General features: G+C 38.1%; 3 protein-coding genes and 1 non-coding gene across 9 annotated transcripts; 2 read left to right on the top strand and 2 right to left on the bottom strand.

Moving 5' to 3' along the window:
* Positions 1–4238: 4238 nt before the first annotated feature.
* On the bottom strand, positions 4239–7720 carry LOC148071016 (inhibin beta B chain). The gene is made up of 2 exons (XM_087801863.1): positions 7365–7720; positions 4239–6452 (listed from the first exon to the last, which is right to left on the bottom strand). The coding sequence occupies exons 1-2, from the start codon at positions 7705–7707 to the stop codon at positions 5680–5682; spliced, it is 1116 nt and encodes a 371-aa protein (XP_087657989.1). The 5' UTR covers positions 7708–7720; the 3' UTR covers positions 4239–5679.
* A 5166-nt stretch (positions 7721–12886) lies between these two features.
* On the top strand, positions 12887–43205 carry r3hdm2 (R3H domain containing 2). 6 transcript variants are annotated; one of them, XM_087801848.1, is made up of 28 exons: positions 12887–13110; positions 13431–13483; positions 26473–26566; positions 27458–27597; positions 27660–27883; positions 28009–28050; positions 28584–28670; positions 28788–28911; positions 29109–29187; positions 29685–29744; positions 29868–30008; positions 30111–30219; positions 30890–30985; positions 31072–31103; positions 31891–31944; positions 34097–34332; positions 34401–34519; positions 34771–34869; positions 35720–36010; positions 39080–39215; positions 39312–39469; positions 39662–39801; positions 40389–40489; positions 40558–40730; positions 40822–40966; positions 41128–41222; positions 41740–41824; positions 41912–43205. In XM_087801848.1, the coding sequence occupies exons 5-28, from the start codon at positions 27725–27727 to the stop codon at positions 42283–42285; spliced, it is 3135 nt and encodes a 1044-aa protein (XP_087657974.1). In that variant the 5' UTR covers positions 12887–13110; positions 13431–13483; positions 26473–26566; positions 27458–27597; positions 27660–27724; the 3' UTR covers positions 42286–43205. The 6 variants fall into 6 exon arrangements, with proteins under 6 accessions (XP_087657974.1, XP_087657973.1, XP_087657976.1 ...); XM_087801847.1 differs by having other exon boundaries at positions 31054–31103; XM_087801850.1 differs by lacking the exon at positions 31891–31944.
* Positions 43206–45710: 2505 nt separating this feature from the next.
* LOC148071014 (SH3 and cysteine-rich domain-containing protein 3-like) lies at positions 45711–53095 on the top strand. The gene is made up of 12 exons (XM_087801864.1): positions 45711–45733; positions 46556–46634; positions 49463–49616; positions 49678–49775; positions 50612–50693; positions 50901–50998; positions 51708–51771; positions 51841–51890; positions 52188–52291; positions 52363–52414; positions 52754–52891; positions 52962–53095. Exons 1-12 carry the CDS (start codon positions 45717–45719, stop codon positions 53058–53060), a joined length of 1035 nt encoding a protein of 344 aa, XP_087657990.1. The 5' UTR covers positions 45711–45716; the 3' UTR covers positions 53061–53095.
* Positions 53096–60572: 7477 nt separating this feature from the next.
* On the bottom strand, positions 60573–60645 carry trnar-ucg (transfer RNA arginine (anticodon UCG)). Its single transcript has one exon. It is a non-coding gene; the product is annotated as a tRNA-Arg (tRNA).
* Positions 60646–72089: the final 11444 nt, after the last annotated feature.

Genomic DNA, 72089 nt, shown 5'->3' with positions numbered 1-72089 from the left:
GAAGATTATTTGAAGGGAGCTCACATTTTTCCATTCAGTTATAATAACTGTTAAAAGTGCCATCACAGTATAGGTCTTGGAATTCGTGTATTACCTTATTGTACTAGAAGGACAAGGCTTGGTCTAAGTAAGAGGGAGGAAACAAATGATTATTTTAGTATTGGACCTAACGGAGAGACTGATTTGTTTTTGAAGCGTTTGCTAAATTGATACGAGTGTTGTGTACTATGAGATTTTATAGGTATTGATGGCAGTGAGGAAAAAAATAAGAGCAATAATAAAGGAAGAAGGTGAGCATGAAGATGATTCTAAAACCAAATAATAATAATAAGATATATGATTTTAAAAATACATTTTTTGTTTTTTTAACAAAGTTTCAAAGATCATAGTTAACAACATCATCAACTTAACCTTGTGTTTCTTTAATTGGATTTTCCTGTCTAGTGTCTATGGGCCGCAAACACCGCCACCGTGTGGCAGGAAAACCTTCAAGAAGATTAATTAAAAAAAAAAGCCTTTTGATTTTATCATTTTTTTTATTTAAAAAAATGTATTTTACATATGCTCTTATTTTACTATACATGACATTTGTCATTTCAAAACATGTTGTCATCTAGCGGCTCCAGAGAGTTTTAATACTGCGACACTAAAATAAACCTGCTTACTGTGTCAGAGTTGAAACAGAGGTAAAAGTAAAGCTGTGGCACTCGGTGATGGTTCCGCTGTGAGGTGGTTCTGATGTAACACGAAGAGATATAACAGGTAAGTGGGTCTTTCGTAAGGAGATCATCCTGTGGATTTAAAAGTAACTTGAACTGTTACGTCCATCGGAACTGGAATGCACAGGAAACGTTTGAATAACAAATTAGAGTAGAAAACCCATATATCTGCAAGAGACACTATAATATAAAACGTTTTAATTTAGTTATAATCAAATATGAATCAGATTTTATATTAATGAATCAGATTTTATATTAATTAAATTGTATATATTGAGGCTTTATGTACACGTTTATTTGTCATGTATTTATTATCGTTTTAAATTCGGTAACACTTCTATTTAATTCATGTATAAACGAGTGCAAAGATGCGTGTGAGAGTTTTTTGTTACCGCACCGAATTAAAGCGTCTGACATAATGTTGTTGACACCTGTTGTGGCGAAGGAGAGAGTGGACACACAGGTTCTTCTCAGGTTGTCTAAGGGGACAACCTGACCCAGTCATTATCCTTCCCTGAGGATTTGAGGGATTGCGTGGTGTGAAGGATTACGGCTTCAGTGGCAAACAGTGGGTCTGTGGGTCACTGTGTCAGTATATCAGTATATCAGTGAGTCAGTAGGCTTTTATTTCCCCGCCGGAGTAGGTCAGCTATCAGCTTTCTTTGAGCAGATCTAATGCAATTAGTTTGCGGTCCCAAAACGGTTCTCAACTTCCAACATCCTCATGATGCAGGACCCGGACAAACATGGCCTTTTCTTCTTTTGTCTTTGATAGTATCTGTCTGAAAGTGAATCTTTATTCTTGTTTGCACCATTACAGGTCAAACGAAACTTAAATATACTTTGATTCTATTCCTATTTTCGACTCCATAGTACCTGGGTTGGAGATTCGCATTAAAGGCTATACAACTAATATTCTCTCAGATGTTGATTCTTTGGAGTGGTCAACGCCTCTTCTATCATAACCTGTTGATTGTTCAATCATTAAGTACTTATGTACTGAAATATCTAAGTGTAGCCTGCCGTTATACTTGTTGACGGTGCGGACATCGTGACACAAAAAGCATGCTTAACGCTTTGAAATTTTCGTCGTGTAGATATCGTTTGCCAATTCGTTGTTAAATCTTCTGTTTTCCTTGAGATTGTCTTGTTTGTTATCTAAACTTTCTGGTCGGATCCTGGTGTAGTCAAGAGTTATATATGAAGTTTCTAAGGGACTGTATTAAATTATCAAAAAAATAGTTCAGATAAATAACGTAAGATTAATTATGTCAAAACGTGGTTTAAAAATCAAGCAAAATTGGTTATTTTAGTGTGAATTATTTTATTAAATTTAAACATAAATAAAAAAAAACCGACAAAACATACAACATTTTGTCCAAAATATTTGGACTTTGTTTTTAAGAGCAAGGAAATTGTAGTCCTAAAACAACTTTAATTCATAGTTATTTAGTTAAGTTACATGGACTTGACCAAGCAAGTGATAATAAAAAGAAGTACAAAACAAAGTTTTTATTTAGCAGACACAAAGATTTTGTTAGATTTTCTACCTAAGATATTGTGGGTCTTCCTTCAGCAGTGTTTGCTGCAAACTAAAGTGGGTCAGAAGATGAGCTCAACATGAGATGAAGGTGGTTTTGGACCAGGATGCGAACGCATACTGTAGATAAACTTATCGACTCTCAAACGTTCCTCTTGGAGCAGCAACACTGAAACGGAGCGAGCTCCAAAGGATACAATTAGTGAGCAAATGGAAGCGTGACCGTCTTTTACGTAAGGCATTTAGGGACACGTGAAAGACACTCAGGAAGTTGTATTCACTAGCGTAGGATAATCGTGTTACTGATTCTGAATCCCAAACATTTCCTGTCAGAGCTTCACCTCAGTGTTACCCCCCTTTGAGAAACTCATCCTCGGTCCACTCCATTATTCCTGCGTAAGCTTCAAACACTCGGGATTTCCTTCCGTTGGCAACTGGAAGACCAACGTTCTTCGGCCTGGATCGGATAATGCTTGTCCTTATGTGTTCTTTAACTCTGGCGTTTACAAAAAAACGGCACACAAACCTCCACACCAAAGAACCCACTCATTTGTATGAAGGTCAATGCTCATGCTTAACTCCATCACATCGCCTTAGGCATGGTGAGCTGTCCAACATGTCGATTTGAGCGGCTCTATTGAGTTTGTCAAATGATGGAAGGATAATGAGCGGCTCCTTAGAGAGCATCATGGAAAGACTAACAGAATTCCGGATATGTTGGCTATTTTCCAAAGAAAAATATATGATAAAATAGATGAATAGATGAATCTAATGTTTCTTCAAGATTCAACGCTTGGTATGATAGCATTAACTTGTCGCCTGGTTTCTATTGTTGCTATTTAAACATCAAAATAATTGGTGAATCAGACGCAATCTGTGGTTCAGCCCACAATAGAAAAATCAACGTTGCACCTGAAATTCGTAAACGTATACTTGAACCTTAAAATAATAATCCCTGAAAGATTTCTGGGTATATTTTAGATACATTTCTTTACATAATTGTCTGCTTTTATTGGCCCAGCAGGAAGGCCAGGTCATACTCATTCGCTGTTATGGTTCGTCAATGAAACTTCAGCAACCCTCTAAAAAATGAGTTTGATCTCGAAATCTCAAAAACAGCACAGTTTAAAAAAATAATTTCCATGTCCACATATTTATTTTAGATCTCTAAGTCAAAACACGTAAAATATATGACTTTCATTTATGACGATTTGTTTTTGAAAATTAACAAAATCTCCAAATGATAGAAGTCAAGTTAGGTATGTCTGGTGTGAAATCAATAACGTGCCAATGAGACCCAAGTCTTCTAAATCAAACATAGACAGACGATAAAGTCATTTCCTCTATTTGTTTGTGCAAACACGCCCTTTGCCCTCCTGATTTTACCCCGTTTATACCCGAGAGTTACCTCAGAGGAACAGAAAAACGTGCTGTTTGTCACGCAGTCAGTAATAAATCACCTTGAGAGGACAATTTTATTATTTAACATAGAAGGTTTTTACAAAATAACAATTAACAAATATTTTAAACATATTTTAATACAATATCTTCAGGTAAATTGGTCTTGTCCATTTCCCAATTTGGTCATGTTTACTAATTCAATAATATTTTAGATATTTTTAGTTCAGATTAATTATTGCCTTCTTTAAAAATGTCTTTATTAGCCAATTATATTGATGTATTTGATCATCAGTCTTTGAAAAATTTCAATTCAAAATTTGAATGTAAAATATCTCAATAAATCTGTTAATATTTGTCAATCTAGAAATTGTATATGAAACTGCCTCGTAAAAAAAGATGAAGTGATTCTTTTTGAATACATTTATTTTCAAACATTTATATACAAATCAATATCATATTTGACATACACAGTAACATATTTACAATCGAAGATGTTATAAAAACAACAGCATCTCAATGAACAGAACTTGAATGCACCACTTGAAAGTGGAAGCAACTCCCACAGTAACAGTGCGTCCTGTTGATGTACGTACAAAAGTTTCTACAATATACGTGGATTCACGTTTACTTGTCGAAATGCTCCTCCAAGTTTCGTGATAAAGTGCTTTTGTGAGTGAATGGCACAAGACACAAAGTGCTTACAATGAAAAAATAAACAGCATTTAAACAAAGTTAAAATCCAAGTCCAAAGAAACACGGTGATTAAAGATGGATAAAATATATGTACAATCAAATGTTAAATTGCATATATTTTTTTTATGTACCAGTGAGAGACATAACATTTTATAATATACAATAGAAAAAGCTTGCACAGAAATAGGTTTTAATTTGAAATACTGTTGTATTGTATCAATTCAGATGGTAAAGTTGTGCTCCAGTCATTATATCCCTCCGCACTGAACACTTCTGGTGGGTTGCGGCCTCCTGCCACCAGTGTGTTAACTGAGTTAGCATAGAGAAGACCAATTATATATTTTTTAAAATAAAAAACGAACGATTTATTCAAAAATAATTGCCAATTGTTTTTTAATTTAAAAAGTGTCCGTCTATTGAAATCTAAAAAGTTTTAAAGAAATTTTTCAAATCAAAGCAGACCGTTAACTTCTGCAGCCTTCAGACCTACCAGGTCAAATTCAACTGAGTTTTGAACGATTCAAAAATGATCTGGGAGGAAAGGTTGCACCTTACTTTACGTCAAAAACAGTTATACTTTCAAACCTGGTCAGTGACCCACCCTCTCCACAGACCTTCACATTTCATGAAACACGAGAGACAGCAGGATGTTTGCTCATGCCGCTCAGAAATGACCCTCCGTTCACATTCCGTCAACACTGCTCTTGCGCAACTGGCAAATAACAAGAAGAATCATATTTTGCCCAGCAGGCAACGGATCCAGTGAATGGGTGTGATCGCCCATACTTGGGATGATTCTCTGTTGACGGGTATCTTTGGTTTTCTGACTCACTTAATCCAGATAAGTACACGAGGAATTCCGCCATCACATAAAGGCACATTCTTTAGGAATAAATAAGCCAAGAATTACACCCACTCCGAGTTTTCGCTAATATTATTAAGCCCTGTGTTCGTGACATTTATTGCACTTTGATCCTTTTACCCTGAGATACTTCTCCTTTTTTGAAGATCATTCCTGAGATGATAAAAGGTTGTAATGTACATTGAATCTCATTTCCATTCCCGTGATTATCATGATACAAAATCTCTGCCGCGGTTTGACACATGAACATGAGCGCTTACTTAGTACCAGAACGTTAAGGTCCAAGACGACTGTTGTAATGCTCCAACCCATTGCAACCCAACTTAATTCAAGGAAAAACCATCTATATTAGGGATCGTCACTTGTTAAGCTACTTAAAAAAGAATCAATTTGACAATTAAATGATCATTTTTGGGAGGGAAGAGTTCCAGCTTTACATTCAGCTAGTTTCATTTTCCCGCCTCTCATGTGCATCCACAGGCCTCCACGATCATATCGGGGATGTCAGTTTTCACGATGCTGTGCTGGGAGTTGAAGTAGACCATGGAGAGGGGTCGTCGCTCCGTGGGGACGCAGCAGGACGACGCCCCTGTGTGGATGCCGTTGACCTTCAGCTGGCTGAGGACGGTGGCGTGGAACGAGGACGCGATCCCCGGCGAGCCCGACAGGTGCTGGGGGCAGTGGCCCATGCAGTAGTTCATGTGGTAGCCCTTGGGGGCGATGATCCAGTCTTGCCACTGGATGTCCTCGAACTTGATGTAGAAGTCTCTCCTGCAGCAGACCGTCACGTCGTCGCCGCAGCGCAGGGATCGCTTCCTGCGAAGGTGCTTGGCCTGATCTTCGCGGAGACGCACCTGTGCCACCAGGAAAGGTTTGAACGGGGTGTCGGCGGACCTGTCCAGGGAGCAGACGTTTTTCCCGTCGTCGTCGCAAATGACCTCCAGCCGTAGATGGTTTTGGCCTCCGTCCAGGAAGGTCTGCAGGGTGCGGGTGATGGGGAAGGTGTGCCAGTTGTTTTCTTGGACTTCCAGCATCTTCTCTATCAGCAGGGTGCGGTTGGAAGTGGCGCCGGCGCCGTCCGCAGTGAGGAAGACTCTTGCAGGAAGCCGGGAATTTCGCCCAGAAGTTTGGACGTAGACCCAGAGGGAAGACTGCAACACCTGGATGCTCTGACCGTGCTGTTGCAGGAACTGGAAGGTGAGACTTAGACTGGCCTCGTCCCCACTTGCCGAGTCATCTGTGGACACAGGTCAAAGAGCAGATGGTTAGATTTGTAACTTCTCAACAGTGTGCGATGTCAAAATTGGTCACTATTATAGAAAATGTCGTCTTGAATTTCGGTTTAAGTTTCTGTGTGGGCTTATCAATGCCTAATTTCCGGTTTGTCTCTTAAGCCAACAAATCGAAGAAATTGTTTTAAAAGCTATTTAAGTCATATCTTGATCTTTTTCTCCATACCTTGAAAGTCCCTTATAGCATTAGAATGATTTTTTTTACTGTCATTATTAAGAATTGGACTTCTTAAACCAATGTTTTTGGAGGAAGGACACATTCGATGATGTGAAAACGGGCAAGGGCCAAACAGTGGCATCACAGTTATCTAAGTATATAAAAGTATAAAGCGTCTATATCTTCATGCAGTTCAACCAAAAACATTGTTTTCATTGACAACAGAATTTGCACTTGTCAGCCTCACCTTGTGTTTCCAATTTACTTATTTGTCTCTAAATAAAAAAATGCAGTTAAAAACTGAGACAGAGGGTAAATTAATATGGCCCCTAGGTCTGTCTTTCGACTATCCAGGTGTAAAGAAAAATAAACTTTCTTATATACAGCACATATAAAAATGGTGCTTTAAGTATTGAATACCATCCTGCTACACTTTTTCTGGATATTACAAAGACTGTTGTTTTAGGATACATCTGAATATGTATTATTAATATGTACTTTGAAACCAGGTATACTTGATAGGAAGATGTGCATTTTTTATGGTTAATATATGACATCATTGACAGATTTTATAGTTCATAAAATTAACTGTAGGAAGACCCTTTATTTATCAATATATATTAATTTATAAGGACATTCATAAGGAATGCAGGTGCGTGTCATCATTTTTAAATATTATCCAATAGAAGGAAAAACTTACTTGTATCTGCAAAGCTGACTATTTCATATCCTTGTTCTTTGCTCGGCGAGTTGTTCTCAAAGTCAACCGTCCCGTCGTGCTTCACGCGTCCAGAGTGGAGTTTGCGCAGCGCAGTGAGGAGCGCCGCGCGAGGCACCGCGTGCGTGATGTTCGGTCGCTCCTTCAGGTGCAGCTTCTCCAGAAGTTGCTTCTTCGCGATCTCGATCATCAGCGCTTTCTCGGCGTCTTTCTCCATCGGCGGGAAACCGCACGCCGGACACGCCGGGGACGCGTTCACGCGGACGCGCATCCAGAAGGAAAGGAGCGTCAGAAGCAGCAAAGTTGTGCGGGAAGACATCTCCATCTTTTGTGCGATGTCTGAGGTGTGGTCAGAAGCTGTGAGGGGAGAAAAAGGAGTGAAGGTTTCTTCTCTGTGGAGGTGAGGATATCTGGGGTAATCCACAAAAAGTGGTGACACGTCGGTAAAGACGCACCAATGAGCGCACCGGAAGGAACTGGCAGAGCATCTGTCCTGTCCTGCACTCTTGAACTAAACACACACTCTGAGACAAGAGACAACTCGTTACGACTGGATCTGTTTCTCAAAGTGCCCCCCATAGATTTAACTTTTTGTTTGGATATAATCCAGTTGGAGATGTATATGTGAGACGCGCAAAGTCTGCGGCAATAAATGCGTCAACGCAACACTATGACCAAAGACAGCTTCAGATCAAAACCCACATTTCTTCATTCTAGTGGGTTTGACCCCTCAAATGGATGTCTCTGCTGAGAAGTGCTCAGGGCTATGAGGCTAGGATCAGTTTGCGGTATTCACACACACACGTCCATTCATGTTCACCACAAGATAGACACAATAATAGCTGTGCGTGACAGATTAATAAAGGAGTTATTCCAAGTCTCTTTGCTTTCTTTTGTTCATGGGTACAGTCAATTATAGTGTGCAAAATCCAGTGGCATCTGCTGGTGGACCTATAGATTGCAGTATATCCATATCAGCCTTTTTGTGTGACTTAAATAAAATAGTATAATTAAAATCTCCAACAAACTATACAAAATCATATTAGTCACAGCCCGTGTTATTCACAATGTGTATCTTTTATATTCTATAGTTATAGAAATAATTATTTGAATTGTAGTTAGCTTTCATTTCTCCATGTATTTGTGTGGTTTCACTTTTGCTCAGAGGGTCCTTTCACTGGGCTGACTAGTGACCTTCACATCTGTACTCTTCTTTAGATGGTAGTTTAAATAGTCTTTGTAAAAGTTTACAGAATGTTTTTTTTTGGTCATCTCTTCCTGACTAGCAATCACTGGGCTGCCTTTACAGTTTGTCATTAACTAAATCCAATGTTTTTGCATTTCCATTAAAGGTTGATTGTAGAGAGTCTGCACTCTGTACTGCAGGAGGATAGACTCAGAACATGGATGTTATGTACAGTCAAATATGTTAAAGGGAACCTCATGTCTAAGTTTAACTTTCTGGAGTTGAAGTTGAAGTCTTCCTCTCCAAGGTGCAGTAAGTCCCTCATCATGGCCATGTTTTGAACTTATTACTTTATAAAGTTCTCTCCCGTCTGAAATATCTGCGAACGAGAGGTTACAAGAGAGTGACCCATTATGACGTAATAATGGCTTCACTCCTCTTCCAGCCAGTTGTAATCATGCCCGCTTTGTTTATACAACAAGTCCCTTGGAGGTGGAGACTTCCAGGATTGATGATGCACAGTGACAAACCTTGATGTTTGACCAATCACGGCAGAGTGGGTGTGGTTATGGTAAATGAGATTTAATCTCCAGAAAAACAAAACATTTTCACTGATGATACAATAAAGTCCAAGATCTATTTAAGACACACTTAAATCAGCACATTAGTTTCCCTTTAGATCAAACGTTCACTCAAACTGATGGAAGTAGGCTGAGACACAATGTTCCAGTTCAACCCTCAAGAGCAAGTGTCCTGCTCCGCTCTTCAACGATACGAAAACTCTGAATGTAAACATAGACAATCTTGAATTCTCAATCTTTAGTTTGTGACAGAACACAAAAACGAAATAGATTGTATGCTGAAGGACTACGAGTGTATCAAGTAAGGTGACGAGATGAGTTAACAATTAAAAGATGTGATCCATAAGGTACATTTCCTGATTTAACAGACGGTAACAAGTGAATATTTTATCCTCAGACAGCTCTAAAAAAGGAAATAAATCTTTGTATACAAAAACATGTGTCCATTGTTCAATGATCATGTTGCATTGATCATTTCTAATACGACTCCATTCTCAAGTACTTTTCCTCCCCCTTGGGGCAGAGGAAGCATCAAGTATAGAGTGTCAACAAAATACATTGTGGGATTGTTGCCATTTAAAAAAGCTCAAGTGAGAAATTGGATACAGGACTTTAGACAAAGGAGACTCTGATGGTTCGGCGTGTCTGTTGAATGAAGTCGGTGATGGAGATACCATGGGAAGGAAGAAGAGGAAGAGGAACCAATGAGGTTTATGGAGATGGTAAAGAAGGAAATGTAGAGAATAGAAGAGAACAGGGAGTAGGGCGAAGATATGTTACAGTGAAGAAGGCTCACTTGCTTTGTCAACTCATATTGGACAGAAGAGACAACTATAATGTAACCAAGCCAACATGCAGTCATTTAAATCGTCCCAAATTACATTACAATGTGAAATATAGAAAGCAGTACCAAGAAAAAAAAAACTGAGACTATTTTGATGAACTGCAAGGAAAGTTTTAATGATTCTTTGTGGCATACAACAGGAAGTTGATACTGAAATTGCACCAATAGTGTAAGATAAACTATCTTTTCCGACATCCTTTTTTGTAAAATATTTATTTAGAGTTCTTAACCTCTGTGTTATCTAAGCGTCAAGGTGACCCGAAGGCCTGAAAACAAATGTATGTGTGGTATCCTTCGTGTTGCCTCTGGGTCTAGGTGAACAAGGGATACCACAGACACATTTGTTTTCGGGCCTTCAGTTCATCATGACCCTGAAATAACACAAGGGTTAAGTATCTTATTTAAAATATATATATATATATATATATATATATATATATATATATATATATATTATTTAGAAACCAAGTAAACTTTCATAAAATTATGTATTTGAGTGTTCAATATAATGGACTCAAATCCCTTGGTCCTGATACGAATCGATTATGTCTGGATTCTACTCACTGTGGAAAACAGCATCAGGTAAGTGAGAATGATATTACTTTATCTCTACATCTTAAGTTTAAAAAAATGTCTTGTTTTCAAGAGTTTCAAACATTAAATCCAGAGCTAAAAGATCAATTATACAAAAACAAGAATAGATGAATGATGCAAACTATATCAAAACAAATGAAAGAGATGGAAATAAATAATTCCCAAAATGAAAACTGTTGTGTAGTTTTGAAATGGGAAATATTTGGAGCAACAAATTCATAAACAGTTAGTCATGTTTAAAGATTTCTCCAAATTAAACTCTCTCTGGGAAAATGTAGGACAGAGTCTCTTTTGATTCAGTTCTGCTTGACGATATGTATAGACTTTCTAAGGATCTAAACCTACAAATGCTATTTCACCAGGTGGAGGCTTGAGGTTGGCTGCCTACTAACATGATTTAAGGACCTGTCTGCCATCATGTGGAAGGTTTAGAAAATTGCATCACAATCCCATGCAGAGCTTCCTTTGATTTCTTCTCTTTATAACCCAGAGTTCCTCCCAGCAACCCCAAAATGGTAGGGAGTTTTATTTTAATAATATTTTTATTTTATTTTATTTTTAAAATTCGGCCTCGATAATGTGTTGACCTACTTATCCTCTCTTTTCTTTTCTTTTTTTTTTCAACGCCAGAAAGTTCTTTGTTTTAAGTCAGCAACAAATTTTATTCACAGCCAAGATACAAAAAGGCAGTGGAGTATGTATTACATTTCAAAATGAAGTTTACCTTTTTTTTTTTAAAATGAATTTCCATTCCATTCTGCTCAAATATTTACTCTGTTTCTCTGTTACACAACTATATACCCTTAAGCAGAAATGGCCAAAGTCTGGCCTTTGACTATATCTATGTGGCCCTCATCAGGACTTAGTGTAGAAAATATCTCTTTTGTATTTATTAATCTATTAACTAGAAATATAACTTTTTCAAGTTTTTTGTTTAGAATTGTCTCCATCTTCCCAATTGTTAATATTCCTTGACCCTAAAATAATTTAGAATCTATTTAGAAAATACAATATATTTATATCTTTTTATCTTTATATATGAAAGATTCATACATTTGTTATTGGCATATCTACGTTTATTTTCTGTTTATCTTATTTTCCTTACTTTTTTTCTTTTTTTTAGCCCATAATATGTTAATGTGACCCCTGAAAAAATGTGATTTCTCCCCACTTAAAGATTTTTAAAGAACATTACATGAGGGAAGATAAAAACACCCAGTGGTAAATGTAGCAAAAACAACTGGCATTGTATTCCTGTTTACTTGAAAATAGTCCAAACCAAGTCTATCAATTTTGATTTATGTGACTCCAAATATATATCAGAGATCGGGCATCATATATAAACCTGATGAATATGACGGTGTCTGTCAATGAACTTAAAATATATTTAACAAAATTTTAGAGAGTTACAAAAAGGAGGTGCCATTTGCTTGAATGATGATATATTTTTTTCTTAAATAAAAAAGCAGTAAAATATTGCTGCACTATAAGTAAATCTAGAACTATCATCAAATTACATTATCAGCGTTTTAAGGCCATTTTAGGACGCAAAAACTGTTAATCGCTTTCTATATATTTAATTAAAGTGTTTATTTATTTATTTTTCAAGATTGAAAAAAGACATACATACATTGTCCCAATCTAAAATGAGATTTGCACTCACACCAGATCCAAACAATTTATTTATGGAAGACAGGAAGGTTTACCTTGACCCAGAGACAACACAAGAGATACCAGAATTTGTTTTCGGGTCACATTGACCCAGAGATTACACGTGGGTTAATAAAAAATACATTTAGATACATTCACAAAAATCCACAGAACTCAAAGCTACGCAAGGATTACAAGTTCCTGTACAATTCCATTTATATATCTCATAAATATATATATATATATATATATATATTTACTTTTGATCTATTTAAAACTTTCTAATTACCTTATCAAATCGCAAATAACATTTTTATATTTGGATTTTAAACTTCTTTATATTTGGGAATGTAATGTTTGCAGTGGATGATGAAAAGATCTATAAGATGCTCATTGTTTTGATATTTCAACAATCTTTGTTGAGAAACATTAATAGTTCTCTAAATAAAATATTCTAATTTCCTCACAGTATTTTTGTTTTAGAATTTTAAATATTAGAGTAAACATGTTCCGAATAATTAAACTCCATAATTCAATTTGAAATGACAAATTTATTTCCAAGAACCTTTTTTTCTTCTTCTACTGAGCATTTATCCGAAACCCCTAAACCGAGCGCTGACGTCGCTGACGTCTCTCACAGTGACGCTCGTACACACATACACTCACAAGCCGGAGCCCAAAACGGGGAATGGCGTTTTGTTTCTTTTTTCTTTCGTTTGTCTCCTTTTAAATCTATGACATCTTGTCCGCGGCGTGTCGAGCTCCTCTGACGGACCACCGGATATTGTCGCCGAGCTCTTAGCTTCATGCTGCTGTTGCTGCCGCGGCGCTTACTTTGACAGTCGGGGTCGTAGTTAGCAGCATTTAGCACGGGTAAGTCATTCGAAAAGTACCCGCTAGAACGGGATATACTCCGCCGTGACAGTTATCGTCAGGGTTTCTTCGTCAGCTCGTGTTTGATGTACCATTTAACGCGTGCTATTTTATAACAGAATAGCGTAAAACGGTGTAATGCACACTGAAAATAAAGGGGGCTAGCTAGCATGCTAACATTAGCTTAGGAGGCTAATTATACGCACCGGAGAAGCGAGCTAATACCGTGCGCTAGCTATTGTTAGCGTGTGGGCAGGGGAATATTTTCGGTCCACTGTGGTGTCTCTCCTGTGACCATCTTGCCATCTGTTCCTTCGCAGGGTCGACCCAGAGGATTTCCCTGTGAGGAGATCGACAGACGGACAGCAACACGGTGAGCTGGAAACACTCGAGAGGATCGTTCAGTCAACATGTAAAAAAGCACCATCTTTAAAAGTCCGAGCTCGCCGAGGCTCGATCCAGATATATGTCCAGATCTAATCTTAGATCAGGCTTTTTAGGAAGAGACGTCCGACTTAAGCCACGATAAAAGTCGTTCGATGAGTTGGATATAAATGTGGGGGGCTGGTAAAAGTAGTTCTTTGTTGCTGTTGTGTTTGTAGCTGAAGCACTGTGAAGAAGGATTGTTGTGGAAAATCACCTTAATCGTGTAACTTATTGATACATTTTTTTATTTTACTTAAGTAACCATTGAAATGTTACATTTATAGAATAGCCAAACATCCAAAATGCACTCTCAGTTTCTACTCAACCTCATGTCGGCTAATGTTTTGGGATTATTTTAAGAGCAATCCATATCTTTTTGGAGTTGCAGCCAGAAATGCGTGTCCATATGGTGGCCATCTCTCAGTTCTATTTGATCAAAAACAAACTCAAAATACCTCCATAGCACTCGTCTGTAATGTCATGCTTGTATTGAAGTCTCTGCATGAGAAAAACATTAAACAAGTTTATATTTAAGCTTGTTTGGCATAGCCGTGAGGACACTCGGAGTTTCCGCTCTAAGTGGATGTGTTTTTTCATGTATATTTTTGGACAAAAAAAGAAAGTGAGCAACCGTCATATGACATGCATTTTTTGCCTGGAACTCCAAAAAAAGACACAAATTACGGGTGAACTCTCCTTTTAAAAAGACGACACCCTCTTGCATTAAATTGCAAATCGGCTACCCCAGTGTTTTTCATGCTAGTTTCACCGCCATTGTCATTCATCCAAGCAAAAATAACTAAGAGTTTCCACTTCCATATGGTGATGATGCACTGTCGAAGCCGGGTGAAAACATGGTCGGCTCAAAAGCGGTTCCTGTTCTAAACTTATAAATAACAGTGTTTGGAGTTTGAACATACGATCAAAATGTAATCTAATCACAGGTGCAAAGCGTGTAAAAGTTGAATTAGTTTATACTATACTGATCTAATCTAGTTCTAGTTGAGGTGGGAACATTTTTTATAATATTAAATATATATAAAGTTGTTATATTTATAAATCTGTAAACACACGCATCTTAACTATCCTTTAGGGAACTATTGGAGAGATCCTAAAAAGTCATATAGGTATTAATCAAATTTCTTAGACAAGTGTAAGTAAGGTTTGTGTTGGTAAAACCCTCAGAATATCTTGTTACATTTATTTTTTTCTTTTAAAAATGTTTTGACATGTTGATAGTAGAACTAACAAGACAGTGAAGCGGTTGCATCAGGGACTGTCATGGCAGATGCATGTTGCGGTACTAATTCATCACTACATTGATGTAGTAACTACATAAAGGTAGACAATTGACAATTGCAACATGGAAGTGTAAATTCAATGATTTTTTCTTGTCCAACCAACATATTTTTTCATGAATGAAAGCTTTGGGTTGATTGTCAAATTGGTTTTAATTTAATTTCAAATGGTTAATATCTTAAAAAGACTTGATTTACCTTGGCCTTGTTTCTGTTTGAGAACAGTTTGCTTACCAATAATCCCCAAGTGTAGTTTTCTGTTTTTGTGTCCAAAACGCACTAAAAACAGTTTGATACTAATAATGTATCCCAGGATTCACTGGGGTTACAGGTGTCATGTCATCCTTGCTCATTTGTGGCATCGTAATACTGATTCTCCTGGACACTATCCAATTTATCAGAGATACAGAAGATACAGTCAGTGCTGTCTGTGCATTGGCTCTTCGCTGAAGATTTTGACACCTGAGCTGAAAATAGATGCCACGGCCGTTGTGTCAAACAAGCTGGGATCACAGCACATTGTGGCTGAGCTGTGATTCAAACATCTGCTCTGGGGAAAAACTGCATGTGCACCTGAGAAATGTAACTATTAATTTCAACGGGCAATGTTTAGTTATGCCTGGTTTTAGACTAGCAAAGGAATGTGCTTATATATTTAAATGTAGTTTTCTATTATTAATGTTATATCTGAGGTGTTTAAATGGGCTTTATGGCCATTTGTAGTATCATCATTTTATGTACCCGAGTGACAACTGGATTTGTTCAGTGGCATCATGAAGGTTCATTAACGATAAGCCTGACATTTTCTATAGTGAGATTTCATAAGTGACTCATTGAAATCGCAGTCTTCTGTTGCCATGGTCAACTTGAGAAAGATGGAGTATCCTGCCTGCCAACATATCCCTCTTTCCCACTATACTCAAGTCTCTCTACAGGCGTTTTTGATCATATGGCAGGACAACCGCTGACGTGAGATTATTTGCTGGTGCGCATAATGTTCACAAACGACAACATCAGGATTCCCCTCGCCTGTGATAAAACATGTCCACCCTTAATTTGGTTTCATTAAAAAGGGGTATTTAGTGAAGTTGTACTGTATATTATATAATTGGAACAGGTTTCTTTTTGTGCCTGATATCTGTATCTGCTTCTGTCTCTGAATCTGTTTGCAGAAGCAGAAGAGTGGCTTTTTCTAGGGAGATTTGAAATGCTATTTATAGCGATCTGCCAGAGCGCCATGCGTGGTGCTATTGCTGCTGCTTCTATCTCTCTCCTCTCTAAACCACCCTTGCTTCGGCTTTCTCTGTGTCTGTGTTCGATCCTATATTAGCTTCACAATATTCTAGTTAAATAACATTTCATTATTGGTGCCAATTGGTTTCTTTTGCCATCCCTATTTCCAGTTGTTTTCTCGTTCATCCTCGATCTCTTGCTTGAATTTAAATTATTGACGAGTGCAGAAAGGAGTTGACTGGTTCCAAGGGTTTGAATCTTGCCTCAGATTGGATGCAACTGCTGGACTAGTTTAGGAGTCATCAATGCTGAGCTGGAGGGGTTTTGCGTCACAGTTCAAAAACAGTCACTTCTAAGGATCATATGATCGTATCATGAGCTTGAAAGAGGGATCCTGGTTTTCTTCTCTATTCATGTTTAGCTTGAAGATCCACAAGCTATGTGTTGTTTCCATAATTAAATTATACAGTAAAATGTTTTCACTAATTCCATCTGTTTATAAATGATTAACGTGATGGTGTCCACTGTGCTTAACAGTTTATCTGTGGTATCTTTGGCTACTGATCCTCTACTGGCTCCTCCTCTTTCTCCTTCCATACTAAGCCTTTTCCTGGTTTTACTAGTGAATTGCGAGAGAGGTTACCTGGCTGAACATGCGCAGTAGCAGTAGCTTGACTTTGCTGGAGGCTTAAGGAGGTTTTAGTGCTTTCATCTCAATCTTGTGGTAAACCTTTTTCCCCCACTTGTTACTTCTAACAGATGGATAGATAGACGACGTTTCTATTTGTTCAGGCTTTTCCTTGAATTTCTCGAACTCCTGTGTTGTTCTCAGTATTATCTTGACCTTTAAAGTATGTACTTTTTGAGTATTGTTTTGATTGTCTAAGCGCTTTGTGACCCTGGTCTCGAAAAGCGCTATATAAATAAATATTACTTACTTACTTACTTTATTAATCCCTAATTATTAAAAGGGGTGTTAAAAAAATATCCAAATGGCAATTTATTGCGCTATTCTTTTATACCATATTCGACAGCACTGCATAGATTTATTATTATTATTTTCATTTTTGGCTCGCAAATCATATTCTATATGTAACCAAAGTTCAAGGATCATGACAATGACTGAGGACAAGAGGATACAATCGTCTCCAGCAGCTTTTAAAATGATTACTTACAACTTTGACAAGAGTCTTGCATGTCTGTAACGACAGAGTCAAGTTGTATTACAAATGTATCCTTGTATCACAATACATTGCAGTATATTGTTGCGTATTGTAAAATATCGTTTCCCCAGATACATAAATACACAGCCCTTACTTTTACATGAGTCTTCTTTACAGAAATGAAGAATCTGGCATCACAGCTGGCTTAAGATCATGCTTCCCTTCTGAAAGGAACTTTTTTTTAAAGATGTTGGTTTTAAACACATATGTGGCAGGTTGTAGATCTTGGGGGAATACACTGAGCAGCACAGAAACTTTCTTCTTATCTATTGTGAAAAGTTCATAGAGTATGTGTCCAATTGTATTCATTTAGATGTCAATTCAATTTTATTTAAAGTGTCTTATCATAACAAAGTTATCTCAAGACACTTTACAGTTGAAGTAAGACTATAGCTGATTAAGGAAAAATAGATCCCAGAAATTCAACAAAGAGCAATTTACCTGTCAAACAAGTGTTAACATCATCATTGCGTGAAGAAAGTACCCAATATTCTTTATATAGCCATATATGAAACTCGACAGTTAATTTTTGTTTGTAAACAATCTCCAAATAGCATGTGCTTATTTAGTGGTGCTTATTCATGTCATGTCGTGACGGGTACCTTCCAATAGAAGATTTTTCTCACGTGTTTAATTGCTCAACTTTAATCAGGCCCTACATCATTTTTACTGCGTACTCCAGGCACCAGTGTTCTGTTCTTGACAGATGCTATAAAAGAGCACATTACTTGGGTATCATGTCAAAAGTTAAATAATTGTTGAGGCAACTCCTGCATGAGTGAATGCATGAGTCGTGTATGGAGGAGGCTGAGGTTTTATAGAACCAGGGCTGGGTACCGAACTTCAATTATTTTATGGCAGGAAGCCTACGTAACAAGAGCTACCACAACAAATTCCTCACATTGATTTTTAATTGTGTTGACGCAGAATTTCATTATTGATTTGTTGTGTGCATCTGCTCTTACAGCGTTGCACAGTCCCTAACGTGTGCTTTCTCAAACGTATTGTGATCAACAGAAACGGTTGACGTCACGTTAAGCAGTGGTTAATAATATCCTCTTGACTACAGGTGGTTGGAAGTGCAGATCCTTTAATGAGTTTAGTGCCGTGGCTATTTAACTTTCCCCTTCTTTATCATGTTAACACAACTGCACTAAATGCGTTAACCACTGCAAAATGTCATTGTTACGGGAAAATATTTGAACAATGCAGGCAATTAAACCTTTTTTTCATTTATAATTAATATATTATTAATACATTTTAGGGGTATAATGGGCAACCATGATATCTAGACCAATCAGAAGAGGCTATTTAAGGTAAATGGAGAATAGTCTGTTTATAGGTTTGACTACATGAAGAATTTTAGGTGAGTTATATATTTACTTATGGCCACATTTTGTCACTCATTGGCTAAAAGGTTGCTAATTTCCAAGTGTGCACACTGCACTTTCCATAGTTTTAACTGGGAATGAATAAAGATGTTTTCTGGTTCCATCTCGTCCTATCACTTAGGCAAAACAAATTACCCTTTCATCCCTGAATTTCTACTTGCCGCACATATGGCATATATTGTTGTGTATAAAATGATGACTGTGACTATATATATATATATATATATATATATATATATTTTAAAGGGGCACACGCTACATTTTAAGCAACCTTTCTTTCTGTTTTTGTGTACATTTTCTGCCTGGACAGCATCTTGCTAACACAACTTTAAAGTGTCCGCTCTAAGGCACTGCTTGGACATTCGCCACCCCGTCATTAATTCATCTGCAACATCTTTGATGTTGAACTTTTGACTCCCCCCTCCATGCGTCCTTGCACCACCGAGAACAGTTGAAGAGAGAAAATGTAAATTTGTCTTGAGGCGGGATTTAGGTTCATGCCGTTAATTAAGTGTTGTGTTTATTTTCAGCCACTTCCTTCTATTTAACAAGCAGCCTTGTTTAATAAGCTATAATGTACATACCAAGTTAATGTCTCTCCCTTCTGTGTGTGATAAATGGCCGACGGAAAATACTTTGAGTAATGCTGCCTTCATGTTTATTTATTTATTGTATAATAAAATAATCCACTTTTATAAAGCAAACAATTTGTGCTCCAGTTTAAGTTGAATATAGAATAAAAACCTTTGCAGATTGATGCAGTTAATCACTGTCCTGTCAAACAGCAGTGCAAGTGATGCCTATCATTTAAACATAACACAGTTACTAACATGGTGTTCTATCACACAAGTAGAGGTGCTGGCAGTTGAAATGTTCACTTTCTTGATTGTGCATTCATAATGACAAACATAAAATGGAATATAATAACGGCTATTAATACAACCTGTGTATCTATAGTGTTATGCTTTGTGATTTTTTTAATTTTCTTTTTTGGCTATCTCTGCACAGCTGATGTTTTTTGCGAGCCCTGGTTTGCCTGTCACTGCAATTATATCGTAACACAGTGAGTGAGAGAGCCAAAGAGATGTGTTAAAGGTAGAGAGAGCCCACGAGAATCCAGAAGCAGGAGGAGAAGCGAGCAGTGCAAGTTGCGCGTTTTGCAGGTCCAGCAGGGAAAGCAAGCAACCAGAAAGCAAGCACTGCTCTCATACTGCTCTGCTGCTCATACTCTATTCAGAAAAAAAAAAAGAGAATTCAAAATAGACCTGAGGATCATACAGACTTTTTGGAGAATGGCGGGGAATTGCAGACGGCAAAGGCACTGATCTGACTCGAGAAGGACCGTACGATGGGAAGATTTAAGGAGATGAAACCAGATGAAGTTTGTGGATCTGTTTGGCGCCGTTCTTCAACAAGATTTTTTTCTGGAAATGTGTGAGCCTAATTGGCCAGAGATCTTCAACACGAACTCTAAAACACAGTAAGCCAGCTTGCCAGTGCATCTGTTTGTTGTGTTACCGTTCACAGTCCAACATTTTACTTAAAAGGGCAGTTCAGTCATCATGACGTAGTCCAGTATGAAATGTATTACTTGAAGTGCTTTTGATACTTTGCTCCTTTTACCTATTTTTAATGTAATTTGATCGCAAACCCATCTGTGAGGTAGCAAGGAATTCCCTTCCTCCGTATCCCTTTGTAGGAGGGTGAAGGTGGTCTGATGGGGGTGGAGAGTCCGGGGAAGTAGGCGTCACTGTGCAACACTGCCATGCTGTGAAAAAGCGGGAGGGGTGAAGGAGAGAGGGACAACCTCTGCGCTTACGTAAAGCTGCATGTGGGAAGTCCTCTGTTGAGAGAAGTTTATCTCCCAATCTCCATCTCAAGATCCTCGGTGTACATCGCGATTTATAACTGCATGTGATACAAGCTAAACTTAAAATGACAAGGTTTAGAAATGCACCGTTTCTTCCCTTTTTATTTGTAGAATTATGTCCATGGAAACTGAGAGGAGAGAAGAAAGGGATGAAAGTGAGGCAGCACGGCAGTGAGAAAGCACAACAGCCGAGCCCTCTTGAATAAAAAATCCATGGCTATAAATAGCACGCCATCCTCACGGACTCTTTCAGGTTGAGAAAACCTGGCTTATCCTTCTCTCTGCTCATCTTATGTTTTTTCACATAATCATTTGTAATATGCATTTATTCTCACAGCCCAATCATATCTTGTATTGAATAGATTTGGCAGATAACAGCCATTACCTTCTAATCCAATCCAAATATAGCAGTAACATCAGTTCAAATAATGGAGCGTGATGTGCTCTTTTTGAAATGTCAATGGTCCTCTGAGTCGAGCTTCTTTTCAATGAGCAAAACGCGGAAAAAAACCATAGCAACCCCCGAATTAAACGTTTGTCTGCCAAAGCCGTTCCCTCATCTTTTTCTGGATTGTCAATGGTTAATATTTTAAGCTCTTTTAAAGAAACATTCAGTCAGTTATGCTTAATTTTTCTACGCATTCTTCTTCTTACAAACATTTTAAATGTCCAGAAGCAAGAGGGAATTCAAGGGAAAAAAAGCATATGTGCTTTAGGTAGAGTGGTTAAATAAGTAAAACTATATTTATCGTGACGTAAAACACAACGCTTTATACTAACATGAGCTTTCAATGGTGAAGTCACAGTCCGACTAAACTTTCAGTTGAAGTAGGACCAGTTATAGACCTTTCAATGAAGAGAAGTGTACATGTTTAGCTATAATCTTTACGATTTTGGCGATTCTTTCGGTTAAAGGAAGTAAGACTTCTCTCGTCCTTTTTAAAGGCCAGCTGTTACCCAGGTATGGCAAGATTCAATTGTTTGTGAATGGAGATAAACAACCCGCTAGAAGAATGTAATACCTTTTTTGATTAAATATTCAACGCCTAATGAAACGGCAACATTTTCAAGCACGGTTTGGCAACAATCTTTGGCAGTGTTGCAATTCATTAACAAAAAACAGAATCAGATTGAAATAGAAATAGAATGGTTATCTAACTTCAGTTCTTTTGTGGCGCTAAGCAAAATGCTTTGTTAGTACAAAGTATCGAAACAAGCTTCATAGAAAACGTTTAGATACCAATGCACAACCTGATAATGTTTCGATTTTCTGAAGGAAAAACGATTAGTGAATAATGCAGGGAACAGCATATGGCCACATGGAAATTATTTATTTTTCTGTAAGAAAACGCCTTGGGAGTAGTAGATTGTGTAGTATGTGTAATGTTATTTAATTTTTGCTAAAATTTATCATATAAAATTGGTATATATATAAAAAAGTTTTATTCAGGAACTGGTATCGAAAGTAAAGGTATGGGCATCAGTACTGAATATTTTCCAGCCCTACATTTAAACTAATTGGTTTGGTCTATTGCAAATACTTGGCTAGTGCATTTGAAGTAACCTTTAATAAGTGAGGTCAGATAAGACTGCGAGGGATTTCAAAATACTTAAAAGTTTGTAAATGTTATGAGAATAAGAAATTGCCTAATTCGGAACAAGGCCATTGATGCTTTTACTATATAACCTTTTCATTCACTAAGTAAAATGGTTTTGTTTTTTTTCAATCAATTTTTATTGTTGGCTTGTGCATAATTATCGCGTGTCATGTAATAACTGAAGGTCCTCCTCTTTATCGTAACGGTGTGTTACTCATAGTTGGCCTCATCCGACAACCCGCAATTACTTGCTCTTTTTAATGGAGCGAAACATGACCGTCGGCTCAAGTTTGAATGAATGTGAACGATTCACATTAAAATGGTCGTTCGCTTCCATCTCGCCGGCATGCTTGTGTGTACTCCAGCAGGATTCATTGAAGAAAAAAAAAAAAAGCGGATGGTTGTTGTCTGTGGAAGTAAATTGCTTTCCGGTGACTAAATGTACTACCTTCTGTGTGTTCCTTTTGTGTGTCCGTGTGATGGTGAGGTTTGTGTGTTCTTCATGGGAAATTCACTTGGCCTTGGCTTGTAATAAGGGTTAGGAAGAGGGTTGAAAGAAAGAAAAGTAGAGAAAATATGGGGGTGTTAAGGGATATGGTTGCTTTTCTCTTGGTGACAGAGCTTGTTGCCATGGAGCTGGACCTCCCATTGGTTGAGGTCTTGTCCAATCACTTAACAGAGCAGATTGTTTCATCATTGAGAAGTTTTTCCTCTCTTCCTGTCTAGTGAGACAGGAAGAGAGGAGCTGGTACATCTGCGTGATTCTATTTTTTCCCCGTTTAATCTCTCCTTCGGTTGCCCTCAATGTTACCTTTGCTGCGGGGAAAAGGAGATATATAACTCAAGGTTTAGACTGAATGCAAAGTAGCTTCATAAACACCCTAACTTGTTATACCTTGAGTTTCTCAAGTTGCTGAAATTGTTAATATTTTTCTGACATTGATTCTCCTGCCTAAGCATTTTCTTGAGGGCAGTGGTTTACTGCAAGTTGCAAAGATGGTGAAATGTGAACATTACAATATAAACATGCACTTCATATGAACATACTCTCTAGTAACAGATCACCACTTGTAATATGTAATCCAATTCTTTTTCATTTTATTATGAATTGATGATGAGCTGATCAAGACTGCTGTATTTTAAGAAGTATTTTGACTAGCTTGAAGAGGAACAAAATATCTTTGGAGTATATCGTTTTGTTTTTTAAATCCAAATCTATTTTGTTTTGTTAACTTTCTCTTTCACGGTGTATTTGCACATTTCATTGATATCTTGTGGACAGTCGTGTCTGTTCCATCCAGCTACAATAAGTTATATAACAATAAACTATTAGTGCCAGAGATAGCTTGACTTGAAGGGATGTACAGAAAGGTATGCTGGTAGGTAAGAAGGTAGGGTGGGGAGGGTGGCTGTGAGAGAATGAGTCATAGCTCTTCCCACAGGACTGAGTGGGCAGGTTTGGTGGAGGAGGATGGCGTCAGCAATAGGCCTGACAATTTAAGAAGACACATTAAATGAGGAAGAAAAAGAGTAAGATGGAGGAAACATTGGTCAAAGAAGTGTCGTGATTGGAGGGTTTGATGGTGTAGAAGACGCAGAGGGGATCCCGTACTTGGGTAACCAAAAAAGGATGTAGAGGAAAGGATGCAGAGTTTCTTGGATAGTCGAAAATATGTTCCCAAGAAGTGTTGAATTTTAATGATGGCACTTCTTTTATTGAGGTTGTTATTATTATAAAACCAGCTATGAACCTCCTGTTAATTAAAAATCCTGTTCAAATGTCAATGCAATTCTTCCCTCCCCCACAAGCCCCTCCCGTTACGTAATTGTGCAGCCATTGCAAAGGGGAATCCTCTCTGACACGAACATTGATCCGCACACCGCATTCACCGCTGATGTACAAATGTTCAGACATCAGGCTCCCACAGCTCAACCATGAGAACACAGCAGCCGGCACTCGGTAAAGACAGCATTGCTGCCTTCTGTCAAATGGTTTCTCTGACGTCAATCGGACAAGGTGCGTGGCTGAATACAGAAGAGATGAATTGGGTCAAGCTGCCTGGTGTCTCCCACTATCGTCAGTGGGTTTGTGTGCGCCTCCACTCTTGCAGCTTCATCTTCTTAGATTTCATTCAGTTGCTTTTCATTCAGCTTCTGCAGGGAAGTCAGTTTTGACTCTGGCGTGCCTCACCGTTTATAAATATGTAATTTTGGCCCTGAAAAGAATCACTAAAACACTGAATAATTATCACGATCATGCAAATCTGTAACTGCTAGACTTAACTGTTTTGGTAATGGTAATTTGTTAATGTTAATTATGTTATTAAGCTGTATTCTGGTTTGTAATATGTCAGGGAGAAGGATTGAATTTTCGATGCTCATTACCTTGATGATTACTTTTGATACACGTTTTCCATTTATTGATGATTTTTTTTTGTTTGCTTTGTCAAATGAGAGTCAAGACTGAATGACAAAGCGCCATTTTTATCAACTTATTTCTGCAGTAACATGATCATGTGACATGACCAGCTTATCCTGCGAGCTATTATTTTCAGAATAAGAATGCCTCCCATGCCGGCAGCATGACCTTGGCCATTCTCTCGTCTGGACCCCGACCCGAGTTGACCCCACGTATTCGGATCTAAAAATGAGCCCGAGCGCTGAATGTTTATTCCGACATGTTTGGCTGTGACACACCCATATAAGACTTCCCACTGTCACTACATCTTCTCTTAAGTTGTACCTTGGAGCATTAAATTGTTGGCGTTGGCAATGTTACAAATCTGTGTCTCATCTGGTTGCCTGTCACATTGATGATGTAAGGGAGTTGATATTTATCTGTATTAGGTCACAGCGCCCTTTTAGCTTTGCCACAACAAATCAGGATCAGTTTGTGTTTGGTAACTTGTGTACGGTAACTAGAGAAAATGGCTTGAATAAAAGTGAGGGACTAAGTCTATATGCTGTGTTTAAGCTGTCGGAATCAAAGTTGAATATTTTATGTAATTTAAAAATTGAAGAAATACCAGTTTTCTGTATTTTCTTAAAGTGTATATTGTTCCATAACAACAAATGAAATTACAAATGTATTTAACCTTATTTTTTTTGGATAATAATGGCAAATGTATCCTTCAAATATATACCCTATTCTAGACCTTAAATGCTATGCAAAACTTAAACACCAATTAGTAGCAAATATTCCTTCCTAAAGCTGTTAATATAAGTGATGATAAACATATTTGTTCTTCTGTTCTCCCTTCTTGTTTGCCTTATACAATGTAATCGTTGATATATTTTCCTTGACGCCATCATCAGCAATTAGAAGTATTAGTATTTAGTATTTTACTATACATCTTAGAAAAATTTAAAAGATTATGTTCTGCTGCTTGGAAGGCAAGTATATTTTTTGAGCTTATGTTTGACCTTGCTAAAGACAAAGTATCATGCAGTTGCATTGGTCAGTCTTTTCCGTACCTGCTAGTCCTTGCATTGCTTTTACACGCATGGTATACATGCAGTTATAGGCGTCAGTACGTCAAGAAGTAAATCATATTGATGAATCCAACAGTCTGCTCTAAGACCTTGGAAGTATGCATGTTGGTGTGTTTTTTTTCCGTAACGAAAAGGATTACATATATGTATTTAAGTTCAAAATGGATAAGCAAGTTTTATTCTAAGGTATACTTTTCTAAAGGACATTTGAAAAATTAATTTAATCAGTGTTCACAATTATACTGCTTTTATCCTCCTTTACTTTCTAACCTGTAGTTGTGTTTATCTTCATTCTCTTCAGATCATCATTTGCAAATTCATGAACCTCATTAGTTTACTTGTCTTCTCTTAACTGGTTTCTTAAAATATCAAACAACAGGTTCACTCTTTCCTTATGATGTGTCCAAACTATCTTGGCTCCCTAACTTATTCCCCAATGTTCTCATCATGAACTCTGATGCACTCATTCTGATTTTGTCTTTCCTTGTCGCTTCTAATGACGAGCTCAGTGTCTTTATCTCCGACACTAACAGTGTTCGCTGTCGAAACGACAGATAAGATGGTTAATTAAAAGTGTAAGTCATAGCTGCAGATTTGGAAGATGTATTCAAGTGATAAGGTGGAATAGTGAGAAATTAAATGTGATTATCTTGCAGAGCATACATATTGGCATGGCGACTTGGGCTTCAAGCTGTGGTTTTGTGCACGGTCTCTGCTTTCAGCAGCTTTGTCCTCGACTCTGCTATAAGCAGCAGCAGCAGCCGCAATGAGTCACTCTGTGTGGGAAACCTGACGTCATCCGTGTCTTCCTTTTTCTGCTCTTGTGTACAGGGATCCTAACGAAAATACAGACCATGCTGCTGCACTGAAGCACAAGGCATGACAACGGAGGGCCCCAGAGGACTGCTGAGGTGCTGACATTCTGGTACGCCGTTTTCACCCTGCATATCACTACATTATTTTCACACCGAATTGATGACCTGTAATGGTGATGACGTGATTTACTGCTCATTCAACATGATAAGAATGTATGTTTTAATGCATCTGTAGTATTTAATCAGCTTAAGCAATATGTTGTATTTACTGTCATGTCTGTTGTTTTCTTTATAATCACAATTAGTCAACGGTCAGCACAGTAGTTTTTATTGCAAAGTTGCTGGTTTTAAATCCTATATAATCTTTTGTTGTACTTCCTTGATTTCCTTGTAGAATTACAGTTTTCTGTCTCAGTTTAAAAAACTTTTTCATTTTCTCCAATTTTCCCATCGTGAGAATGACTATGTTTGGAAGTCAGTTAGCTTTTTATTTTTGAAACCAAATATCATACGGTTAAATTTCATTGTTTCTTATCTCAGTTTTTGGTCAAAACTTCAGCACAATTGTAAACTTCCCATAGTCTGAGTGAACTGCTTTAATTTACTTTGCCTCCATCATGAGTAGTTCAAAAGATGCTACTGCTAGATAATTAGTTCAAATAATAATACTTAAAACTTAATGCATTTATTTTATTTTCTGGTAAGCATTCACAGTATGTGTATTTATATTGACCAAACCTTTTATATGGTAATAATTGTTCTTTTACAATTAAAATGAATTTGGAATCATGATCATAATGGCTATTTTTGTATATAAAATCTCAAAAATAATTAAAATAATACATCTATACATTCCTCAGACAATATATTAATTTAGTGTTAAAAATTGCTTATTTTATGGCCATCTCTAATTCTGTGATCTATCCATGCATCTTTTTAGCTAAAGGAAGTTCACCCACCTTTTAATACTAATGATATGGTTTCGTTTAATCTTTGCATAGAAATTAAGAGCTTGCTATGGGCTGCAACTCACCACCTGCTGCAGCACAGCCTAGATCTCGACCTTAGCAGGCTCCTCCCTGTGTGTGGTTCCCATCCCGAGTCACTGTACAGTCCAGCGTACATCTGATACCAGAGAGAGGTAAACGCCAACATTCTTCTCCTTTTGGCCTCAGTCTCAATGAAACTCTACTTTTGTCTCAGACACTCCTGGGTCTTCACACCCAACCCCCTCCCTTTCTCCCACCCTCTCCCCCTCCCTTAAGAAGATGTCAGTGAGCCTGACGACAGACATCCAGCTGGAGGGAGAGAATGGGCCACTCATTGAGCCCTGCAGCCGAGGCAAGACCTCCCCTCAACCACAGGGTAACAAGGAAGGCACAGGAGAAGGCCTTGAGCCAGAGGATGGCGCCCCACAGGATGCCCAGGTTAGAAGCACAAACAATTATTAACCATCACCAAAACTATTGGTAAAAAGTTAAAAATGTGTTAAAGATACATTCTTGACTAATCAAAAAGAATGTAAAGCTTTAATCAAAACTGTTCTTTTCAGAAACGAGCGTCTAATCACAGCCATGGAAGAAAAAGAGCCAAAGTGAGTATTTTACTTTTTCAGGATTCAAAAGTGTTTGTGTCACCGAAAGTTGTATTAAATACTTTCTAAATATATACAGGACTAAGAATTAATAAAAGACATAAATATCACTTTAACTCCAACAAATTATATTGTCTATACTGTATATACTCTTTTTTTTTCAATAATTGGCAGATGATGTTTGCATAGGAAACTCTTTATCAAATTATTTTTATAAACTTTTATTTTCCTTCAAATCAAATTTTCATTGTCTCATAGAAAGGTTTCTATCCATTTTATTATTCCTTTATTTATGAAACTTGATTATCTCTTTAAATGCAAACGACAACATGGTCCAATTTATAATATATTTTATCTTTATCGACGGCATGTTAAAAAAATTCAAAAATAAAATAAAAAGTAATTGTAATGCATGCATCATTTTAAAAGATGATGAAGAACTATCTTTCAACTTTATACCAGACAAGAAGTTTAAAAAATAATAAACAGTATTGCTTAATATGGATTAAATTATCCTCTCATTCATTCTGCAGTCAAATGCAAAATTGAAGCTGGTCAGGAGTCTTGCTGTGTGCGAGGAGTCTTCTGTTCCATTTTCCATCGATGGAACCCCAGAATCGGTATTTCCACACTCACCCCTTACCATAGTTACTTCTTACATTGATCATTAATTGAAATGCAGAGTTGGGTGTAAAACCCTGTGTGTTTGTGTGTAACAAAGCTATGATGTTTCCTAGGACATCATCCAGCTTCATATCAGCTGTCCGTCGGACAAGGAAGAAGAGAAGTCCTCAAAGGACGACTATGAAAATGAAGAAAAGGAAAAGAAGGACAAGACTCCGCGGAAGATGTTGTCTCGTGGTGAGGCTTGTCACTTTCTGTTGAACATGTGATCTAGTCATGATATAAGTGAAGGTGATGAGTCTCACAGCTGTGTCACTGTTGGATATCTGTGTGTTGAACCCACTGCATTTGTTTTTGTTTGCTTAATATTTGTTAAAACTGACTCTTAGGCATTTGTTTCTAATTCATATCATTGTTGACATATTTGCTTTCAGACTCAAGTCAAGAATACACTGACTCCACGGGCATTGATGTTCACGAATTTCTGGTCAATACACTGAAGAACAATCCCAGGTACTAGGATGAAACAATTATTTTAATTTGATTTAATGTAATTTAGGAAGAGCAAGTTTGTATAAACCATTCTCTGCTGCTTATATGTTATGAAATACCCTTTTTATTTTCTTAATGTTTTAAGTACATGAAATGGAACCTGCATGATATTTTAAAGGTATTCATGGGTGTGGGATGCAGAGTTTAAAGAGTATAAAATTCACTTGCACCAAGACGATCCAGTGCGGTTTTTCAGTCGGTTATTATACTGTATGAGAAAACATTTTGGTGAATGTTTGTTAAATATTATAAGTAAAGTATTGTTTTCTCCTTAATGTCTTAAAGTTAAGAATGTTGTTCAATATGTTGCAGCTGAGTTTGACCCAGACATTGAACTAATCTGTGAATCAGATTCTGAGTGACATCTTGATGGTGTTTGCTATATGTCTGTTTTCGCTTTCTTTTACTTTTTACACTTAAATTTGATCCTTACCACTTTTGTCTCTTCACACACACAGGGATCGAATGATGCTGCTCAAACTAGAACAAGATATCCTGGAGTTCATTAACGATGACAAGTAAGTCAAGAATTCAGTCAAGACCCGTTCTTTACATTTAAAGATTTAGATTTCAGTATAAACATAATAGGGTTGCCTGTTGTTGTCATGATAAGTAATACATATTTGTCTATTCTTTTTTAGCAACCAGTACAAGAGATTTCCCCAGATGACATCCTATCATCGCATGTTGCTGCACCGTGTGGCTGCTTACTTTGGGATGGACCATAATGTAGATCAGACGGGGAAGGCGGTTATAATCAACAAGACCGGCAACACACGGATGTAAGTGCGGCCGCCAGCTTGGATATAGAATGTTATTCACCCTCAAATCATTATTGGCAAGATATAGAAAAACAAACGCATCTTTGTTTTTGTTTTTTGTAGCCCGGAGCAAAGGTTCTCGGAACACATCAAGGACGAACGGACAATGGACTTCCAGAAGAAATTTATTCTAAAAAGAGACGATGCAAGCATGGACAAAGATGATAATCAGGTAGATGTGGAATGTTGTTAAAAATGAAGCTTCTTGTATTGAATTTGAAAGGATGTTTTTAATTGTAATTGTTGTGCAGCTTCTCCTTGTCTGCATTAATTTTCAGACAACGCTCTAAGTCTGCTTATCTAATTTTGTCAAAATGTCTCAGCCATCATTTTTTGGAGCATATCAGTCTGCAGTTTCATAATGCTGCCGCTTTGGGTTATAATCGTTCGCTAATTAAATGTAAACAAGCCAGACCATTAATCCTCACTGTGGGGATCTACGCTGCCAGATATTTCCACAAACCTAATTGGTCTTTAAAAAAAGAAATGGAAAAGGCATTATGATGACAAAACCCATTATTGACCATTTTGGTGTCATATCCATTGATGGAGACTTCAAACTAAATTTACAATGGCTTAACTTCGGTAAAATTATTTTCTAATTGAGTAACTTTTCCTAATTGACAGATCAGCTGTAATGGACAGTATTTTTCTCACTCGATCCATAGAACCTCTGGGCATCAGGACGTAGGCTTTAACTGGCTTTAACTGGCTTTATGTTTACCAGTTGTGTAGACAAATGCTAATTACTTCACCTTTTCTAAACCTTATTTTGAGTTGATAATAATTGTAAGTGTTGTGCCGTACTTTACACGCATCATCTTTGTTTACCCAAACAATAGATCCGTGTGCCGCTGCAGGACGGGCGGCGCAGCAAGTCCATCGAAGAGCGTGAGGAGGAATATCAAAGGGTACGAGACCGGATCTTTGCCCGAGAAGTAAGTGTTTTTCACGTGGACAGAAGTACTTCTGCTTGCTGATGAATAAAGCTTTTCATAATATGTAGGTTTCCTTTTATTTGCAGTCTTCTCAAAATGGCTACATCAACGACAACAGGTACGATGCCACTGTCTTCAAATATATTTTTTGAGATGTAATGGATCATTTCCTAAAAGTAAATTGAAAAATAATATTACTTTTGTGACTTAAGCCTGAAAACAAATCATGAATCACCCGCACTTCCATATTGCTTAGTCCTCTGTTGTAGTTTCCAAACTTTAAATAACAACATTTGGGTTTCTTTTTCTTAAAAAGATTTCAATAAATAAAAAATGGCTTCATCTGATAGTTATTCATATTCATACATTTTTCATTAAGTTTTTTTTTCCAGCAGACTAAAATGGAACATCAGATCTTTAACAGTTTGTTTTTTTCGCCGGACAGTATGATCGTAATTGGATTAAGTTCTTGTTAGAATCGTGACCTATAAAGATGCCAGTGATTAAGATAAACTAAGGAATCAATTATCACTGTTAAAATAGACTTAAAAAAATGATGAAGTAAAAGAATTTGATGTGTTGTGTTTGAAAGATGATAACCGATTTAGGATAGAATAGAAAGTATGAAAAATGCAATTTCTTTTTGCTATGGTCAGATTTATAAATTTAGATTTCGTTCTGCCCCAGATGATGTGCTAAAAGAATTTGAGAAGATGTGATGAGAAAGAGATTGTGTCTGCGTTTAAGAGTAAAACAAATCCAGCTGTCACTGCCTTTCTCGATTCTATTCTCATAGGCTGACCAAGCTTCTTACCTCTGCACGTCATACTAATTTCACCTTCTGTTTACCTTGTGTTCTGTGCCTCCTTTAACCCCCACATTTTCTCCTAATGTTAACCCAACAGACTTTCCACTGAGGGCTACTGCTCTAGCTCTCAAAAGAGGAGGCAAATCTTTAGGTACTGGGGTGCTGTCACGATCTGACTTGTTTGTTGCCATGCCCATTACTGACAGTGGTTTAGTGGTAATGGTGGTGGCTTGTGATGATTTCATTCTTTTCTCTACAACCTTTGCTTGGCGTGGTCAGCTGATTGATGGCTATTTCAGCACTGCACTGTGGGGCTCACCGAAGCCCATGCATGGCTGCTTTGTGGTTTACAGGGAACTTCTGACCTCGTTTCCCTCTCACCCATCCTACATTTTTATATGAAGTGACATCGCTTCCACGGTACACATTTGTTTTGTGGTTGACATGTAGCGTTTCATCGACTTGTTGAAAGTTGCGTCGGAAGGAAAAAATCATCGTTTCGGTTTCACAAAGTTTTTCAAAATGTTACAAAGAGCCGCTGAAGGATTCAGATTCTTGCATTGGACAACACATCTGATTTCACATATAATGGTATAAAACGGTCACACAGGCGCTGATCTGATATTGAAAAAGGAAGGAGTAAAACAAAAACAAAGGATAATTTGTATAAAATCTGGTATTTAAAAAAAAAACCCGACTCATCATCGGACATTTTTTGACCAGTGAACTCATTGAGAGATCATTTTTTATGAGAAAAAAATTATTAAGTACAATTGAACTTTGCAATAAAACGTACACATTGTATCTTGGCTCAGAATGTCCAAGACCTTTTTTGTTATAAAACAGCAGCCAGCAAGTTAAAAATTAAAGTGTAAACATGGTTAAAACTGATCAATAAAGATCTGTCCCATGACACAAAATATATTTTAATAAGATAAGTACAGGATTTAGCTTAGGGGGAGGTTTTATGACTCAATAATCACAATTTGGATAAAACCTTTTCAATAGGTTGAGCCTCGATTCATCTTTGTGTCTGTAAACCTTTTCACTTTTCCATGACTCTTAGTATAACCAAATGACTACTAATGTCTTCCTGAAATTTGAAGATCCTGATTAAGGCTTAAAAAACGCTTTCGAGGTTCCCCGGTGAACGATGGCGACTGGGAATGCTGCTCTGAGGCGAGCAAAGAGGAAATATCATGTGATCAACACCAGATTTCTCCTCCTACTGCTCTGATCTTTGTCTGCAGAATGGCGTGAGCATATGCCTCTTCAGAGAACGGTGGAGCACCCACCCTTCCTCAAAATAGGCTGTGCAGAAAGGGAGCTTAAAAATAGATCCTCCATTAATTACAGCCTCTGAAATATTTATCAGTCATTGCTACCTTCAGTCCAACTCACTAGAATGAGGCTTCTGCAGTGCTCAGCCAACGCATTGCTTTCCTGAACATTGATTCCCTCAATTGTTCTCTGGCAGCTCGTATATTTCTCCGGCTGGAGAACATGCTTCATTCGTGTATGCCTTTTTGAAGTAATGCAGGCTCTTAGAACATCCACATATTGAAGATGAATTCAATTTAAATATCAATCCTTGGAGGTGTTCCCATGTTGATGGTTGTGCTTGTTCATGTGATCGCTGATTTCCATGGCATTCAGAGCTTAAGAAACCTTACAGATTCTCTGTGTGTGTGTGTTTGTGGATTTAAAACAAGTGTGTCGGTATTGTTATCTGTTCAATAATCCTTTGTAACTTTGATAATCTATTTGTTAATGTGTCGTCAGGACTTGACAGAACATTTGCCTGTTATCCTTGAGTGTTGCATCATCAACATTAAATCGGTGTCTATTTTATCTCTTGTTAGAGTTTTATCTGTAACATCTTGATTTCTCTCTGCATGCACTTTCCACTGTTTGTATGGGTGTTTATATGCATCACAACTTACATTTATTTGTGGTTCTTGCCTGATTTGTATTGTAATCCGACTGATTTTCATGCATCAATGTTGAATGACCGACTCTAAATCCAGTCAAAAGCAACTATTGAGGATATTTCCGTCCAATTTTACCCCGGCTCACCTCAACCCACTTCTCTCTTTGCCTCCTCGCTCTGTCTGACAACACATTTCTTTTCCACGTGTTACTCACCCCACCCCATCCAAACTCACATGCTAACTGTCCTCACTTTAACTCTCATATTAACTATTGACTCTCTGCCTCTCTTCGCTCCCAAATTAATCATTTTATCTGATTCATTCCATTTTTTTTCTCCTTCTCTTCCTTCATTTGCATTCTGTTTCTCTCAGAGGGAACCGCGAGAGCTCGAGCCGGGCGTCCAGCAGCCGTCAAAGCAGCACAGACAGCGACATGAAATGCCTGGAGCCTCGGCCCTGGAGCAGCACCGACTCGGACAGTTCCAATCGCACACTGCGGCCACCTGTCACCAAGGCCAGCAGCTTTTCAGGAATCTCCATCCTCACGAGAGGAGACAGTCTTGGCAGCAACAAAGGCTCGCAAGGGAATTGCAAAGGCTCCCGCTCTGGTAAGAGACATTAGGAAAGTTACAATAAGGATGTGGATCCATTTTTTATTAAACTCATCCACCCACAGCTTCTCAGTCCAGTCGTAGCCTGCTCCCCTGTCCGCAACAGCAGCCCCAGCCGCCCCCTCAGACCGCCCTCCTGCCTACGCCTCAGCAACACCCGATTGGAAACCACATGATTGCTCAGGTATGAACTCATCGTCGATGAAAAGGATCCACTTCTCTACTGTATTAGAAATGACAGGTTCATTTGTTTTCCTCTGCATGTCTTTAAACTAAATGTCATTTTCACTTATGTCCATCTTTATTAACACATTTTTTCTAACCCATATATCTCCTCTTTGGTTCGCCCCTCCTATGCACATCCTCCTCCCGGCCTGCTTCTTTCTTCGAATTCCGCCTCTTTTATTTCTTCGCACTCTCTGATGGGATGTACAGCCAGTGGCATCTCTGCAGCCCTCTCAGCCTGTCTCTTACTCCAGCCCCTCCTGTCCCCAGGTCCTCCTGCCAGTTTCTCCTCCCCAGCAGTACACAATGGTACTGAAACATCGAGTGGTTTCATCTCTTTTGTTGTTTTAATTAAAGACCTGCCTAGCTGATGCTCCGCAATTATCTAATGTCTCATTGTACTCGCTCACAATCTCTTCAGATTACCTCAGGATTTAACTAATGTCTTTGCTGCACTGAACCGTGTCTCATCTCCCGTTCACTTCCACTACTCTGAAAATTGATGATTTGAGGTCTTGTTCTTCATCTTGCTTAGGTGTGAACACACCAATACATAAACCTTTTAATAATTCTAGTTGTAATTATCATTTTCATTGGTAATTCTTGAATGTCTCATTATACCAATAAATTATAAGACAATACAATAAAATCTACATTATTTTCTAGTTCACAACCGCCAACCCTTTTTGCACAACATTCTAGTTTCATGTTGGCAATATATTAACGGGCCAACAAAGATTGAAAATAAAATGGCATGTCCAGCAAAAAGAAACATTTGAAAAATGCATCACCATTTCACTGAATCAGCAGATGCTATACGCAGATTTATTTCTGCAACAAGACGCTCCCAGAGTTTCAAATACATTGACTGAACATTTCAATGAATGTATAAAGAGTCACTGGCTAATGTTACTTCAGACCAAATCTAGTCTTGAAAAAATAGATTCCTCTCATACAATAATAATCAATGCATTAGAAATTATTTTTATTTTCTGTTGCATTGATTGAGTAAAAAAATGACCATATGTTTAAATAGAATCTTAACCTTAAGTAAACATCTTTATATGTTAAATCTTTAATTTCCAACTCTTGAGTTTGAATGTGTTTTGTCATGAGTTTTCTTCTGCACATCCAGTAACATGCTAACTCCTCCTCCCAGGGAGAAGAACTGCCCCCTCAGTTCAGCCAGATGACGCTGAGTCGCCAGAGCTCCAGCGAGAATCCCGAGCCTCCCCAACTGTACCAGGCTCCTCCCACCGTTCTCTCCCAGCACCCGCCGCCTCAAACCAGTTACGTGATGGCCACCACTGGCCATCCCATGCCTCCATCTGGATACCAGCAGGCCACAGGGCATCCCCATCCTCCACCTCCTCCACCGCCGCCATCCCAGCCGGTCCTACAAGCCCCGCCTCCTCCACAGGGATACATGCAGGCCCCTCCACCACAGCAGGTACTTTTTGTCAGTTTGAGCTTGAAATGTTTCGCGTTTGATCGTCGTGGCAGGATTCCCCCGAAGCCTTTTAGATAGACCTAATGTAGCAGTGGAGATGAAACGCCTCTCGCTTTAACTAAATAAGGTCTTTTGAGGATTTGCCATGATTTAAAAATGTAGTTTGAAAAACATGTTACAGTTTGATCAGTCTTTTAAATCAGGCGTTAGGTTGCTAAACTGACTGGAAGGATGATGTTTGAATAAACGTTTGATATTTTCGTCCACAACTTAGTGTTGCAGAGAGTAAATAAATATAATGAATCATTATAAATAATAATAAACAAACACTTACTGTAGAGCCTCTTACATTTTAAAACCATCCAAACCGTTCCATGTAAAAATATAACTCTTCATATAAACATGTATATAAACGATTCTATTAAAATTGTAAAATCATTGTCTTCCTGCAGGCTTGGCTAAATGTCTGGTCATGAGACTTGAGACCAAGCATATGACTCGCTTGTGTGCATTTACAAGTTACTACATGCTCACGTGTGAGACACTATCTCACTGTGCTTCTACATGCATGTGTATATAAAGATGTGTTTGGTCATTAAGTCTGAGTATCATGGACGGTTTCCTCATCAATTTCCATTGATATGGTTTTAATTTATTATATTTGATTGAATTCAGAATAGGCTCTTTATCAATGACAATATCTTGACTCTGTAACAATGTCATTTTCTCTTCACTCAAAACAAAAGTTTTACTTCATAAGTGCTCTCTACAGGTAGTCACTATGGGTTTCCTCCCGAGGCAACAGCCTGTAGAGGGCGAAACAAGTGGGGTGTTTTATGTGCAAAAAACATGCGTTTATTTGTTACCCTGGTGTTCTACAGAGAATCACCTGTTAAAGTCGTGATTCTCTCAGTTGAATTTGCTTTGTCCCAGATGGCTTGTCATTGTAAGCTAACGTCAGCGCAGTGTGATACCTTGTCGAAGGGGTTCTGACAAACTTCAACCATGGTGCATGTATTGGTTGCAGGCTTGTGAAAATATTCGATCTCATGCTCTATAAATCCATTTTAAAGTTGGATACTATATCAAGTTTATTTTTTTCCCAGCCTTCGTAAGTTTTTAAATGTACTTTGCCAACTAAATGACACTATTTGTTGTACTTCTTAGTTATGTTACTTCCATTGCTTTGGTCTTTTCTATAAAGTTCATCCATTACCCATCATCCTCTTGGACACCACTGTCTAGAAAGAAAGGTTGACATTCTTCACTGTGTGGGTGGTCAACAGTGGCTGGAGTGCAAATATCGACTGAGTTTGACACCTTGAATGGGCTGAGAGCCGTCACGTATGCAGATGAAGGTGGAGGTAGAATGTATTGATGAGGACGCATCGATCTTCCGGTTTCTCACTGCAGGACTGTTTGGGATTCAGCCCCGGCTACATTTTTAGTCTGTTGTATAACACTCGGAACTCTTGAACATTCTTATTGACTTTCATCCCTCGAGCTCGTCCACTGTCTGTATTATTTTGGTGCGAACACAAGCTCGGACTGTTTTTGGGTGTTGAAGCAGCTTTAGTGATAAACCCACAGAGACTCTCGCATCGTCTCCGCAGTTACTCAACCTCAATTTTACATAAGATGCTGCTCACTGACTGGCGTTCTTCTGCTCACACGCAGCAGCTTTCAGCCCAAACAATCCTACAGCTCACCGTCTAAAATGCACAATGATGCAACACTGGTGTAACTACCTTCTGCTTATTACTTCTGTCTGGTTTTAAGAAGATTAAATCCTGCATCACTCTTATTGATTTCTAAGTGAAACTAAATCATACTCTTAAGAAAAAGATACCATTTTCTCATTTGGAGTTCATCATACTGCAGACATTAAATTTCCCCAAATCATCTTACTTAAATTCTAAGGAGACAAGTTTTTACCTATTTTGGTCACAGGAACTTGGACAATACGTTTCCCTGCAGAAGCTGATTTATTTATTTTCTTCCATCTTTTTATTTTACATTCTAATCATACATAAAGATCCCTGTAATGTATCTTTGTTAATTTGACCTTGTTATCTGAAATATTGTATTCATTTCTGGGGGGGGGTGTATTTGGTGAAATGATGTGTATAATGATACAGGGGCAACAATAGGATATATTGAAATACTATACGAACAAGGATATTGTTTTGTAGTATTGTCGGAGTACTTGACTTTGTCAAGAGTCATGTGGTCTGTAATTCTGCAACACCAAAGTAACTGCTTTCATTTGTTTTGAAACCAAAATATGTCCCAACATTAGCTTTAATAGCTGCTTGAGTGGACTGTATCCTCTCGTCCTCAGTAATCGCCGGGATCTCACAGAATGTCCTTCCTTCTTTTAGCTGCAGAGAACATAGTGACTGCTGCCATCCAGCAACCAGAAATTTAATCACACAAAAAAATGAACCTATGTAGTAAATGTTTGCATGTATTTGTTGGTAAAAAAATATAAATATTTTTATACACACACATTGAAATATAAATAATAAAGGAGCCAAAATCATCATCACCACAACATGCAGATATTCACGCTTCTCATTTTTGTGTTGCGAAATTGATCCGGTCGCTAGATGGCAGCAGTTACAGTATTCACTGTTAAAATGCAATGAGATTTTGCAAGAACCCAGTGATAACCGAGGACGAGAGGATACAGTCGACTCCAGCAGCTTTTAAAGCTTAGAATCAAGTACTCGAACAATATTAGATTTTTTTATAAATAAAAAGACGTATACTTCCTGTTACGGTTTTGTAAATACAAATGTTGTTTGGCCTGCAACCTGTTGGAAGATGTTACCGTTGAGGTGTTGTTGAGTTTGTCACACTTGACCTAAAACATAGTAGCAAATATTAAAGGGTTAGATTTAGATTTAGCCACATTCACTGCATCAGCAGTATTATGTCTGAATACAGACATTAAATACACAAAATAATGTATTTATTTCATTAAAAACTCTTAAATATTGTGTCATCTTTAACACAACACAAACCTAAATTAAAATGTAACCATGTGATTCTTCTTGGCTCCTCCAGATACAGGTGTCGTACTACCCTCCTGGTCAGTATCCTAGCACCGGCCAGCAGTACCGCGTGCCGCAGCCCATATCGCACCAGGTGTCTTACTCTGCTCAGCGCACACAACCCATGCCTCAACCCTCACAGCAGTCAGGTGCGTACATGAGCTGTCACACATGATGTTGCTTTTAGACTTGAAAATACAGTTTGATTTCTAAACCTGTGCTGCCATGTTGTTGATCACCTCCAGGTCTCCAGACGATGATGCCCAGCCAGCAGCCAAGCTATCAGGGGATGATCGGGGTGCAGCAGGCTCCAAACCCTGGTCTATTAAATTCCCAGAGAGGAGGAATGGGAGGACAGATGCAAAGCATCATGGTTCAGTACCCTCAAATGCAGTCATATCAGGTATGTTTAAGTATTTTGATGAAGCTGCATGAATGTTTCTTTGATTTAGCTGCTCCCTCTGGTGGACGGTGTGAGAAAATCTTTTTTTTCCTTCTAATTCAAACAAAAGATTCGTTCAGGTTAATGTTTTTTTTTTCTAAGATGCCCAGAATAAAAACTAAGGCCTGTCTTTCTTTTGACCCTGTTATTCAGGTGCCAGTGGGTAATGAAAATCAGCAGGTGGTGCAGCAGCCGTATCAGCAGCAGGTGATGGTGCCGGTCAGCCAGTCTGTCCAGGGCCCCATGCCTGTTTACTACAGTGTTATTACACCCACACAGCAGAATAGCACAAGGTTTGTACGCTCCAACCCAAAAGCCACAATTGTATTTATCAAATCTAGAGTCTTACAGTATTATTATAGTTGTTTTTTTATAACTTAATTACCCACACTAGAGATATTTTTTTTTGCTTTTTTGTTCCCTATGGTAAATATATGTTTTTAGTTGTTTTTTCCATCACCTGTACTAGAGATCTTTGTTTTTTATAGTAGAGGCACATTTGTTGTCTCTTTTTTTGCCTTTTTGTTTCCTTTTATAGAAATAAGTTCATCTTTTAGTTTTTCCTTTTTGTTCCCTATACTAGAGATGTTTATATTTTTTATAAAACCTTTTGATTTCCTAGAGATAAGTTTTTTTTTGTTACCTATACTAAACCTTTTTCTGGTTCTTTTCTCCCCTATAGTAGAAATGTTTGTTGTTTTTCTTTTTTGTTTCCTTTAGTATAGATAAGCTTGTATTCTCCTTTTACTTTTTTGTTCCCTATAGTAGATATGCTTTTGGTTTTTCTTTTTGGATTTTTGTTTCCTTAATTAGTGATGTACATTTATTTTACTGGATTTGTTCTCTATAGTAGAGATAATTTAATTTATTTTGTCATCAGTCCGTCAGTGGGTTACCTACAGCCGCCCAGCTCAGAACAGTATCAGATTACACCGTCACCGTCCCCGTGCAACCCTCCACAGCTGCAGCAACAATATTCAGGTAAGATTTGTGTCCACCGTTGTGAGTCGACCTGACTCAGCATCTAACGGTGTCGTGCGCACGTCCAGGGGTCCCTCCTCCCGGGCCAGGAGTAATGGTCATGCAGCTCAGCGTCCCCAACGGACCTCAACCGTCCCAAAATCCTCCCCTGGTGCAGTGGAACCCGTGCAAGTACTACAGCATAGCGGAGCAGCGGCCCAGCAAGCCAGGGGAGTTGTACAAGCCTGACAACACTCCCCAGGTAGCAGCAGAGAAAAAACGTTTTTAACGTTGAACCCCCCAATCGTTTCTGCATCGTCCTCCACTTCCCTCTTTCTTTTCCTTGCGTCCAGGCCAGTAACCAGTTGACGAGTCCCTTGGCTTCTCCCACTCAGTCTCCCACCCCGTCTCCCTCCGGCAGCGTCAATAGTGTATGTCCGGGCCTGGGGCCGCTACCCCTCATTTCACAGTACCCCCGGCCAGGAGGTCCGGCTCAAGGTATGACTGTGTTCATAAAAACATGGCAACATTTTTTAGGACATGGTGTGTATGGTGTGTATAATATAGAGTGAATAGTCAAGAATTAAGTTCTATTCCTCAGTCTGCATGTGAGCGCTGGTTGAAGTAGATCTCAGTCTTGTTTATTTTTGTGTTTGTAGGCGACAGTCGCTACTCTTTGTTGGGGCAGCCTCTACAGTACAGCCTGTGTCCACCTCCCCTCATGCATGGACAGTCCTCCTACACTTCACATCAGGTCAGTCCACATGTTCAGCAAAACACAAATAAAGCAACTAACTTTAGAAAACATCAGGCCCAACATCTTGTGTCTGGTGACTCTACCTGGGAATGATGTTTAATTATCTCTTTAGACTAAAAAAGTGGGTCCAGTGGTCCCTCGTTTATTTGAACTTGCAAACGCATTTGTTTTTTTTTCTCTCCCTACATTAGAGATGAGTTTTAATTTTCTGTTACCATCCCTCTTAACAAAAACTCTCAATAACAATGCCCCAATTTCTCGTCCAATGCTTGGCCGCCCATCCAACTAATCACCGCTGTTGTTCGTTTTAAACAAAGACATAGTGATATAATTTAAATACAGTATGTTTTTACTAGAGCTCCATTTCTGATTTCATTTTCTCATCGATCAGTTTTTCCCTGTACTCGATACTCCTGAAACATCCGTTTTTTATTTCATTTTATTTACTATGATACTGACCCCATCTAGTGTCGACATGTGGTACTGCGCCTCACTCTTCTCTCTCGTGTCTCAGAGCCAGGCAGTCATGAAACACGGGGCCCGAGGGAAGAAACAAACACTCAAGTCTGCGTCCACCGACCTGGGCACCACGGATGTCTGTGAGTTCATGAAAACTAATTTTAGAAATGGATGATTAAACTGTCAGAAAGCGTTTGTGGATCCTGAGGTTTTGTGTGTTGGTGCAGTGGTGAGTCGAGTGCTGGAGGTGACGGACCTGCCCGAAGGGATCTCGCGTCCGGAGGCCGAGAAGCTTTTCAACCCGCTGTCCATGTGCGGTGCCAAAATCCAGTGGCTGAAGGATCCGCAGGGCGGGCGAGGAGGCCCCTGCCCCGGCGCCTGCCCCTCCGTACCGGGGGCATCGGGCGGCCCCATGATGGGGGCCAAGGGCGACTGCAACGACCCGGCCCACCTCTACACGGTGGTGGCCGTGTTCCCCAGCACCATGGCCGCCCAGAGCGCCTCCTTCAAACTGAACAACAGCGGCGGCGGCCTCTTCAAACTGAGGGCCGCCAAAAAAAACTATGACCTGCGCGTGCTGGAGCGAGCCAGCTCCCAGTGAAGGAGCGGAGACAGACTCTCGGTGGACGAGAAGAAGAAGAAGAAGAAGAAGAAGCGAGGACCGGGGAGGGCGGCCATTTAAGTGTACAAAAAAAAAAAAGAAAAAAAAAAAGATTTAAATAATGTGTCAAATGTATAAAAGGGAAGAAGGTGCAAATCATCAGGTGGTGTTTGGTTGCAAATGGTTTGTTTTTATTCAATGTTTTTGTTTTTGTATTTATACGGCAGAACAGCACACGAGACACGCATGTGTTCACGGTCGGTGCTGCTGGATGAACTGAGACACTCGGGACAGGCGACAGGGTCACGTAGCACACCACAGAAACACACACTGGACAGTCCACCTCCTCCTCCACCTCCTCCTCCACCCAACGCTCTTCTGCCGCCATCGTCTCACGTATTTATAAACCTTTCATACGCACAGTTGCTCTCTCTCTGCTCCCCCGCTGCTGCTGCTCCTCCCTCCTTCCTCGTCATCCTCTCTCGCTTCGTTTGCCTTACTGCTGTTGTGGGTTTCTGTATGCGCCCTCTTTTCTGGAAAGTTCTCGTTTCTTTGGGGGTTCGATATATTTATATAAGTGATGTAAGGAATAAAAGAAATCTATATATTCAGTGATTTATTTTCTTTCTATCCTCCGAGTGAAAATGTTTAAGGCCTTTATTTATCCTGTCACCGCTCCCCTGACAGACTTTTTTTTTTTGACCTCCGCACATCTCTCCTCCTCCTCCTCCTCTCTTCCTTCATCCTCTATGATCCCTCCTGTTGTATTTTTCGTTGACGGCTGTGCAGAAAGTTTCCGAAGAAGTAGTTAACGTGCACAATGATTGCATATGTCTACTGTACATTTTATTTAATCTGTTATTTTTCTGTTTGTTTTTAAAAATATAAAAGTCCGGAAAAAAAAATCTCTGAAAACATCAGACGTGTCTGTTTTTTTTCTTCTTCGGTATCTGAAGCAAATGAAACTCTTACACAGTTTCTTATTTACAAATCTTGCATCAACATGTTTGAATCCAGAAACCGCTCATTGATCAAACTATTGTAATCTTGAGCTGTTTCTCAAACGTAGATACTGTATTTGTTGCAAATGTTTGATGCAAGTTTTATTTTTTTTTTGTTTCCAAATGTTTGTTTCCACAGTCAGCTTTGGGCCATTTTCATCTAATTTAATATTTTTTCCCGAATAAATCTCTTCCATCTTAACTATATAATCAAAGCTATACATGCATCAAATGAAGTTGCAGAATATTCTCTCACTTACTGCAAAATGCGACTTGTTGAGCCTCCATCTTGTACCCAAGAGCACATTATTATCAGTAATTAAAAATATAATTTGTTTATTTTCTTGCTATACCTTTTATTTTAATGGAATAAAAAAAAAATGGTAAGTAGTATCTAATTATTTTTTTTTAACTTATTTTATTTCGTCCTAATTGTATTTATTTTACTCTCGGATTTGAGTTAATCTGTTATAAATTATCAGACATATTTGTATAGTTTTGACATTTTAAATACTAATTTCAAAATATGTCACTTTTTGAAAAAGGGAAGAAACCAAATGGCCACAAAAAAAGGATAGGAGAGAAGAGCATAAATCCAGGTGCATTATGGGTTGTAAGGAGCAGAAATTCCAGAAATAATGTATTCAAATGGTTTAAATTAGACTTTAAAGGGGTCGTCTCTCTGTCGCTTTGCACCCCTACGTTTAAGAAAGGAAGAGAAGACCCTGACAATCTGACGCATATCAGACCCAGGATCTCAGGACTGAATGACTAAAGTCATGAAATCCTTTGAGCGCCTGTTACTGCTGCACCTCAAAACCCTCACTGACCCCCTCCAGGATCCACTGCAGGTCGCCTACACAGCCAACAGCCCCACCATCGCTCCTCACCCCGGCTGACCCCTCCACCCCCTTCTCCATCGTGGACTCCTTCCACTTCCTAGGCACCACCATCAAGTGGGAGCAGACCATCAGCTCCAAGAAGGCCCAGCAGAGGGTGTTCTTCCTGCGGCACCTCAAGAAACATCGTCTGCTGCTGGTGCAGTTCTACACGCCCATCATCCAGTCCATCCTCACCTCATCCATCTCCCTGTGGTACGCCAGCGCCAGGACCAGGAGACGTGCATTTTATTTAATACTATTTTCCTTGAATGCAACGCACGTTGTTTTATCTTGTTTTATTACTGTACTGTTTTAATGTACTGTCATTTTTAACTCGAGTGCTTTTATGTAAATAACTTTGTAAGTACTGTTAGAAAAAGTGCTATATAAATACAATTATTACTGAATATTTATTTTTCCATCTTTTCATGATTATAACTCAGTTTCCCATTTACTTTATTATATCATTGAGTCATTTATTTCATTATTAATTCACACATATTTACGATTTCTTGCATGTGTTCTGTGTGTTTGAGAGAAATCCTTGAACACAGTACAGTCAAAGTTTTGACTTCATTTCTTAACTTCCGTTTGGTGACCTGTGGAAGGTTCAAATAAAAGAAGCTCCTGCAAACTTTTATTAAGAGAACGAGAAAAACAAACTAAAACGATCAATTTGTGTTGAAAAACTGACACAGAAGAAACAAAAATTCCTGAAATAGATGAGAAATTCCTGATTGATATTATTTTGAAACTTAGTGACACAAGGTTCAGGCATCAAAGGCAGCGCAACAAGTTTTTGGCCTCTATGGGTTTTAAACTCTTGCTCTTCCTCTTCTAGACAAGACCCATAATTCACTACAACAATCAAAGCTCGAACGCTACCATCGCCTTAATCTGTTGTCATCACGAGAATTCTGAGCCGCTCTAGTAGAAGAACTCACATTTCTCCGATCCTTAAATCTCTTCACTGGCTGCCAGTTTCTACAAATAAAATCGACTTACTTACTTCAGAACCTCCATGAACACCAGCGTGTGCGTGAAGTGTTGCAGCATCTAAAAGTATTAATTGAAATGAACTTCCGTCAGCGTTCGGTCCAAACAAGATTCCACGCAGTTACATTATATTCTCACATTACTCTTTTACTAGGCGACCAAAACAGAAGCAGGATTTTTTTCAACAGTCAGCTGGAAGCTTCTCGGCTTTTCAAGTTCCCAGCTGTCCCAACCACTCACTGACACACACAAACACACACACACACAGTCTGGTGTGTGTTCCCTCACCGTCTCCGATCGTTCCCATTCTCCACCTGTCGGAGCTTCATTTTGGAGGTAGAACTGTGCGACAAAGATCGGAAGTTCATTCTCAAGGTTTGTCCTTGTTGTTTCTACTTTATTTTGAAGTAAATTAAGATATTGTATCAAATATTTGCTGATTTTATTTGACTTCAATGATTTTTTTTTAATTTTTAAAAAAGCCTAATTTCTGCGTATTTGTGTCTTAAAGTCCTGGTTCCAATCCCAACATCCCGGAACAAACGACTCCTTCATGGCCAATTATGACTCGTGAGTTCACTTAACATTGTTGTTATGACGACATATAAATCCTAGAATTGTGAAGGAACTTATTTTTCTTAAATCATCTGATAATAAATTGATGATCTATTTTTTTAAAAATCCATTAAAAATTATGAAATACAATTTCAGTCAAAAAATGTGTTACTTTTTTTTTAATCATTTTTAAATCAAACTTTTGTAGGTTGGACTTTACTATTTTAACCTTAATTATATATAAAGAAAAAGACAAAATAAATAATTATTGTTAAGATAAGCTTGTGTAGAAAAGGTGAAAGATTGTTTTTATAGTTGAAAAAATATTTTTTTAAGAACAAAAGTGTTATTGAATAAATAATACAAATAGAAAAATAAACCTAAAGAATAATAAAGTAGAAAAAAAAAGTTTTATTTCAAAATAAACGTCTGCAAAAATATGAAATCGAAAAAAAAGGGATTAATGTCAATTAAATTCTAATATGATTATTACACTCACAGGAAGTCAAGAGGGAAATGAGGAGCTTATTCAACTGTTACACACTCGGAGTAGAGCTTTGAATTGTTGAGACAAAAACCGAGGAATTTGAGTGACACATTGAAGAAGGAGGTTCAAAGTTGAACGACGTCCGACCAGAGTCTGGTTCTTTTCTCACTCGGTCATGAAATCCACGTAAAGTCCTGCTAAGATTAGCTTCGGCGCCTCAAACACAAGTCCACAGGAAGATATAAAAATAATCTTCTTCATATATGTCTGTGTCGAGCGACACACGCGTGTCTTCAGTTTGTTTTTACACATTTGCTTCGCCTCGTGACTCTGATCCGCGGCGATGACAGGCTGGATGACAAGGACTCGGTGGATATTCATGACAACCCCCCCGCCCCTGATAACGTGGTGAAAGAGGAGGACAACACGGTGAGTGACAGGGATCAGTCGTAAACATGTCAATCATAAACATGTCACATGACCATGATCGTCACGTCACTTCACACTAAACTACTAATACAAATTTAGAAACGTCTGGACAAATGTGTACCATTGAAACCAACTTGCAAACTACTGAAACACATTAATTACCTATTAAAACACATTTATAAACCATTAAAACACATTTAATAAAACTACTGAAACACAATTACAACCTATTAAAAATATTTTTAAACTACTGAAACCCATTATCAACCTATTAAAACACATTTACGAATTACTGAGACACATTTTAATACTTTTGAAAAACACTTCTAAACTACTGAATCACATTTACAACCCATTGAAACACATTTACAAAGTACTGAAACACATTAATAACCTATTAAAACACATTTATAAACTATTGAAACACATTAACAAACCTATTGAAACACATTAATAAACTATTGAAACACATTTACAAACTATTGAAACACATTAACAAACTATTGAAACACATTTACAAACTATTGAAACACATTTACAAACTATTGAAACACATTTACAAACTACTGAAACAAATGTACAAACTATTAACACATTTATAAATGATTAACACATTTTCAAACTATAAACACATTAAAAAACTTCTGTAACAAATGTCCAAACTATTAACACATTTACAAATTATTAACACATTTTCAAACTATAAACACATTAACAAACTTCTGAAACAAATGTACAAACTATTAACACATTTACAGACTATTAACACGTTTACAAACTATAAACACATTGACAAACTTCTGAAACAAATGTACAAACTATTAACACATTTACAAACTATTAACATGTTTACAAACTATAAACATATTTACAAACTATAAACACATTAACAAACTTCTGAAACAAATGTACAAACTATTAACACATTTATAAACTATTTACACGTTTACAAACTATAAACACATTAACAAACTTCTGAAATAAATGTACAAACTATTAACACATTTACAAACTTCTGAAACAAATGTACAAACTATAAACACATTTACAAACTATAAACACATTTACAAACAATTAACACATTTACAAACTATTAACACATTTACAAACTTCTGAAACAAATGTACAAACTATAAAAACATTTACAAACTATAAACACATTAACAAACTTCTGAAATAAATGTACAAACTATTAACACATTTACAAACTATTAACATGTTTACAAACTATAAACACATTGACAAACTTCTGAAACAAATGTACAAATTATTAACACATTTAAAAACTTCTGAAACAAATGTACAAACTATAAACACATTTACAAACTATAAACACATTTACAAACCATTAACACATTTACAAGCTATCAACATGTTATCAAACTATAAACACATTAAAGAACTTCTGTAACACATCAGACAGTTCAGAATGCGTCAGATTGATCACTGAGTCTCACCGCACGACGACTCTACGCTCACATTTGTCAGGAATCTGAGCAGCTGCCCAGAGCTACAGACGGACGCTGTGATAATATGCTGTGTGTTTGTGACTCTGGTGCAAAGCTGCAGCGACGACGCGCTAAGCTCGGCACTGATGGAGGGATGGAGTCGCGTCCGTCCTCCAGGACTCGCCTCTGCTGCTGTCGTGAACGAAAGAATGTTCAGCTTTGATGTGTCAGAGGAGGTTTAAAGAAGACCATCCTAGACATGAAAGCCTGTTGCTGTAAATAGTCGACTCTGAGATGGTTTTGTATTTCTGTGTTGGAATGTAATGTCCTGGAATATAAATATGGTTTGATTTTTGTTCTAAACATGCCGAAGTATTTCCCTCCGTCCGTCCGTCCATCCATCCATCCATCCATCCATCCATCCATCCATCCATCCATCCATCCATCCATCCATCCATCCATCCATCCATCCATCCATCCATCCATCCATCCATCCATCCATCCATCCATCCATCCATCCATCCATCCATCCATCCATCCATCCATCCATCCATCCATCCATCCATCCATCCATCCATCCATCCATCCATCCATCTTTTCTTTTCTGTCTTAGTTTAATCTTCTTTTCTTCCTTGCTATATTTATTTGCTTCTACTTCTACTTCACCCTTGTTTATTCTCCTCTTTTCATTGCGTTTCTATTTGTTCAGGCTTTTCCTTGATTTTTTGGAACTCCTGTTATAAGTTTTATCTTGATCTTTAAAGTATATACTTTATTGAATATTGTTTTGATTGTTTAAGCGCTTTGTGACCCTGGTCTGGAAAAGCGCTATACAAATAAAATTTACTTACTTACTTACTTACTTTTCCCCCCTTTTTTCTTCCTTTTCCCACCTTTTTCATCTTCTTACGTTACCTTCTTTTTTTCAATAACGTTGACAGTTTTTCTCTTCTTCGTCTTCGTTAGTTTTTTTTTGCTTTTCCATTTTCTATACTTCTTCTTGTTTCCTTATTCTTCTATTTCTTCTTTTTCCTCTTCGTTCTGGTTATTCCAGACTTTATTCGGTCATTGTCAATTTGGACAAAGAGCATTCCCACTAACAATCTGTGTAATAATGAATAGTAAACTACATAAAAATAGAATAAACATGTTGTTTGAAATGCAAAGTAGTAAATAAAACATCAATAAAAGAAGGTACAGTTTATTACATTATTTTAAGAATGAACAGAGATATTTATTAGATTTGAATCACACAAAATAGATGTATGTTATCCCAGCTACAAAGGGCAAAGGGCAGAGACAAGACTTGAACATACTAATAATAATTGCAACAACTCCAGCAGGTGTTCCAACATGGCTAACTTTAGATTTCCCTCTCAGGTCTACTTCATCTACGACGAGGAGGTGGAGGAGGAGGAGAAGGACGAGCCTCCTGTCGAACCCATCCGACCAGTGAACGACAGACCCCACAAGTTCAAGGACCACTACTGCAAGAAACCAAAGTTCTGCGACGTCTGCGCTCGCATGATCGTGTGTGAGTTCAAGTCCAATCCAACGTGGTTTCGTATCACGGTTTCTAAACTTGTTTCTCTCAGTGAACAACAAGTTCGCGCTTCGATGCAAGAACTGCAAGACCAGCATCCACCACCAGTGCCAGTCCTACGTGGAGCTGCAGAGGTGTTTTGGCAAAATAGTGAGCTCCACATTTACACACACTTCACCAGGATGTTTATGTCACTGTACTCGTTTACACCTTTTCTACAAAATGATGTTCATCTGATCAACTTGAAGAAATATTTCAAGACTTTTGTAGTTATTATTTTAGTCTGTCTGTATCTTAAATAACTGAAAAAATGGATGAACAGATTTAAAACTTCATAATTATACAAAAAACACATGGATTACCATCTGGATCCATTAATATTTTGAAGAATTTTACACATTTTTTGTAGCCGCCTTGTTTCTTCTTTGCTCCTGCTGGTTGTTATTTCCATTGCACTACTGTCCCATTGAGGTCAATGCTGTAAGTTTAATGTGTAAAGATAAGATAAACTAAGATACAATTAGATGAGAGAAGATTATATAAAATAAGTTAAACCTTTATCGATACCACAGTGGAGAAACTAACAAAAAATGTTTGAAAAATTAAATTTATCTAAAACTTTTTTTGTTAAAAACATAAAAACACAATATCGATGAAAACAAGTGGCTCGGCAGATTCTCAATACAATAATATTAAAATACGATGAATAAGAATAATATATATATATATATATATATATATATATATATACATTTTTAATTAAAAGAAAAGACATACAAGTATGACCTGAACAAACAAAACTATCTCGAGTCTAATGAAAAAATAAACAGTAAAGGAACAAAGTATGCAAAATATAAACCAATAATTCAGTTAAATAACCTACACTTCAGCTAATTTAGGCCAAATTTTCTCTTATTTTTATATTCTTGATACAGTATTTTTCTTAAATATTGTTTTTATTCCGACTAAATGGACTCGTCCTTCAGCCTCCGGGGTTCAGACGCGCCTACAGTTCACCGCTGTACAGCAGTCAGCAGAACGCCACCGTCTCACAGCTGCTGCCATTTTGTGAGTTCAAAAAAAACCCCAAAACATCCACAACTATCAACCTGTTTGTCGCTGCTGCTAAGGCTAACTGTGTGGCATCAATGTTACTAAATGATACAATAATATCTCAGCTTTATTATTACTCATGACAAAAACAATATTAGCTTAAAAAGCAGCAGCTAATGCTAACGCTAATGCATTTCTCTGTCTGCGCCCCGTGTACGTTAGCACAGTCGAACCGCACCGACCCTGTGTTTGAGACGCTACGAGTCGGTGTGATCATGGCCAACAAGGAGCGGAAGAAAGGATCGGAGGACAAGAAGAATGTGAGTTTTGGACCAACAATTCATTTATTTTATTGATCCTGAGCTGCAGAATGTTGCTCCGAACACTAAATGTATGTTTATAGAAAAGCATTAGTTCCTGAAAGGAAAGAAGTTGTTCGGAATAATTGCATGGCGAGTTGAAAGAAAAGCCTCTGACCATCGATCTATTTTCGACTTTTGCTTATTAGCTTGATGCTGCTAAATTAGCTCTTTGCTAGGAACCTCGACATCTGGCTTGTCCAGTTCCTTAATCTAGTTCTATTTTAATCGCATTAAATCAACCAGGTGATATTGAACGTTTTCGTCACCTGACTTCGGTTTTCACAAGGATGTCGTTCCAAACACTAAACCCGCCTCTTCATGTTATTCGACCAAACACAATTCAACCTGTTTTCACGTCATTACTGTTTTTTTTGTAAAGGGAATTAACACTAATTTAACTTAAAAAAACAACAAAATAAAATATTTAAACTTGATTTGTTGTAGTGGTTAAAACTTACTTTCATTAACTCCGGTTCCCTCCCATGAAACACACAAAGCTTTTGCTCGGCCTCTCACCCTGGGTAACTTGGCTAAAAATAATATCTCTAAATATAAACAAGATACTTCACTTGGGTCACAAAATCTGTTCTTTGGGTTCAGTCAAGCCCCTGAAAAGCAAATTACAAAGAATGAGTAATAATTTATTTTTGTCTATGACTGGATGAAGACGATGATGATGATGGATGAAGATGAGTCTCAGCCCAAACAGGAGGAGGACGGAGGTGAAGGAGGTCAGTGAAACACCTTCTTACCTTCGTAGACGATGACACTGAATCGGTGCGTTTGATTTTCTCAACAAGTGAACGCGGACGGCGACAAGAGGGGGGACAAGGCCCCTGTGGATGACAAGGTGATGAAGATGATGTATCGTTTATCGCAGGGGGCGCTATGTTCTGAAAAACTCCCTCGCAAAGTAGTGAGCAATTAGCTAAGGTTGCTCTCAACGAACCTCTCAGTAATGGTTCCCGGAAAAGCTTCTAGATGCTTTGCCGCCCAGGCAAACAATCAATTTTGAAATGAGTTTTGTAGCGACCAATCACTTATTAGAGCAGTGTGTATAAAAGGCATCATGGGAGTTTCCTAGTTTCCGATATGTATCATCTACTGAACGGTACATGACTGACGAAGGTTGACGTTTCTGGTCCAGAGTAAAAAACCTCATCCTGGGAAGATCGGCGTGTTCAGTCAGTCGCACTATTATCTGGCCTTGTATCGCTTCAAGGCCGTCGAGAAGGACGACCTGGATGTCCAGTGAGTACGGATCATCGCGCCACCTCTGACCTCATCGGATTTCTGACCTTAACGATCCCTCGTCGTTTCAGCGCCGGCGACCGGATCACGGTGATCGACGACTCCAACGAGGAGTGGTGGAGGGTGAGAGCCAAGATCATATTATCAGTCAAGGATCAAGCCTGGAGATAAAAAAAAGACGTACAAACTTATTTCTAAGATTGAGTTTTGAAAATGTTCTTTTCAAGGTTTTGTGACAAAAAAGACACTGAAAACTGTATCTCTTGTATCACGTGTCGTCATGGCAACCAAGTGCTGATTTCACGGTACCGTTTCGGACATCTTTGCCGATTTTTGCAGACTTGTTCATGGGCGTCCGCAAAAGATTTTGTCGTACGAAGAGAATTTTTGCGTGGAACCGAGGTCTAGGTTGAAGTAGATCTGTGGACCCGGCCCCTAATGTTTGGTGTCCTGGACCACCAGGGGAAGATGGGAGAGAGAACCGGCTTCATCCCGGCGAACTACATCATCAGAGTCCGGGGCGGAGAGCTGGTCTACAAGGTGACCCGCTCGTTCGTGGGCAACAGAGAAATGGGCCAGATCACTCTGAAGAAGGACCAGGTTGGACCTCACCACGGGGGGATCTATTAGTCGGGACCCGGTAAAAAGCGTGTACTTCTGTGCGCCGCAGATCGTGGTGAAGAAAGGCGAGGAGGTCAACGGCTACCTGAAGGTCAGCACGGGACGGAAGATCGGCTTCTTCCCGTCGAACCTGCTGCAGGAGATTTGAGTGTTTTCTTGACAAATAAAGTTGCTGGTGCTGAAGTCGTCGGTTTTTCCAGAAACTATAGTATGAATATTCCAGGTTGCCATGGTAACAGGGACCATCTCTGCAGAGAGAGAGTGTGAGGAGCGAGTGCTGGAGTGAGGAGATCAGAAGAGCTGGAGTGAGAAGAACGGCCTTCGTAATCCATGAGTCCATGGACGTCCAAGCGACGAGACCCAGCTTCATCACAGCAGCGACTCCGGCCCGGGCTCTCCTCCTCTTCCTCGGCCTCCTCGTCAGCCTGACAGCTCAGCATCAGCTCAGCATCATCCAGGCTCCAGCGCTCTCCTGATTGGTCCACGACGCTCTGCCCCAGACACGGGTCACTTCGTCCTGCAGAGGAAATCACAGCTGCCATGTTGTCGGCGTCGACCTCTGACCCCGCCGCAGACAGGCGAGTGGACGAGGGTCAGAAAGTGTTAGTGTGTTTTTGAAGCAGGACTTTTACTACACTAATACTACTACTATGGCTGATTCAAATACTTAAGCTTATACTACTTTTACTCGGCTGCTACTGCAACTATTATACTGCTTCTGCTACTAGTAGTAGTACTAATACTTCTACTACTATATATGTTAACAGTAGAAGTAAGTGAATAAGTAGTAGAAGAGGAAATATTGTAAGTAATACTTCTAGTTTGACGACTACTAATCACATTACTACCTTTAAGGATAACTCCTTATTGTAGTAGTTCTAATACCTTTACTCCAAACAAATTCTACTTTCTACTAATTTCTACTACTACTCCTAATACTTCTACAGACACTACTGCTGCTGCAATTTATAATACTATAAATGCTACTGCAACTAATGTTACTAATGCTTATACCGTTACTGCTACTACTAAAACTTCTTCTGCTGCTGCTTCTTTTGCAACTACAACTACTACTACTGCTGCTACTACTTCTGCTACTGCTACTACTAGTAGTACTTATTCTTCTACTACTACATATTCTACAGTACAAGTAAGTGAACAAGTAGTAGTAGAAGCAAAATTGTAGGTAATACTTAGTATTAGTAGTTTGACGACTACTGATCACATTACTACTTTTAAAAATAACTCCTAACGGTAGTAGTACAAATTCTAATACTATAACTAACACTTTTACTCCCAACTACTTCTACTTCTACCCCTAATACTTCTACAAACACTTCTACTGCTAATGCTATTACTGCTCCCGCTACTACTGTTCCTACTGCTAATACCACTACTGCTGCTACTACTTCTGATTCTGCTACTACTAGTATTACCAATAATTATACCACTACACATGTTTAAAGTAGATGTAAGTGAATACGTAGTAGTAGAAGCAATATTTTAGGTTATACTTGTAATTTGACGAAAACTAATAACATTACTACTTTTAAAAATAACTCCTAGTTCTACTTGATAATACTATTATTGCTACTGCTACTACTGCAACTACTATGATGACTTCTACTACTGCTTCAGCTACTATGGCAACTACTATTACTTATTAGACAACAACTACAACTGAAACTACTACCCATAAGACTTCTACTACTACAACTACAACTGCTACTACTTTCTTTCTTTCTACAACTACTTTCATTATTTAATAAAACACATTTTCCTTCTTCAGCTCCAGGCTTCTGTGTCGAGAGTAAACCAGCGTCAACTTCTGTGTTGTTTCTATTTTCTTCCCAACCTCGGGTCGATTCTCTTTAGTTCATCCGCACTCGAGTTTCCTCCCGGAGGCCAATAACGACGTGGACTCGCAGCCCAATAAACTTGCAATAAGAACTCTGGCCAGCAGATGTCGCCGTCGCATCGTTGTTAGTGCAGCACGTCAGACACAAGTACTTTACTTTTAAACACTTTTTTTCCTTCACTGCTGTTCAAGGTGAGTTCGAGTGTCAAACTGAACGTGTCAATCTCAGATCTTCAGCGTCAGAGTTTAAAGAGTGAGGATTATAATATTTAGAGTCTTCGTGTTAACTTTATCAACTCAAGTGTGTGAGAGGAAAACACACACCTTGTGATGCATTTATTTGTTGTTACAACATCTCTCCATCAAACGGTTTCAGGGGCTATTTTTAGAGTTCCTGCTATATTTGGACAAAGATCTCCAAGAATCATCTTCTCTGATCTTCATCTCCTGCTTCCTCCTCACAACCATTGAAACAAGGGAACAGGACGAGCCAGCTGTTTTTTAAAAGAAGCGACAGCTTTCCTTATTTAGGGTCTGGAACTGGATGAGCCAGCTGTAATTTTTTCTCATTTACTTAATATACTGAACATATATGTTTTCATTTTCACATTTTTCCATTAATTTATGTATACATCTACGTTTACCTTTTATTTGAGAAAAATACTTTCCATTTATTTAATTAAAGTGTGTCGTTCATTGTATTTTTAATTAAATGCAACATATTGTTAAACTTCTTTTTTCATGTACTTTTATAAAAACATTATTCATCCTACTGAGCATATTTATTCACATTTCCACACAGTTCCATTTTTAACAGTAAACTTTTTAATTACAGTAATATCTGTGATACTTACAGTAAATTTTAAAACATATCACTTTCCATTTATTCGAATAAAGTATGTATTTTTAATTATTCTTACTTAAATGAAAAATATTTGAAAACAGCTCCATTTTTCACAAAATTTATTTTTAAATCTCATATTTACCCTTCATTTAAAAATGTTACTTTCCATTTATTTAATTAAAGTATGTCATAGGACGCATTTCTAATGAAGTGAAACATACTTTTATACTTTAAGCTTCTGTTTAAATGAAAATCCAACATTTTGAATTATACTTAGCAGTTACAGTTTCCATTTTTCATTTCTGTAAAACTTAATTTAAAATGTTTAATTTTCATGTATTCAATTGCAATTCTAAAACAGTATTATATAATTAATAATTTATACAATTATATTTAATTATAGTATACAATTTAATATTTAAAGTATACATATAGTGTTTTACTTTAAGCTTGTTTGTCAGTAATTTTCTTTAATTCAAAATCTCAAATTACTGATCATACTGGGGATAGATATTTACAGTTTTTACAGTTTATTGCTATATTTTCGTTTCTCCCTAAAGATCCAAGATAAAACAAAAATCTTTGCATGCTCACTTTTTATTTTCCACTTTTCTTTATTATTATATAAAATATTTTTAACTGCATCATTTTTCACGATTTCTATTACTAAATAACAAAAAATACAACAAAAACATGAATACAAATGTCTTTATATTCATAAGTATCTTTATTGTCTCCTTGTGTGTTTTTGTATTTGTTTATTTGTGTACCATCCTCTTTTCTTGAACGATTTTAGATTCAAATTCTTTCAGTACCTGAACATGTAAAGGTTCTGGAACATCATCTCAAATGTCCTTAGGTTGCTCTCCTGGAGAAGTCCAAGCTGTATAGAGGTTGATAACCCAACAATTCTACATTTCCCATGATGCACCACAGTTTCTAAGGCGTGTTATGTTCTATTAGTTCATGGTTTTATAAGTTATTTATTTAATATACATTTATTAGGAAACATTTGACATCGGTTAGGTACAAACCATTTCAGGATCTGGCAAGAGTCTGGAAATGGTGTGCAGCTCGACAGGTAGAGCGATCAGACAAATGTTCTGCGCTCAGCTGTACATCCATCTGTCAGGAGTCCTCATGTGCGACTCGCAGAGACACATGGACAGAGTTTAGCGAACCACCGGCAGCAAACAGAAGCTGCAGAGAAGATGGCTGCGGCTGCTGAACCAATTAGGCCTGCAGACGCACCCTCCACCTGCACCGCCGGGCCCCTCTGGGGGACGCACCGGTGACAAGATGAGGGATCATCATCATTACCATTATTTATTTGCTAAGCAGAGGCCGACTCTGGGGCCAATTCTAATCGGATTCAGGAATTACAATCAGGCACAGGTGGAGGAGGCGAGGAGGGTTTAACGCCCCGACCGCGGCTTCCTTGTATCGGGAAAACATTATCCTCGTCCAGTTATAAACTCCTTCACGTCGATGCCGGGTCTTTAGCTCGATGGATTGATAGTGAGGCTGGTATGTACGGACACGTTCAACATCAATGCAAGTGACGCAGACCAGGTGGGACTGAGGCAGGGGTCCCCGGACATAATCTTTTCTCAGGAAATAAATAATAATCAAATTACCCTCTCTCTTCTTCAAAAAAGCCAAGTAAATGAATAACATATAAGGCCCAAACACTTTGATAACTTTCAAACAAGACCTTCTTGGAGTAGTTAAAAAATTATTTACACCTTTAAATTCAGTAGTCCTACTAGTTCCTACCTATTTTTGTGATATGAATAAAGGTTAAGAAACGTTAAGAGTGTTTAATTTGATTTTCATGAGTGCCAGTAACACAGCAGTAACACGGTTAGATACAAAGAAAGTCACTGTCAAGTTCTTAATCTGGAAGCTTTGGCCATCTTTTGAGTGTGTTCTTTACGCTTTACTTTTCCGATTCCTGACCTTTTTCTGACAACCATGGGTGCTCTTTTGAAATAATAATAATATAAATAAACAACCTGGATTTTCACTTCCTTCCGTCTCCATTGATTCCCCAAAAAAGTTTACGTAAATTCCATTTTTTTTCCAAACTAGGTTTAAAAAACATATACATGTTGTAGCAAAAACTTGCAGCAAACTTCCTGTCAGAAGTTGCTCTCTTAATGTTTTTGTAACATTCAATATTTTACACAAAGATGATACGAATAAAGGTTATGAAACGTTAAGAGTGTTTAATTTATATACATATTGAGTGCCAGTAACACAGCAGTAACACAGATAGATAAAAAAAGTCACTGTCAAGTTCTTAATCTGGAAGCTTTGGCCATCTTTTGAGTGTGTTCTTTACGCTGCCGTCTCCAACATCTCACCATTGATTCATTACAACAAATCTCTTCTTCATCTTCAACAGCCTGATGGATCAACTTTAGTTTAAAAGCTGCTTCAAATCCATTCCTTATGTGTGTTTTCCAGCAGGAGTGTGTATTCATGACGCACAAACTGTCTGGTTAAGACAAAATCATTTTATCGTTTGTATTCTACTTGTTTAACAGCAGTTTTCATCCATCCTCTAGTGCATTATCGCAACCTATTGTTCCTGAAAATATCGCCTTTCTCTGCGCGGTATCTCTTCCTGCTCTAGAGCGCCCCCCTCCAACCGTTGAATTTTTAAGCCACACGCTTAAAAAATAGCAGCTTATAGTCATGTAATTTTAGATTCATTTTTAAACTTTGTCTTAGTAAGGAAGTAAGTAAGTAAGTAAGTAATTTTTATTTGTATAGCGCTTTTCCAGACCAGGGTCACAAAGCGCTTAAACAATCAAAACAATATTCAATAAAGTATATACTTTAAACCTCAGGGTCAAGGTGACACGAAGGCCCGTATAAAAATATGCTTGTGGTATCCCTTATATGGTACATGGTGGTATATAATGTGTTGTATCTGGAACAAGGTGTAACATGTGTTTTGGGCCTTCGGGTCACCCTGACCCTGACATACCACAAGGGTTGAACAATGATACACTTTTTAACATAATTAACCATAATATATTTAAAGTTTTGTCAAGAATAAATTTGCAATAATTTAATTTGTAAACCACTATTTTTTAAATTATTGTTTTGTATGATCAATAATTAACTTTGCCTTCGCTGTTTTTGAAAAAATTTGGTTGCAATTGTAAAAGTTAAATTAAAAAAATGGTGTTTTTAAAATGTACATTAATATAAAAGCATCATTGGTGAAAAGAAAATCCAGATTAAAGTCAGGAGTTGACCTTGAAAAGCGACTCTCCAAATGTGCACCAGCCTCAGCAATTGTATTTATGATCAATGACTGTGTCCTTCTTCAAACACAAACGGTTTACATTGGGGAGCTGTGTGTGTGTGAATGTATGTGTGTGTGTGTGTGTGTGTGTGTGTGTGTGTGTGTGTGTGTGAATGTATGTGTGTGTGTGTGTGTGTGTGTGTGTGTGTGTGTGCACCCTCCACTATCCATCTGTCTGAGGTTGTGGTCTTGTTGGAGTGACCATAGTTAGTCCATAACTCATGATGCTCTCCATTCAGACGACACCTTAGGGCCCGAATTACACCCAGTGAGACTCAATCACAACCTACGCAAAATCGATAATCCAGGAGATAGTTGCTAGTCGGCGGGGGAGAGAGAAGAAGATGGAGAGAGGGAGAGTGTGGCTGCAGGACGGGTAAGGGGAGAAGATAGAAACCCCAAAGAAGAAGCAGCGTGAGGAGGAGGACGGGGCGAGGAGCAGGGATGGGAAGATGAATGAGAGCTGGTTTTCCCACAAACTCCCAAAGGCCTTTTTTCACTGAGTGTGTTTTTATCGTAGGATGAAGCGATGTTGTTGGTGTGAGGGAAGGAAAATACAGTGGAAAATCCTGCTGTTTTTAAACTTGCTTTTCTCATCCATGCATGAAATATGTTACCCACAATTCTATTCTTTGCTCAGGTACAATGCCTCACTCTTTTTCTTTCTGCATTTGAATTTTTTATATTGAAACATACATTTTATTCTAAATAAAAATAAATGATTTTATTTAAACTTTTTTAGACTACTATTTATTTAACATCATAATAATATAGAATATTTTAGTTTATTTAAAACATTTTCTTTAAGGATACACGTTTTTCCCACCTCTATGTTAGGAATTCATTCCATTTTTAGGGTGGAAAGTTCAAGTATTTTAGGGTCTTACTGTGAGTATGTCAGTAAAAAAATACATTCATTGTCTTGGTCACGGATGGATGGATAAATGAATGGATGGAGTGATCTATAAATGGATGGGTGGATGGATTGATGATGGGTTGATGAATGGATAACAGTGCACTGGAATCTAACTCCCAGAAGCAGAGCTCAAGAGGGATTAATGAGGTCTATCTAATCTAATCTTGTTGTATGTATGCATACATGGACAGATGCATGGATAAATGGATGGATGGATATATAAATGGATGAATGGAAGAATGGTGGATGGATAAATGATATATATATAGATGTATGGATGGGTGGATGTATGGATAAATGGATGGACGGATGTAGATAGATAGATAAATAAATAAATGGATGGATTGATAAATTGATGGATGGATGGATAAATTGATGGATGAATAAATGGACAGATGTTTAAATAGATGGTTGGATGGATGGATAAATGGATAGATGGTTAAATAGATGGATGGATGGATAAATGGATGGATAAGTTACTGGATGGATGGGTAAATAGATAGAAGGTTAAATAGATGGATGGATGGATACATGGATGGATAAGTTGCTGGATGGATGGATAAAAAGATAGAAGGTTAAATAGGTGGTTATCACACTATGTCATTTTTTGGCACATGCTAAGAGGTTTAACCTTTCCTTTGGGGATAACCAGAGACCATTGGTTTACTTGACATGGAACTGTTCTGATTTCATTATCTAAGTAAAAAGTATAGCCAATTGATTTGACCACGAAGGGACTCGAACCCTCAATCTTCTGATTCGAAGTCAGACGCCTTATCCATTAGGCCACGCGGTCCTGGTTATTTTACTGTTTTTTTTTGGCTCAGGCTAAGAGGTTTAACCTTTCCTTTGAGGATAACCAGAGACCACCATAACCAGGACCGCGTGGCCTAATGGATAAGGCGTCTGACTTCAATGGATGGATAAATGGATAAGTTGCTGGATGGATGGGTAAATAGATAGATGGTTAAATAGATGGATGGATGGATAAATGGATGGATAAGTTGCTGGATGGATGGATAAAAATATAGAAGGTTAAATAGATGGATAAATGGATAGATGGTTAAATAGATGGATGGATGGTTAAATAGATGGATGGATAAATGGATACGTTGCTGGATGGATGGGTAAAAAGATAGAAGGTTAAATAGATGGATGGATGGATGGATGGTTAAATAGATGGATGTATGCTTAAATGGATGGATAGGTAAATAGATGGATGGATAAGTGGATGAATAGATAGAACTTTAGAAAATGATGTATTGAAAGGCCACATAAAACTACTATCCCGGCCCAATATGGCCCCCGTGCTGTTCCTTCTATCCACATGAGCTGCATGTTGACGATGCTCAACTTGTCACTTTCTCACTTGAAAATGTTTTCCTTGCGTCTGGAACTGTCAGCGACAGATTCTTCTTGTTGTCCTGACGTTCACAGCGACCACTGCTGGAAACTCTAGCTGGAGAGGAAAGAAACAGACGAGAGAGGAAGTAAAGAAAAGCGAGGAGGAGGATTGTGACTGGCGGGGACCCCGGCAGGACTCGCCCTCTCACCACACACCCGACGCCCAACCGGGCGACTTCAAGAGTCAGACTCACGGAATCTCTCCGTCTTCTTCTCACTCACTCTCTCTCTCCGTCGTGCTGCTCGTCTGAGTGATGTGTGGCTGATGGCGAGCGCTGGGCGATGACGGATGATGTGACAAACAGATGCTTTTGCTTGTCGTCTCTTTAATCACACGAAGCCAGTCGGCCGTGAAGCCGCGGCTCCGTCTTGTCACAGCGACACAAAGTGCAGACAAATGTATCGCGAGCGAGCGAGTGTTTGTGCGACTGCAACAGTGTGTCCGCGTCAGCTCCTATATTGTTTGATTAACGCCGGCGCCCCGGCAGGAGCGTGAACTTTGAATGTCAGACGAGCGATTCCACTTGTCGATGTTTCGGGAATCGTTTGACGGATTATGGAAGAAGAAAAACTCAAACAAGTGGGATTCCTGAAACCCACTGGTCCGACTCGTCAGTTTCCATCAGGTCATCCGTGCTGTGTCTCAAATCGCATACTACTCTTAGTATACTAGAAGTTAGTATGCATCAGGATAGTGTACATACTAACTAGTACGCAAATTCTCCACAGATAGTATGTCTCAAATCAAACACTGCTGCTACACACTAACCGGAAATCACATGACAGCTTCTTCTTCTACTACTAATTAACGATGTTTCAACCAGCTGTAGGAACGCTATCGCCGACACCTGCTGGCAGCACGTTTTGCAACTTTGGAAAAAGAAATAAAGAAAAAATATGAGAATCGAAATATTAGCGAGATATTTAAGCTGGTATCAGCAGCGAAGACGTGTCATCCTCCTACTGCTGCTGAAAATACACCTGTAAGTATATGAATATATATGTATAGATATATGATGTAACTTCCGTTTAAAACGTCACTAAGATGGCGGCTGTCTAGGGTGGTTAGTGTCCATCGAACCATACTCAGTTTTGTGGGCGTGTTAGTACGCCAATTTAGTGTGCATGGTGCACTAAATTTCGCATACTAAGAATTGAGACGCACTAACGCACTAAAAATACTTACTTTGAGTACGCTAGTACGCGATTTGAGACACAGCACTGGACTCTCGACGTAAACAGTATGACTTATTTACGCTTAGCTTTAGCCAGCAGCTCAAGATTTGATTCAGTGTCGTCTGAATGCAAACTACAATTAGTTACTCCAGAAAAGGGCCAGGGTGGTGCAGGTTTTTGTTCCAACCAGTCAAGTACACATGAGTTAACCAATCAGGTGTCGGCTTAAACAAGCAACACCTAACAGACAATTAATTGATTACTGTCTTCAGACGCCTGATTGGTTCTACTATATGAGCTTGACTGGTTGGATCCAAAACCTGCACCGTCTCGGCCCTTTTCTGGACCAGTTTGACACCTGTGGTTAACACGGACAGTCACCCACCGACCCTGGTTTCCTGGCTGCTCGGAAGTTGCCGGAGGAGAGCTAACTGCTAAGCTACGTGGCCCCGTACTTTTTCCCCCCGATTTAAATCAATTAATAAATGTATATATGCCCCCTTTTTTGAACGAGTCATTTTATTTTTGTTTTATGTGTTCCATTTATATAATGTATGCAATAAAAAAAATGGTGTGTTTTTCTAACACTACTGGCAATAAACATAGGCCACTTTAATGTTACAATTAAGACCATAAAACCCTCATGTATTACAACTGTTTTTGTTAAGAGAACAAATCACAATAATATCATGAAAATTAGAAAATGTTTATTGCCAGTAGTGTTAGAAAAAAGTTAGTTAAAGAATTTTCTTTTTTTAGCGCAAACATTATACAAATGGAACACATTAAATAAAGATAAAATGACTTGTTCAATAAAGTGGGCAGTATTATTTTACAGTATTTTTTTTACACTCAAAATGAAAATATTTATGCCGTTTGTTCCTTTTTGTGTTGCAATTAAACATCCGAGCCGCTAGATGGCAGCAGTCATCAAGCCCTCCACAGCTAAAGGAACAATTGTCAATCCTGCAAGATCTTGGTCACGACTGAGGACGAGAGGATACAGCAGTTTTGAAAGCAGATGTCTGGACATATTTTGGATTCAAACAAAATGAAATCACTAATGACTTGTCAAGGGTCATGTGGTCTGTAAATTCTGCAACACCACAGTCAAATACTCGGAGAGTACTACAAATATTTTCAGGTTCCTACAGTATCACAATATATCGCATGGTAGTCCCTGTATCGTAATGGCAAACTATTACCAAGACACTAAATATAGGTGTTGTTAGAGTTGGTTATAGTTTGTTACTATAATGTTTACAGTTTTTACGTGCTAACCAGCGGTAGCTTTGAGCTCAAGAAATATTTTATTTTATTTTTCTTTCTTTCACAAACTTTCTTACATTAATAACTAAAAACTTACTTGGTCGAGGTAAGAGAAGATGGAGAGAAACAGAAAGAGCGCTATAACGTTAGCTGGTTTGTAGCGTGTAGCATGTGAGCTACAGTTGGATTAGCATGTGTTAGCATGAATCCAACGCTCACCGGGGCTCGACTGCTTCTGTCTGAAGGGAACGATTACATTTAAGCTCTGTTGCCGGGGAGAGAGAAAATAGCAATCGTTAAATGACTTGTGTAATTAACACCTAAATGATCAAGTCAGCAGAATAAGCAGGTAAATGTGCGATAAGGTTAATGACACACACACACACACACACACACACACACACACACACACAGACACACAACACAGCCTGAAGGCTACACACTACTATCCTCACTCAAACACGTGATAAGACGAGTGATTGCTCGGCGGGAGTCGAGAGATAAGACGCCGTCAATCTCTCCATCTTCGCCGCCGACCCTCGACCTCTTCCTCCGCCGCGCTCAATCTCAAGGTCAGCCCGTCAAGGTCGAGTTGACGCCGGATTAATTAGCCGTCCGCACCGGCGGTAATTGTTTCGTCGCCGCCGCGGAGCGCCAAAGTGGGCGGAGCTGCCAGGAGGTGCAAGAAAAAAGGGAGGAGGAGGGAAGTGTGCGAACGAGTGTGAGGTGATATGTGTGAGTCTGCGGCATGAGATTTGGCAACGTTGTGTTGCTGTCTGTGGGTCATAATGAGTGAGTTTGTAAGTATACGAGTGTGTCTGCGTTGATTTGATTTGTTTATGAGTTCTTTATTGTGTGTCTGTTGTGTGGCTGGGAGTAAGTTTCAATGCAATAATAAATATGTGAGTATACACACGTGTGTGTTGTATGAGAGTCTGTGAATGTGTGAGTTCACTATTGTGTGTCAGCATGAGTTTGTGTTAATATTTGACTGTTTGTTCGAGTCACCATGAGTGTGTATTTAAGTGTTTGTGGGTTGAATATTGTGTGTCAATTTTAAATTGTACAATTGTGTCTAAATGTTTTTGTGAGGCAAATTTGGGATTGTGATTTCATTGTTGTGTGTCTGTTTAAAAGTGTAGACAATAGTTTGTCTACATGATATGAGTGTGGCAACATTAATGTGTGTGCGTGTTCAAGTCAACATGATAGTGTACTTTGTGAGTTTACTGTTGTGTTTCAATTTTAAAGTGTACAATTGTGTTTAAATGTTTTTGTCGAGCAATATTTTTCATTGTGATTTTTTTTTGTTTTGTGTTGGTTCAAAAGTGTTTTTATTGCGTAGACAATTGTGTTTCTACATGATCTGTGTGTGGCAAAGTGAGTTTGTGTGTGTCAACAGAAGTGTGTGTGTGTGTTTAAGTCAAAATGAGTGTGTACTTTAGTAATTAATTAGTTAAAGTTGTGGGTAAGTGTTTACTTGTGTTCCACATGTTTTGATAAGGTAACATTTATCTTTGTGATTTCATTGTTGTGTGCCAGTTTAAAAGTGTACATGTGATTTTAATACTATAAGACAGACACAGATTACCACACACTTACTCACAATATCATGAAAATGATATTAGATGAATTTGTCGTTTGATATTGTATTTGTGTGTCCATGTGTGCGTTTGCTTCTCTGTGTGTAAAACCCTGCGGGGAACGTAAGTGAGACACACTGTGATAAAAACCTGCAGCATAATGACAAAACCAAGGATGCAGCCCATTATCCCGAATCAACAACTCATGTCCTGTCGTTTGGGGTCATAGGTCACGCACACACACACACACACACACACACATGTGAGCACCCTCACAAACAAATATTTCTTCTCCCAGTTTCTGTTTCTTCCCTCAAATCAACATTCACGAGTGCAACGCTGGATGAATGGATCCATCCAGCACCAGCGTCAACTAAGCAGAAGATGAAAATGGAATAAAAATGAGAAATGGAGGCTGGAAATCAAAACAAAAAAGAGGGTAGACATGAATAAAAGAGAGGGGGCGAGGCCGTGCAGGGAACGTTGATGAAATGGTGATTGCCTCTTGCTTGCTAATGGTCGGCCTGAGGGTCGTCGGAGACTGACGTGCGGCTCAGCCCTTCCTCCTCCTCTTCCTCCTCCTCCTCCTCCTCTTCTTATCGCCAGCCAGGTCTTACCTTTTGCAGATGAATGCAGATGTTCTACTGAGACAAGACCACATTAATCAATACTCGCTCAATAATTCACGCACGCAAGTTTGCCGACGATGCAACCGACGCGTTTATTCGGTTACTATTCACATCCATTTCTTTTTTGTCGTTTTTTGTCTTCATCGCCGTGTCAACGTAAGGAAGCGTGGCGATGAAGAAGAAAATAGTCGATGCTCGTTGGCTCGGCCTCTTGATGAGCTGTGGGATGTGTAAAATAACCTACTTGTTTTTATTGATTTACTAACTCCTTGCTTGTGTTTCCCTGCGATTTTAATCAGATACAAATTCGTGAAAAATACTTCAAATGGAAAATGTAAAGGTCGTGTCATTTAGTTGTAAATATTCGACTGTCTCTTTAACATTCTTGACCTTAAAGGGGGGCTCGCGTCGTTCTTAGGCCGATCGCATCGAAAAAGGATGCGACGAAAAAAGCTTCTAATGGACAAAAACGTTAATTAATTAATATTTTGTTTGCTTACTATTTTAATCTAAGAACTACAGAGATATGTTATTTATATGTTTGTTTCCTTTTTTGAAACGTGACAAAGAAAATAAGCCTAGTCACGCTGTAGCACTTATAAAAAGTTAACACACAATGTATTTCGGCCTGTAGGCCTTTGTGGACGAATGAAGCCAACAACGAAAAATCAGGATTAGTTCAGAATCAGAGCTGTTCATGACGGACATTAAGGGTTACCTTTGTTTTAAAATGTTAAACTACTAATAACTTATAACTGTTATAAGTGATTGCAATTCAGCCCATTATTTGATCACTTTATTTCTAGACAATATTGTTTCCATTTAAATGTTAATGTCTAAATAGCCAACTATGGACAGGTTTACAACAGAAATCTTTTCATTAGGCGTAATAAAGTTGTATCAGGGTCGGGTTAGGAAATTTACAGCTGAAATTCTAGAACAGACATCGTATTTAGTTTAAAGTGAAAATCATTTTACTTGCAAAGAGAGAGTAATACAGAACATACTTTCTAGTTAGTCCAATTTATCTTTGAAAAACAGAGCTGTTAGTTCGCTGTTATATCTAGGTTGCATTCCGTTAATTATCTTGCTCCAAAGGTTTCAACCAAGCACAAACCTGAATGAATTATTATCCTCGAGGTCTCGGTTACATCTGCACTCCCACACTCTATTCCCACACAAGCATTGGTGCAATTAGAATATTATAAGTTGTTTGTAAATATAAATATATTGTTTTAACTCAGCACTATCCCATCAATCTCATATTCTTTATTTAATATTCACCTCTAATTTTCTGGGGAAACAAACACAACTAGCAAACATAAACAGTTAAGATAGAAAAATAATAATAAAATAAAATAAATTATGATCTACGTTTCACTGTTATTAAGAATCGCAATTTATCACATTATTTCACAACTATAATTTTAGACAATGCTGTTTTTATAAAAAAGTTTAGTGTCTGAAAAGCCAACAATGCATACATTTCCTGCAGCTACTCTTTTTTCCTCCCACACTCCACAAGATTTTAGAAAATGAACTTTAAATAATTGGAAAAAATACAAAAAATGACAACATATGTACTAAAAGTAGAGCAAGATAAAATGGAGCATCAAGACAGTCAAGGCCTGCTTGTGGCCCCCAGACCAACTCTTTGCCACAGTTTTCCAGGGTGTCCATGGATTCCAAAACCACATGTGTGTATAAAAAAGAGAGGATAGATGGACGGATGATGGACAGATGATGGGAAGAAAAAGCACGTGGAGATGCAGACAGGAGCACAGATGGATGTGCTGATGGACTGATTATCTGAAACATAGAGGAGAGGCAGACATTGTCATGGGATGAAGTGATGAATAAATGGGAAGATGGAGAGGTGGATGCTCGAGGAGACATTAATGGGAGTTTTCCTCGGTGGGCCACCTGCATCCCGGGTGTTTAGGGAAGGCCTGAGAGCTCTACTGAAAGAGGTAATGGAGCTTAAAATAAACTCACCAACATCTCTATCTCGTATTCTCCTCCTCCCAACATCACACACGGATCACGGCTCAGAGCATCGAGGGCGTGAGTGACGCTATTGTTCCTGACAGGAGGAGAGAAGAACATCAAGGGCCTCGTCATAAAAACATACATATTCTCATCTATGCATCTGTGAACCCAAAGTAACACTTTAATGAAGAGAAAAAAAGGTTCTTCGCACACTTTCACCCTCATCCAAGCAAACAAGCAGCAGATGATTGACAATGATCAGCATCAGCCACGAGCTCATCATCATGTCTCCGAGCTCCCGTTGGATTTAAGAGTCACCTCGCCCGAGCTGGACCGACCCCAGTTATGCTAATGACCTCTTCCTGTTTTCATTTTCACGCCCGTATTGATCTTCACTTAGCCACGAATAAATGTGCTGATTATTTTTATTCACCGCCAGGAAGTAGCAGGCCGGTCGGAGAAAAAGTGAAGCGTTTGCATTCAGAGAAAAGGAAATTACAGAGAAAAGTGAATAAAATGCTTTCAATTATGTTATTGAAAAAATGTACTTAATTGAAACATTGCAGTCAAATTAGAATTATTTTTAATCAGACAAAACTGTCAAAGTTACTTTCATACCTAAAGCATAAATAACAAGAATGTTATCAGTAATATTTTAACAATAAAAATAGTAAAATATAGCTAAGAAAAAAAAAGGTTTTCTGAAAATATACCATAACTTTCCTTTACATTTTTTATTTTTAATGTCATTGACAAACAAAAAACAAATACATCTGGTAAACCTATGGATTGAAAAGAACCCAAATAAAAACATATTTTGAAAAAACTACCATAGTACAACTTTTGCATTGAACAATAACATTTTCATATATTTTCTTCTAAAGTAACAGAAAGTGCATTCATTTGTTCTTGCGAGTAACTTCCAAAGCTTCTCGTCTTGTGATGTTTAAAAGTTTTGATACCGCGTTTGTGAGATATTTTGTTTCCATTTTCTCTTAGTAAATGTTTCTTTACCTTGTATTTTTTGTTAGCATAATTTTGGGAAAATCTTTGTGTTCTACTGTTTCTACTACTGTTCTACAAGCACCAAAAAAATGAAACACAATAGCATTAAAAAACAAGACAATAAACACAAAGGAATGAACAAATCAAACTGGCCTGAACTATCTTTACAAAACGTCGTCAATCGTGACCTGGTACTGATGTGTGATTATTGTTGGATAGTCTAGGTCAATGATTCCCAACCGCAAAGGTATTGCGGGCCGCAAAATCGTTTCCAAAATGGTATCATTTTTTGTGGGAGGGTGGATGTAATTATATTAAAACAAAAATCATATAATTTTTTAAATAGTTAAAACTTGTTAAGTTTAAAAGTAAATTAAACATTTTCTTTTTTATTCTTTTCATTATATTGTCTGTCCTTTGAGTATTACACATGTGACAAGGAAATGAGAGCTTTTGTTGTTATCTGCCGGACCAGCAGAACGCATTGCACTTGACTTGACTTCCAAAATGTTTCTCCTTTATTGATTTCAGTCCTTTATGTTAAATCTTCAATAAAAAAAGTGCTCTTAGAACGCATTGTAATGCCTTCGTATTTATGGGGTCAGAGGTGGGCAGCAAAGGTTTTTGAGACTTAAAAGTGGGCCCTGAGTTGGAAAAGGTTGGGGACCCCTGCTCTAGGTAGAATGTGTCAAACCAGATCAGGCAGCAGTTATTTTATGTGGCCTGACCGATGGTTGGTATTAATGTTTATGGTTATGTGGTGACCTATAAAAATGTAATAACATTACAATTTTATTAATATTTCTTTTTTCACAAACAACAGAAAATACTTCCTATAATGTACACCCAGTTTATAAAAAAAACATTTTTTTTTAAATAGTTTTGTCATGTATGCATGCAATTTTATTTTAATAGTTCACTTGTTTTCCCTTACAAGTTTAAACTTCCTGGTTCCAGTCCGTAGTGTCAGTTTGTGGTAAAGATGTATCAGTGGATAAGATAAGGAACAGATTATCGATGGGTCTTATTATTCAAAGACTTGCCATAAAACAGAGATAGTTAAGATGAATAGTTTAGCAAACACAGGCCGCGACTGCTAAACTGCCAACACAACTGGATTCAGATTTTTATTTTGTACCTACTGCTCTTCAATACCCGAGTGCGCACGTGACTAAGGGAAGTGCACGGATCCAGCCTGTCACTCATTATTCAGCAGCTCCTCGTAAATTTAATCATTGGGCTCCTCAGGTCTGCCCCGACTGTCTCCACCAATCACGATGAAGGTGCAACATCTGTGATGCTGACAGACTCTAACAAGTGTTCCCTGAATTAACCGAGGACACCCCTGTGTTTCATCACTTCACGACAACCAGGTACATCAACCTGGAGGATTGTCTGGCTTGGGCTTATCTTTGTTTAGTCTCAGCCACTGGTTTGTTCCACGACACGTCTGTTCTTGTGCAAGCAGCATGTTAACCAGAGCTGAGCTCTCCTGGGAGGTCAATTTAAAACAAGTCCTGTTTGGCGTTAAGACATCTATAAATCTTTCTTATCGCCAACTGTTGCATGAGTTTACTCTCCTGATTCATTACGATACTCCCTATAATTAAAGCAAGTTACCAGTGGAAATGCTTAACTTCTTATCTGCGTAATTTAGATTCAACAGATAAACACACACAAATGTTTTAAGGGTGAGGGATTCATAAAAGAAAATGTGATTTTTATTTTCAAACAAGATGTTTTAAGTCCTGTTCCGAACCCGTCCTACTTGCACTTGCATGCTGTCTACTTGCAAAAACATGGGCAAAATTTGGGAAACCATACATCAACTAATGTACAGACAGTTTTTTTTCAATATAAAAATAGGAACTTCATGGTTACAGTCCGTGGTGTCAGGCGTCGTGAAGTTGACCTCCCTTATTTTCCTAGAATGTTATGTTATATAGACTTTGATATTTCTTCCTGGTGTCTTTTTTTCTAGAATATTCTTCCAGTGTGATATTTGATAGTCTTATTTTTTTTTCAAATCTTTGTTTTAAATGTTCTTTCCTATTTCCATGATGCCTTTTGCTCTTTCCCATCGTGTTTTTCTTGTACTGTATTCACGCTTTATAATTTACCTGTTAAATATATTCTCGATTTATGTTGACTCTGTATTTCTTGTCACAACACCCACATTTCTCTAGTTAGACCCACATGTTGTCACTAAATATTGGATTATTTTAATATAAAAGTGTATTAATATACATATTTAACTATAATATTAATGTCTGCCATTTAAATGGAACAAGCATTTATAGAAAGAGAAAATACATTTAAGACAATTTAACGGCTCAAAGAAGCATTTGAGTCGATTACTATGATAAAACTTGTTAAATAGATCAATTATTAGTTCTGTAGAAATGCAGAGAACAGGTCAGAATAAACCAAGGACCACGTGGAGCCTCCTGGGCATTACTTTCCGACGTCTTTTCTGACGGGTCAAAGTCATCAATTTAGATTCAAATCTAAACAAATGTTGAATTAAATGACAAGATTATACTGGTAGATGGAATGTCAACGTTTCCGGTAATTGCTTTTGTCACCTCAACTCTTAACGGAATCATTTGAGGTACATTTTTTATATTTTCCTACTACTACCTCTTCTGGAGTGGTTGAAGTTTCCCCAACACCAACAACACCTTCCTGTTAATATTTGTTTCCCCCGTACAACTACAGAGTTATTACATGGGGGTCAAGGTCTGGGTCAGGTCAGAGAAGTGTAACCTCAATAACCTCCTGGCAGATTGCAACTGTCCATAACTCATACCTACAGTACCGGAGCAACAATTTAAAAAGAGACGATCATAGTGCGAAAAAGAAGACGTGGATTCGAAACATCTGAAATGAACAACCCTGTTAAAATAATTCTTATTAATGCAAACTGAAAAGGATTATTTACAATCCAACATAAATTTCAATGTATTTTAATTTTGATCATATTTTTTTCATCCCAGAGACAACACAAGGGATACCACAAACACTTTTTTTTCGAGCCTCCGGGTCACCTTGACCCAGAGATAACACAAGGGTTGAAAATAGAAATTAAGTGAACATTTTTTTCATTTCCAGGTATTTTGTTACATTTTGTCTGTATTCATTTTGGTCTTATTTGTGTTTGTATAGAACTACAATTAGAAATTACT

The sequence above is a fragment of the Callionymus lyra genome, chromosome 10, assembly GCF_982586985.1.
Source record: "Callionymus lyra chromosome 10, fCalLyr1.hap1.1, whole genome shotgun sequence".
Taxonomy (NCBI): domain Eukaryota; kingdom Metazoa; phylum Chordata; class Actinopteri; order Syngnathiformes; family Callionymidae; genus Callionymus; species Callionymus lyra.
Note: the sequence above shows the minus strand (reverse complement) of the source record. Positions and strands in the feature narration are given on the sequence as shown.

Excerpts from the sequence above, each read along its gene's own strand:
- LOC148071016 (XM_087801863.1), bottom strand. The coding sequence starts at position 7,707 with ATGGAGATGTCTTCCCGCACAACTTTGCTGCTTCTGACGCTCCTTTCC. Across the intron at positions 6,453-7,364 it reads AGTCAGCTTTGCAGATACAA|ATGACTCGGCAAGTGGGGAC; the intron begins GTAAGTTTTTCC and ends CTGTGTCCACAG.
- r3hdm2 (XM_087801847.1), top strand. The coding sequence starts at position 27,725 with ATGTCAGTGAGCCTGACGACAGACATCCAGCTGGAGGGAGAGAATGGG. Across the intron at positions 40,967-41,127 it reads GCCAGGAGGTCCGGCTCAAG|GCGACAGTCGCTACTCTTTG; the intron begins GTATGACTGTGT and ends TTGTGTTTGTAG. Across the intron at positions 41,825-41,911 it reads CCTGGGCACCACGGATGTCT|TGGTGAGTCGAGTGCTGGAG; the intron begins GTGAGTTCATGA and ends GTGTTGGTGCAG.
- LOC148071014 (XM_087801864.1), top strand. Across the intron at positions 50,694-50,900 it reads CTCACAGCTGCTGCCATTTT|CACAGTCGAACCGCACCGAC; the intron begins GTGAGTTCAAAA and ends CGTGTACGTTAG. Across the intron at positions 52,892-52,961 it reads TCACTCTGAAGAAGGACCAG|ATCGTGGTGAAGAAAGGCGA; the intron begins GTTGGACCTCAC and ends TGTGCGCCGCAG.